Source organism: Saccostrea echinata, unplaced genomic scaffold (genome assembly GCF_033153115.1).
Source record: "Saccostrea echinata isolate AGI-Se365-2 ecotype Australia unplaced genomic scaffold, CSIRO_AGI_Sech_v1 ptg000006l, whole genome shotgun sequence".
In the NCBI taxonomy this organism is placed as follows: Eukaryota; Metazoa; Mollusca; class Bivalvia; order Ostreida; family Ostreidae; genus Saccostrea; species Saccostrea echinata.
Window position 1 is genome coordinate 12,053,349 of NW_026889755.1, and position 72,089 is coordinate 12,125,437.

Below are 72,089 nucleotides of genomic sequence, written 5' to 3' on the forward strand. Positions count from 1 at the left end.
TAATAGGATTTTTTCCTTATAACCACTAAATAGGAAATGTAAATATCTCGCGTATGTAAGGTACTGAACTTCCGGTCTCTTCACTTCCGGTTTCTACTAAACAAAAACTAAAATACCTAAAGAAGCTAAAATCTTTCTCATTTTGAATGTCTAGACTCTCAAATTCAAGATATAAATTCTAGACACCAATACCTCCAAAAAAGTTAGCGACGGTGATTTTCCACCACAGATATTTTCTGAGATATAAGATTTCAAACATTGAAAAAGGGGGGATGAAATTTTTAAAAGTCACAATTAAGGTTTGAAAATCATTTTGAGCATTGAAATACGTTAAGACTAATTAGTTGAACATATACTGTAAGTTTCATATCGATCCCAATCCAACTTCCGGTTTCAGGGGTCTTTGAAAATTGTCTATGGGAGTTTCTATGTTAAACTGAAATTAGTCGTGGCATATTTTCTCTTAAAATAATCAAGATATTTTTGTGAGAATTTAAGTGTAGAATGACCTTGATACGGTACCGAACTCATTAGGTCATGAAAAGGAAATTCTGGAAAATAAGGGATTTCTAGGGGCCAACATTGAATACAGACTTTTTCCTGTAACATTTTTATTTCTCAATGAATTTTTAAACAGTTTTCTATTCTGGGTTCAGATCAAAGAGAACAATCTAAAAAATATGGTCCGTGGGGTCACTTTTTGACCCCTTATAGGAGTTACAGAAGACTGAAATAATGTAATTTTTATTCATTTCAAAAGTAATGGAGTAAGAGTTATCTCCCTTTGAACATCAGTTAACAGGCTTACATACTCTTTAGGTTTCAAGTTTGGTATGCATATGACAAGTACTTCCGGTTTTATGAATCTCTAAATTTGTCTATGGGAGTTCCCATGTTAAATGAAAAATTGCACATTTCACGATATCTCTTAAAGTAATCAAGATATTCTTGTGAAAATTGAGTGATATAATGATTGTGATATTCTTTCAACCCCATTAGGGTTTGAAAATGAATTTCTGGAAAATAAGGGGATTTCTAGGGGCCAAAGTTGAAAACTGACCTTTGCCCATAACTTTTTTAATTCTCAATGAATTTTAAAACAGTTTTCTATTCTGGGTTTAGCTTAAAGAGTACAATCTAAAACTTATGGTCCGTGGGGTCACTTTTTGACCCCTTATAGGAGTTACAGAAGACTAAAATAATGTAATTTTTATTCATTTCAAAAGTAATGGAGTAAGAGTTATCTCCCTTTGAATATCAGTTAACAGGTTTGTATACTCTTTAGGTTTCAAGTTTGGTATGCATATGACAAGTACTTCCGGTTTTATGAATCTCTAAATTTGTCTATGGGAGTTCCCATGTTAAATGGAAAATTGCATATTTCACGATATCTCTTAAAGTAATCAAGATATTCTTGTGGAAATTTAGTGATATAATGATTGTGATGTTCTTTCAACCCCATTAGGGTTTGAAAATGAATTTCTGGAAAATAAGGGGATTTCTAAGATCCAAAGTTGAAAACTGACCTTTGCCCATAACTTTTTTAATTCTCAATGAATTTTAAAACAGTTTTCTATTCTGGGTTTAGCTTAAAGAGTACAATCTAAAAATTATGGTCCGTGGGGTCACTTTTTGACCCCTTATCTGAGTTATAGAGGACTGAAATAATGTAATTTTTATTCATTTCAAATATGATGAAGTAAGAGTTATCTCCCATTGCACATCTGTTGGCGGGCTTACATACTCTCTAGGTTTCAAGTTTGGTATGCATATGACAAGTACTTCCGGTTTTATGAATCTCTGAATTTGTCTATGGGAGTTCCCATGTTAAATGGAAAAATGCACATGTCACGATATCTCCTAAACTAAATAAGATATTCTTGTGAAAATTGAGTGATATAATGACATTGATAATGTTTCAACCCCATTAGGGTTTGAAAATGAATTTCTGGAAAATAAGGGATTTGAAGGGGCTAATATTGAAAACTGATTTTCCCATGTAACTTTTTTATTTTTAAATAAATTTTTGAACAGTTTTCGATTCCGAGTTCAGCATAAAGGGTACTGTTTAAAAATTATGGTCCGTGGGGTCACTTTTTGACCCCTTATAGGTGTTGTAGAGACCTGAAATATAGTAACTTTTAGTAATTTTAAAAATAACATTCTAAAAGTTATCCGCCTTTGCAGAGCTCTAGTGAGAATAACATACTCTTTAGGTTTCCATATTTATTTTCTCCTGAAGACTTGATCCGGTTTGATTATTTTTTTTTTATGTTTTTCATTTTGCTAGAGTTATCGCTCTTTAAGGTACAATTGGTTTTAAGCGTCGAAAAGCCCTCCGTTTTTGTTGAACGACAAAAAAGGTCTAGTTATTATTATTATACTTAACACTTTTTTCGTTCAGCGTTTAAGGAGTACCTTTGAAAACAGGTATTTTGTTTTATAATCACTAAAAAGCTTTCGTAAATGTCTCGCGTATGTAATGTTTCGAACTTCCGGTTTACTCACTTCCGGTTTCTACTAAAGAAAAACTGAAATTTCTAAAGAAGCTAAAATCTTTCTCATTTTTAATGACTAGACTCTCAAATTCAAGATATAAATTCTAGAGACCAATACCTACAAAAAAGTAAGCGACGGTGATTTGCGACCATAGATACTTTTTGAGATATAAGACTTCAAACATTGAAAAAGGGGGGATGAAATTTTTAAAAGTCACAATTAAGGTTTGAAAATTAATATGAGCAATGAAATACGTTAAGACTAAAAAGTAGAACATATACTGTAAATTTCATATCGATCCGAGCCGAGCTTCCGGTTTTAGGGGTCTTTGAAAATTGTCTATGGGAGTTTCTATGTTAAATTGAAATCAGTCGTGGCACGTTTTCTCTTTAAATAATCAAGATATTCTTGTGAGATTTTAAGTGTAAAATGATTTTGATAGGGTACCGACCTCATTAGGTCATGAAAAAGAAATTCGGGAAAATAAAGGATTTCTAGGGGCCAACATTGAAAACATACTTTTTCCTGTAACTTTTTTATTTCTCAATGAATTTTTAAACCGTTTTCTATTCTGGGTTCAGATCAAAGAGAACAATCTAAAAATTATGGTCCGTGGGGTCACTTTTTGACCCCTTATAGGAGTTAAAGAGGACCGAAATAACATGATTTTTATTTATTTCAAAAATAATGGAGTAAAAGTTATCTCCCTTTGAACATCAGTTAACAGGCTTACATACTCTTTAGGTTTCAAGTTTGGTATGCATATGACAAGTACTTCCGGTTTTATGAATCTCTGAATTTGTCTATGGGAGTTCTCATGTTAAATGGAAAATTGCACATTTCACGATATCTCTTAAAGTAATCAAGATATTCTTGTGAAAATTTAGTGATATAATGACTGTGATATTGTTTCAACCCCATTAGAGTTTGAAAATGAATTTCTGGAAAATAAGGGATTTCTAGGGGCCAAAGTTGAAAACTGACCTTTGCCCATAACTTTTTTAATCCTTAATGAATTTTTGAACAGTTTTCTATTCTGGGTTTAGCTTGATGAGTACAATCTAAAAATTATGGTCCGTGGGGTCACTTTTTGACCCTTTATAGGAGTTACAGAGGACTGAAATAATAAGATTTTTATTAATTCAAAAAATGATGAAGTAAGAGTTATCTCCCTTTGCACATCTGTTGGCGGGCTTACATACTCTTTAGGTTTCAAGTTTGGTATGGATATGACAAGTATTTCCGGTTTTATGAATCTCTGAATTTGTCTATGGGAGTTCCTATGTTAAATGGAAAAATGCACATGTCACGATATCTCCTAAACTAAATAAGATATTCTTCTAAAAATGAGTGATATAATGACTGTGATATTTTTTCAACCCCATTAGGATCTAAAAATGAAATTCTGAAAAATAAGGGATTTCAAAGGGCTAACATTGAAAACAGTTTTTCCCATGTAACTTTTTTATTTCTCAATGAATTTTTAAACAGTTTTCGATTCTGAGTTCAGCATAAAGGGTTCAGTTTAAAAATTATGGTCCGTGGGGTCACTTTTTAACCCCTTATAGGTGTTTTAGACACCTGAAATATAGTAACTTTTAGTAATTTTCAAAATAACATTGTAAGAGTTATCCCCCTTTGCAGAGCTCTGGTGAGAATTACATACTCTTTAGGTTTCCATTTCTATAAGCTCCTGAAGACTTGATCCTGTTTGATTATTTTTTTTTTATGTTTTTCATTTTGTTAGAGTTATCGCTCTTTAAGGTCCTTGTGATTTTAAGCGCCGAAAAGCCCTCCGTTTTTGTTGAACGACAAAAAAGGTCTAGTTATTATTATTATACTTAACACTTTTTTCGTTCAGCGTTTAAGGAGAACCTTTGAAAATAGTTATTTTGTTTTATAATCACTGAAAAGCTTAGGTAAATATCTCCCGTATGAAATGTTTTGAACTTCCGGTTTACTCACTTCCGGTTTCTACTAAAGAAAAACTGAAATTTCTAAAGAAGCTAAAATCTTTCTCATTTTTAATGACTAGACTCTCAAATTCAAGATATAAATTCCAGAGAGCAATACCTACAAAAAAGTAAGCGACGGTGGTTTTTGACCATAGATACTTTTTGAGATATAAGACTTCAAACATTGAAAAAGGGGGGATGAAATTTTTAAAAGTCGCAATTAAGGTTTGAAAATTATTTTGAGCAATGAAATACGTTAAGACCAAAAAGTAGAACATATACTGTAAGTTTCATATCGATGCATGCCGAACTTCCGGTTTTAGGGGTCTTTGAAAATTGTCTATGGGAGTTTCTATGTTAAATTGAAATCAGTCGTGGCACGTTTTCTCTCAAAATAATCAAGATATTCTTGTGAGATTTTACGTGTAGAACAGCCTTGATAGGGTTCCGATTTCATTAGGTCAAGAAAAAGAAATTCGGGAAAATAAGGGATTTCTAGGGGCCAACATTGAAAACATACTTTTCCCTGTAATTTTTTTTATTTCTCAATGAATTTTTAAACAATTTTCTATTCTGGGTTCAGATCAAAGAGAACAATCTAAAAATTATGGTCCGTGGGGTCACTTTTTGACCCCTTATAGGAGTTACAGAAGAGTGAAATAATGTATTTTTTATTTATTTGAAAAATAATGGAGTAAGAGTTATCTCCCTTTGAATATCAGTTAACAAGTTTACATACTCTTTAGGTTTCAAGTTCGGTATACATATGACAAGTACTTCCGGTTTTATGAAATTCTTAAGTTGCCTATGGGAGTTCTCATGTTAAATGTAAAATTACACATTTCACGATATCTCTTCAAGTAATCAAGATATTCTTGTGAGAATTGAGTGATATAATGACTGTGATATTGTTTCAACCCCTTTAGGGTTTGAATATGAATTTCTGGAAAATAAGGGATTTCTAGGGGCCAAAGTTGAAAACTGACCTTTGCCCATAACTTTTTTAATTCTTAATGAATTTTTGAACAGTTTTCTATTCTGGGTTTAGCTTAAAGAGTGCAATCCAAAAATTATGGTCCGTGGGGCCACTTTTTGACCCCTTATAGGAGTTACAGAGGACTGAAATAATGTAATTTTTTTATTTCAAATATGATGGAGTAAGAGTTATCTCCCTTTGCACATCTGTTGGCGAGCTTACATACTCATTAGGTTTCAAGTTTGGTATGCATATGACAAGTACTTCCGGTTTTATGAATCTCTGAATTTGTCTATGGGAGTTCCCATGTTAAATGGAAAATTGCACATGTCACGATATCTCCTAAACTAAATAAGATATTCTTATGAAAATTGAGTGATAAAATGACTTTTATGTTGTTTTAACCCCTTTAGGATCTGAAAATAAAATTCTGAAAAATAAGGGATTTAAAGGAAGCTAATATTAAAAACAGATTTTCCCATGTAACTTTTTTATTTCTCAATGAATTTTTGAACAGTTTTCGGTTCTGAGTTCAGCATAACGGGTACAAATTGAAAATTATGGTCGGTGGGGTCACTTTTTGACCCCTTATAGGTGTTTTAGAGACCTAAAATATAGTAACTTTTAGTAATTTCAAAAATAACAATGTAAGAGTTATCCCCCTTTGCAGGGCTCTAGTTAGAATAACATACTCTTTAAATTTCCATTTTCAAAAGCAACCGAAAACTAGATCCGGTCTGATAATTTTTTTTATGTTTTTCATTTTGTTAGAGTTATCGCTCTTTAAGATCCTTTAGATTTAAAGCGTCGAAAAGCCCTCCGTTTTTGTTGAACGACAAAAAAGGTCTAGTTATTATTATTATTCTGAACACTTTTTCGTTTCTGATTTAAGGAAAACCTTTAAAGTAATTGATCATTTTTTATAACCCTTCGTTAGCAAATTTTAATGTCTCGCGTATGTTAGGTTTTGTACTTCCGGTTACCTTACTTCCGGTTTATATATGCCAAAAACTGATTTTTGGAAAAGAACATGAAACTCCCTTATCTTATAATCAAACTTATTCAAATTTTAAATATGAATTCTTCTGTTCATTTCCTACGAAAAACTGAGCGACAGCATTTTTCTATCTTTTATACTTTTTGAGATATACGACTCCAGAAATGAGAAAAGGGGGGATGAATTTCATAAAATCTGAAATCAATGAATAAAAATAAACGTTAAGATAACATGTCGTTTAGAATGATAACATTAAGATATATTTTAAGTTTCAAGTCAATCTGACCATTACTTCCGCTTTTAGGAGTGTCTGAAAACTGTCTATGGGAATTCCTATGTTAAATTTGAAATCACACGTGCAACTTTTTCTCAAAAGGGAAACTAAGGATTTTTATGGGATTTTAAGCGGACTATCACAATACTGTTACAATGATCGGATAAGGTTATAGAAGTGCAATTCTGAAAAATAAGGGACTGATAGGGGTCATTGCAGAAAACAACCCTTTTCTTATAACTTTTTTATTTTCCTTCCAATTTCAAAACCTTTTTCTGTTTTGTATTCAGCATTAAGAGTACAATTTAAAAATCATGGTCCGTGGGGTCACTTTTTGACCCCTTATAGGAGTTACAGAAGACTGAGATAACTTATTTTTTATTTATTTCAAAAATAATGAAGTAAGAGTTATCTCCCTTTCCACATCTGTTGTCAGGCTTACATTCTCTTTAGGTTTCAAGTTTGGTATGCATATGACAAATACTTCCGGTTTTATGATTTTCTGAATTTGTCTATGGGAGTTCCCATGTTAAATGGAAAATTGCACATGTCACGATATCTCTCAAAGTAAACAAGGTATTCTTGTGAAAAATGAGTGATATAATAACCCCTTAGGGTTTAAAAATGAAATTTTGGAAAATAAGGGATTTCTTGGGGCCAAAGTTGAAAACTGACCTTTGCCCATAACTTTTTTATTTCTCAATGAATTTTTAAAAAGTTTTCTATTCTGGGTTAAGGTTAAAGAGTAGAATCTAAAAATTATGGTCCGTTGGGTCACTTTTTGACCCCTTACAGGAGTTACAGAGGACTGAAATAATGTAATTTTTATTAATGTCAAAAATGAGGAAGTAAGAGTTATCTCCCTTTGCACATCTGTCGGCAGGCTTACATACTCTTTAGGTTTCAAGTTTGGTATCCATATGACAAGTACTTCCGGTTTCATGGATCTCTGTATTTGTCTATGGGAGTTCCCATGTTAAATGGAAAAATGCACATATCACGATATCTCCTAAACAAAATAAGATATTCTTCTGAAAATTGAGTGATAAAATGACGTTGATATTGTTTCAACCCCATTAGTGTCTGAAAACAAAATTCTGAAAAGTAAGGGATTTCAAGGGGCTAACATTGAAAACAGTTTTTCGAATGTAACTTTTTCATTTCTCAATGAATTTTTGAACAGTTTTCTGCTTTAAGTTTAACATTAAGAGCGCAATCTAAGAATTATGGTCCGTGGATCACTTTTTGACCCCTTATAGGAGTTTTCGATAATTGAAATTTGCAACTTTTCACTTTTGTCCAAAACGATCGTGCAAAAGTTATCTCTCTTAGAACATAAATCGACGGGCACTTATCCTGCTAAGATTTCTGTTTTAGTAGTGATCTTCAAAGTACTTTCTGTTCTAGGACACATTGGCTTTCTTCATAACGTTAGAGACTTAGCTCTTAAAACTTCTTGATTTTTAAAGCTTCGAAAAGCCCTCCGTTTTTGTTGAACGACAAAAAGGTCTAGTTAAGGTCTTCCGTCTCCACGGAAGACCTTATAGTGATTCTATTGTTTCTTATTATTATTATTATTATTCTTTTTTTTTTAGACAAAATTTTGTGCACGCGATTTTTCGAAAACTATTCAATGAATTTCCTTGAAATTTTCAGGGATAAAAGGTCTTTATATGAATTTTATATAAAATTCCGTTTTTTGGTAAATTCGGTTCCAGTGCCAAGTTATGGACAACTTTCTGATTTTAAAATGACATTTTGTCCTTGAGTGTTCTCAAGAATGGCTTTAGATATTAACTGGAGACTTGTTAGAGATGATAGAACATGATTTCTAGATTGGAGAGGGCACCTTTTCGTTCGTCGTCGGCACTTCCGGTCGCTTACGGAAGTGATCAAAGAAATCGTTAAATTTCAACTTTCCTTTTTTAAATCAATTCTTACATCACATTATTGCATCTCTTTTGTAGTTCTGAAATATGTTGGTCCCACCGGAAATAGAAACGTCAACTTCCGGTTATAAGAGAAAAACTACATAATTTGAATAGTTTTCTTTCCCATTAATATCTTTTGTAGATAAAGTATTTGAAATGATTTTAAAATATGTTATACAGACAGCAAATGTCTAGAGTAACCTCAAATATCTTTCAAAAATTCACTTCCGGTCGCGTGTTTTTCTGTCCTCAAAATGAGAAGTTGTCTGAGCAAGATCTCTGAAACGGTAAGAGATTAAGACACCAGACTTATATGAGCAACAGACCTTAAGATGTAGCCAAAACCACTTGGGTTCAGAGCGTCAGCCGTCACTTCCGGTCGTCACAGGAAGTGATCAAAGAAATCGAAAATTTTAACTTTTCTTTTTTTATTTAAAAATTGCATCACTTTATTGCATCGTTTTCGCAGATTCGAAAGATGTTGGTCCCACCGGAAAGAAAAACGACAACTTCCGGTTATAAGAGAAAAACTACAAAATTTGAGTATTTTACTTTCCTATAAATATTCTTTATAGATAACGCATTTGGAATGAATTTGAAATATGTTATTCAGACTGCAAATGTCTAAAGTAACCTCAAATATCTTTCAAAAATTCACTTCCGGTCGCGTTTTTCTGTCCTCAAAATGAAAAAATTGTCTGAGCGAGATCTCAAAAACAGGTAAAAGATTAAAACACCAAATTTTTATAAGTAGCAGACCTTGAGGAGTAGGCAAAACCATTTTGGTTAAACGCGTTCGTCGTAACTTCCGGTCGTCAGAGGAAGTGATCAAAGAAATCAAAAATTTTAACTTTTCTTTTTTAAATTAAAGTTTGCATCACTTAATTGCATCTCTTTCACTGTTCTGAAATATGTTAGATTCCACCGGAAACAAAAACGTCAACTTCCGGTTTTAGCTGATAAACTACGTTATTTCGATATTTAACTTTCCCATAAATATTGCTTATCGATAAAGTACCTGAAATGTTTTTATGCATTTTGTAGATACTGCAAATGTATAGAGAAACGTCAGAGATTATTTTTTTGTTTTATAAAATTCACTTCCGGTCGCGTGTTTACCTGTCCTCAGAATTATAATTTGTTCTCACAATATTGTTCGGCAACAGTAAACGACTGAAGTCTAAATCTTTCAGAACTGATAGTCAGTCATCAGTTTATTTGAATCGCGAGGAAATCTTATATCGCCGTTACTTCCGGTCGTGACAGGAAGTGATGCAAAAAAGTTAATGGTTAGCACGTTGGATTTTCACGCTGACAACCAGGGTTAAATCTCCAGAGTTTCTGAATTTCGTTTGTCACCTTTTCAGCTTGAATTTACTATTTTATTTTCAAAATCGGACGGAAGACCTCTCATTGCTCGCAATGAGTTTCTAGTTATTATTATTATTCTTTTTTTCTACTTTCTTCTCCGGTACTTTTTTGTCCGCGAGTGTTCTCATAGAACCACTCATCCGATTGACATGAAACCTTTTTAGGGTTAATAGGCATGTTGTGTAGGTGTTCGGAACGAAGGTCATTTTGCGCGCACATGCATGCACGTGCGCGCGCGTGCAATGAGTGAAATGACTGATATACTTGATGAAGCCGTAACTTTGATATTTCTTGATGAATTGCTTTGAAACTCAAAATATAAAGATACATTAGTAGTCTAGACAAGATAACATGGTCAAATTAGCGTGAACTCACGCGCATGCACGTGCGCTCTTCTCTGATTGGCTGATACAAAAATCTCAATAATTTCCTTGTTTTTTGACAAAATACTTTGAAATTTAGAATATAAGTATATATTATAAGGTGCTACATGTTATATAGGAAATTTCTTGAAAACACGCGCATGGAGGTGTGCTGCAATCTGATTGGTTGAAACTTTAAATGTCTATAACTCCCTTGGTTTTCAACAAAACAGGATGAAATTTATGACATGGATAGGCACATAGAGCTCCTACATTATAATACTATCAAAATTGAATGCAAGGACCTGCATGTGCGTATGCTGAATTCTGATTGGCTAATACTTAAAGGGTTACATCTCTCTTATTTTTCAATGAAATTCTTTAATATTTAACACAACTATATGTATTGTGAGACACTATAAGAAAATTAAAGTGAAAAATGTAGAAAACATGTGCAAGCACATGCGCTGAAATTTGATTGGCTAATACCCATATGGCTATATCGGAGTAGTTTTCCAATGAAATACCCTTAAAAATAAAGTGTCCATCTATATTACAAAAGTATTGTCTAATTTATTGAAGCTTGTAGAAAATGGGGCATCATAAGGGATTTGGGGGGCCGTTTGGGGAACATCTGTAACGGTTCCCGTTACAATTAACACTAGTTATATTTTGCGTTGAACTCGATGTAAAATGTAAAAACGCAAAATATAACAATCCTAAAAAGTATGCTTTTACATTTTGTGTTATTACAATCTGCGTTGATATCGACGCAAAATTTAATAACGCAAAATGCAATAATCCAAGTTTATTACGCAAACATTTCGCGTTGTAACATGCTGCTTATTTTCATATGAAAAAAGGGTGGGGGGGTAATATATTTGACTGACCCATCTAAGGTCTAAGCTTTCTTCTAAGCATGATAATCTTGACATTTTTTTTTAGTTAACTGGGACAGAAAAACAGATGATACTACTTTAAAGGATATCCCTGATGTAAACTACAAAGCAATGGCGGTTTGTTCGGGGGGGGGGGGGGGGGCTTAATGTATTTCATGTGAATAATATCATGAATCTTATGTTAATGTAAAGCAGTATAGTTTATGAAATATTACAGGTAATAATTAAGGAATGTTTTTAAGTTTTGTGTGAATGTATTGGTGTGTAAATCACACAGACTTGTCACGTAGGCATATTTCATGAAGCGCGCTAGCGCTTCATGAAAAATATGCCTACGTGCAAGAATGTGTGATTTACACACCAATAATTCACACTAAACTGAAAAACATTCCTTATATTTACATTTTACATGTTCAAAAGCACCAAAAATAAACTCAATGTTTGAGTTATTCGCTGCACTATATCGTTACATTTTTATTAACGTCTCTTTAGCTCATTGTGACGTCACTCATTGTGACGTTTCTCAGTGCATATTTCTACGCGTGAGTATACCCGAAAATGGCATTCAAATCAATTTCACAGTTGGCTTAGTAGAAAAACATAGCAAATGTTTATATTTGTTGATGTATATGTATGCAGTTGGCTTAGTAGAAAAACATAGCAAATGTAAATATTTGTTGATGTATATGTATGGTAATGAAATCAAATGCAAACAGAAAATTTTTAGATCTTACCTTATTATGCAGATACCTTTCCAACAGAAGTCACACACAGATACGAACATTGTTAGATAAGAGACGAGGAAGTAAAGATAATGAAATATACGAGGACACATCTAAAAGGGGATTTCATATCTTTGTGACTATTTTGAGCAGGAAAACTGAGCTACTTGACTAATTGTGGAGCCGAAAACATTACAGTCAAACCTCCTTATCTCGAGCTCGATGGGACCGAAATAAAATATGTGGTAAGGATTTCCCAATCACTTAAACATATTCATGGTATTCGACATATACGTACGAGATACCGTAGTTCAAAATACAATGATGAATTTCTTATCATTCTTAAGTATTTTTTACTCGATATCTCGAACCCTTGGATATCTCGAAGTTCTTTTTCGGTCCCATCGAGTTCGAGATAACGAGGGTTGACTGTATATAATATTTACATCAGGTGACAAGACAATAAAGTTAATCATCATTATATTTTTATGAAATTATTCATTTAACCCCATCGTAGAAAGATCCCTTAATATAGTACATGTAGATATGAATAAACGCAATTATGTTTGGTCTCCTATCTCGAAGGATATACATGAGCTCTCCTACCCCCTGCCATGTGCCTTGAAAAGGGATTTATTTTAAAAACCTGTTGTTGTAAAACATGTAATTGTGACAATGATACGAAGAGGTGAATACTTTACATAATTCTTTATCAACAATCTTAATATTGTTCAAATAATTATTTGGTTGTGACCTTTTACAATGTTTGCTTTTGTTATCACAAAAATTTAATCAACATTTTTTATCAGATTAACGGGAAAAAATGTACCTCAAGGAAAGATCTTAGCCGACAATGTTAATTTTGAAATATAGGTTGATATAAACATATTAATTTATAATGCTAGTAGGAAATAAATAGCATACCACTCTTTATTTTCATCTTTAATAAACCTACAAAGCAGGCGACACTTGTCTTCCTTTGAATACTCTAGCTTTAAAACAATATTCGAAAACTAATTTGTTGAAGTAGGTAACATATCTTGCCAGCAATATTTAATTAAGCATTTAAATACATGTATGCATTTAACCAACTCAGTCCACTGTATGTTGTCCACGGCTGTCATTGCAGGTTTTACTCAAGTCTCCATAAATCAAACAGCGTCATTCATCCGAGTAAGAAATCGTAAGCACAAATACACAATTCGAATAAATATTACTAATTAACAAAGACAACAAAACATAAAAAGAAACTATTTTAGTTTTTACTCCATACAAAGAATATGACATTATACATTACATTTTGTCTTCACGATTTACATAGATGTGAAGTTCGTCATAAGTGTCAGATTTGTCGATGGTTCCGAGTTCTGCATAAGGCGAGGTGATCCTGATTATTAAAAAAAAAAGGTTTGTTAATTTTGGGGCGTTTCATTCATTTCTTGGTATACTTAAAATAGTCATTGGTAATTTTTAAATACATACTTAGTTCCCTCTTTGAGTTGATCTGAAAATCATAAAAGCAAAATGTTGTGTTTTACTTAAAAAAGTACACTTTTTTTATGAAGTTGACTAAGTAGTGTCAACCTTTCAGCAATGGACTACGACCAATTGCATTAAAGCAGTAATCTTTATTATTCATTAATGAAGGTAAAATACAATGAAACACAAGAACTGATATTGTCAATACGTATATTTATAATAGCATTTTCTAAGCTCTGTACAATAATTCATGGAATATGAAATCACTCTATGAAATCATGCGAGAATCATGAAAAAAGATTAACATTCGACACATTTCTTCAAATTTGAGTATCTCTACTTTCTTACATAATGTTTGCATATTAAATAATTCTCAGGGGAGTTAAAACATTAGAATATGAAATTGTTGTGTTTAATACGTAAAATGTAATATGTGAATCCCTTAGCTTATATCAAGTTGCCCCCAAACTACACCCCGTCCCTTTCCAAAAAGGATCAAGAATCTACAAGTAGATTTTGTCTTCGATTTATTTAATTAAGTAAGTGAGTGGTAATTCATTTCACATTATCCCCAAGTACTTATTATTATTGAAAAACACACATCAGGGACATTTTTTTTTGCTCCATCATTCATGCTGATTTTTATAAATTCTTAAGCTGTTAGTTCTGATGCGTGTAATTTGATTAAGTTAATACTATAAGTGGTAAGATACTAATCGGCTTTGGGGTTGGTGTATATTTGGAGTTTTAATTTTCATTCAAATATCTTTATCTTAAACATAGTAGGGCTGTAGTAAATCGATACACTTAAATATTATACTTTCATTTAAATAAGTTGCATATGATTCGTCGAGAAACATTTGTTAAAAAACACTATTACCGGCTGAATAATGAAGCCACGCCCTCCTACGTAGCAACAGTCAACATAAATTGACGACGGGTAATATTCCAAAAAATATTGACTGCGCAGAATTATGCACGCAAGGTTCACTGTAATATGTATTTGTATAAAACATTCAGTATAATATAATAAATATTGCATGTAGTTAAGTGTAACATTGAAAATCCCCCCCCCCCCAGAAAACCATTGTCAACCGAGGCGCAATATTTATATAGTAGGAAATCAGTAAATCAATGAATTGGAAGTTTAGAGATGATGTTCCTTTAAACTAGAATTTATTAGATCTTGATATTCGAGGTATACTGAATTGTTCCTTCTTTTGGACGCTTTTGGAGATAGAGAATGCAACAGATTTACCACCCAGTAACCACTGATTTTAAATACATGTAGCTTTAGACCGTACGCCTGTTTTGAAATGATTACTGTATTTCGCACGTTCTTTGAGAAACAGATATACATATTTTTAACATTGAATTAAACATTTTATGAAAATAACATAAAACAGATTTAAATTTAATAAAAAACTAAAATATCCATAATTTTGCTGAACTAACTTACAGTATTAAGGTAGTATTGAATGTGCTTACCACTGCTTTATAATTGAATATAATTTACCTGCAATATTCACATCTGAAAATTTGTTAAAATTATCTTCTTGTCCGAATCTCTTGACTTTCTTTGCGTTATCTGTGAAAACAATATGTTTAAAAAAAACATTAAAGCAACTTGTTTCATACATGTACATGCTTGATAGTATTTCAAGAATTATCTTAAACTTTTACAAAAAAATGTATAGATCAGGTATATGATTCCTTTCTTACACCAAATTTAAAAGAATAGGATTTCTGTTTAATTATTGAATCGAGATACTTTCAAATGATAAACTTGAACGAAATGTTTAAGAAGACTTATATTTATTAAAAAATAATTATTCCTCAACTACTAATTTATATGCCGGAGACTTTATTTGCATATTTTATAATCATCATTAATATAGAATGTATATTGTCAATGCTTACATCGAAAACTTCGTATACATTTATTTATATTTCAAAGCAAGGAGATCGAAAACGAACATTAGATATACCTTATAAATGACATACTTGCAATAAAATCATAAACTTACTATGATTTCGCTTCCAAATAATATAGTTTAAGAAACTCCCGGTAGATACAATGAAAAGAGAAACTACAACACTTACAATGATACCTGTGTTATCATTGTTACAAGGCTCAGACATCTGCAAATATATTTCACTATTTTAGGCATAATTTATACATTTGTAAAATTTCCTCCGATTTTCAACGTGATTGATTTCCACCAAAGAAATCAAGTCTAATATGATAAGATATGAAGATAACGAACATTTTTCAAGCTCGAAGGTCTATTTGAACAATACAAATTGGGAGCAGAGCAAACACGGATCTCTAAAAATATCAGAGGTGGGATCAGGTGCCACGACGGAGTAGGCATCCCCTGTCGACCGCTTAGTGTTTTCCCATGGGTAATTGCCCCCTGTCAAAGAACTATGCACGCGAACTCTCGATTGCTGCCTATATTTTACACCCATTTAATTCAATACTAATGGCAATTTGGCCATAAAATCTTTGCTGAATGCAAAGAAGAGTTCAATGGTAATTGATTAATAATTTTTATACCAGTGTTAAATAGTTAATTACTCTGAATTCCAGCTCTTTTTATAAGGGGGGTAGACGATGTTTTCCATTGGAATCGGGCTTGAAAGCATCAGAATATTTTAAAATATTCTTGGATATGGATGAATGTTCTTTAAATCTTTCCTTATGTTTTATGCATATAAAATTAAACATATGTAATTGATAAAATACAACGTTAAAGTTGTAAAACCTTTCGAAATTGGTGAAAAAATGAGCATTTTTGTCGTTTTTGTCTGTGAACATATGTCCTCCCACCCCCTCCCCCCGTGGAACACAAAAAAGCTTTGGTATGAATTTGTGAAATAACAATTCATATTACCCGTAAAAAGAAATTTTTGTTTCACGGGGGAGGGGGGGGGGAGATATTTTCTGTTTTCCGTTGATTTCAATGGTGAAAAACACAAGTTTTACCAAAATGATAGCGTTATCTCTCTTTGTTTTCCCAAATAATTAATGTTTTATGAAAATTCATATAATTATCTTTATAAATATGAAAAATCATTTAAATATGTTAACTTTTGAAAATTGACTTGCAGGTAGGCGGGAGAACAATACTATCGTTCAAAGTTCTTCTATTGTCGATAGAGTGACCTTGTCAGCAACCACAGTATGACTTTAAGTCGAATACTGACTGACGTTTTCATACAAATTGATAGCCATTATTTTATTTTCACACTGAATTGTCTACGGATATCTCGGTTTGCCTTATAATGACAAGGAGCACACGGCGGTTGTGATAGGTCGACATGAGATGCTTACTACTCCATGGGAGTTTATCTCGCCTCTCATGTTTTTTAAGGTAAGTTTTTGCTCTGCCCCCAATCTGTATTGTTTCGATGGACTTTTGAGCGTGACCATTTTTCGTTATCTTTATATTTCATATGCATTAATCCCTATTTTTCTTTTTTATTTTTAGACAACTCACCATACCAGACGTCAAACAAGCTCCTGACTCATGATGACAAGTCTTGCTGACACAATCTCTGCTACAGGATTGTTTACAATTAAGACCCCAATACGATCGTTGACAAACTACATAAAGGTTAAAAACGACCAGTGATTAAATTTAAACGATAACAAAATACAATTTGAAGACAAATGTGGGTAACTAGAATATTCAGGGATGGCATTATGTGCCAGGTTAGATTGATTGATTGATTGTTGTAGTTGTTTTACACAGAGTCGGCAATATTTCAGCCATATTTCGGCGGTAGGAATTATAATACTGTATGAACGGTTTTGAAAGTTTTTGGTTTCTCTGGCAGCCCCCAATGAGCCTACTCTTTTTCGAAAACCAGAGAAACGATCTTAGCGTGCCAAGGAGGTTGTTATCCTTAACAAGGGGCACCGTTTTACGTCCCATCCGACGGACTTGGAATGAAAAAAAAACAGTTAAATTGAAAATTATAAAAATGCTAATAAAAATATATACATTTAAATCTTACTGTAAAAATCAGTTTCTTGCAAGTATTGCAAAATTGCACTAAGACTCACATTTGCAAAAAAATCATGCGTCGTTTGCACACCATTAAAAAACTTATATCGAACAGGTGTAAAATCAGAACATTCTAAAAGTATATGATTCATAGTTATTGCACAGTCACAAGAGATACATTCAGGTTGTTCTCTGTTCAGTAAAAATGAATGTGTAAATCTTGAATGTCCAATTTTTATTCTTGAAATAATGACTTCCTCTTGACGTTTCAGGCCAAAGTCAGGTGATTGATTAACTTTGTTTTGTATGGTATACAGTTTATTATTATCACAAAAATCCCAAAATATTTGCCAAAGAGAATTTACGTTAAGTTTCACCAAGTACATAAGATTAGTGTAAGGAATTTTAAAAGGTACAATTTCATATTGAAGAGCAGTTTTTGCAGAACTATCAGCCTTAAGCTTGTTATTACCTGGAATACCATAATGCAGACCTGCCTATCCTTTTCATTGCGAGGGTGTAATTTCAAGACTCAATTAGGTGGAATTTCAGAGGTAAAGGCGTAATCCTTTATGTTTCCCTAGTTTGGTGTTTTACAATGATACAATATTGTCTAAATAAACCCGAAATTGTACATCATTGAACAAAGCAAGCAAAAATGTTTCTTTTTCAAATCATTTATAGACAAAAAATTCCTGTGTTGTAAAATGCAGTCAAATCAAACTTATTTAACTAACATTCCTATTGAACGTTTGGAAAATTTTTAGCAGATCACATAATTCAGAGTTTCAATCGCATATTAATACAAATTCTACATTATTCTGCTATTTCGTTTTTGTTTTTCTTACATTTACTTGTCTCTATGTTGTTCTAAGCAATGTAAGAATAAATCGAATTGAAAATTAAAATGGCTTTACTTATTGCACACATCATTCAAAAGTTTTTTTTCTTAATTTTGGCATGCCACTCGTTTAAAAGGCATAACTACAACGTATATTACGTATGTTGTTTGTATCGTAAATAACCATATCGTGAAGAATCGAAACCCTCTATTAATTAGTATTAACTACCTTCTCATTTTCATTTAGGAAAGCCTTTACTTTAAATCCAAAGTTAGCCTTTCATTAAGTTGTTTAGGAAAAAATATTTAAAAGCGTAAAATTAGTTTTCATGGCGTAACAGCGTAATTTTGTGGTAAAAAGCGGAAAAATTACGCCAAAAGCGGAAGGGTAGGCAGGTCTGATAATGACTCGGAATCCAACAAAATTCGACATTCTTACCTTGTTTAGTGAGATGATAAAACTTATTTAATATATCCAAAATGTATGGATTATCAGTATTCATATTGTGTATGGATTGTAAACATGAAAGAGAGTCTGAAAATATTGTAGAAGAGTTTTTACTAGAAGTTTTTATATGTTCAAAAGCAAGTTGAATAGCTTTTGCTTCAGCTGTAAAAATCGTTGCTTCGTTTGGAAGTCGTACAGAAAAAACATTACTATTGACCACTGCAGCGGCAGCAACCCTGCCTTTGCCCTTTGAACCATCTGTGTAAATTTGTATTGTAGGATGTATAGATTGTTTTATTTCGGCTAACTTCTGTTGAAAAACGAGAGGATTTGTTTCTGATTTCTTTAATTCGGATAGGGATTTATTGACTATTGGTTTAATTAATTTCCACTGTGGTATTTCAGAAAGAGTTGTAGTTTTTACTATATCTAATGGTAATTCAGAATTTCTAATATGATTTTTAAATCGTACATGTAGACCAATTGGTTTTATGTATTTCTTGTTTTTATCATATAAATGTGCATGTTGTGGGTGGAAAACACAGTCATAGGCAAGATTGTCAGTGTTCGCCTTTAATTTAATTATGTATTGTAAAGCAAGTTTAATTCTTCTTATGTCCAGGGGTGGCTCATTTGCTTCCACATATAAACTATCTTTTGGAGAAGTTCTATAAGCCCCCAAGCACAATCTAAGACCTTGATGATGGATTGCGTCAAGAGCCTTTATATAGGAAGTCCTAGCTGATCCATACACACTACATCCATAGTCCAATTTAGATGCGACAAGAGAGCGGTAAAGTTAAGTAGAGTATTTTTATCAGCTCCCCATTTTGTGTTTGCAATAACTTTCATAATATCTAGTGCTTTTGAGCATTTCTCTTTAAGCATCTTTATGTGTGGAATAAAGGAGAGTTTATTATCAAAGATGACATTAAAAATTTTATTTCTTTAACTACTTTAATTGGAGTTCCGTTTAATTGCAAATGTGGACCATCATGGATTTTCCGTTTTAAGCAAAAATGCACACAAGCTGTTTTACTCTGAGAAAATTTAAAACCATTACTATCAGCCCAACGCGGCTAGGATAAGGCTGTCCGTAAAAAATCAAACTGATCCCACTGTAGTATCTTCTCTGAACTACCTAGATATGACGTCATAATAGCATATGACGTCGAGTCTCTGCAAAATTGAGCTGACATAACGGGGAAAGTGTCATAACTTTTACATTCCTTTCACATGTCAAGATTTTTAAGCTTTATTGTTTGATTCAAATTTCTGCATTGTTCTTTAAGCTTAAGTGTGCTGTTATGATGTTGAACATTTGCAATTTAATAGCGGTATTTCTTTAACTTATCCGATATACATATATTCAAACAATAACAAAAAATTGACCGTGAAACGCTCCCCCTTACACGTCCGTGGACAGAGTTAGAATTTATAAATCGTGTATATATTTGACTGGTACAAGTGATTAATAAGGATAAATTGAAGATATTCTGTGTGAATCTACTTAAGAAGTATGTCCTCTAACTGAATTTTGCTGGGGGGATTGTATGAAATTTATACTTTTTTGTATAAATTGCGATAAAGAGTGGAAAATACCCCCTTGTATGTGGGTAAGTTGAATTTCTCGTGGAATATTTTCTCAAGAAGTGAAATTCAGACCTGCCCCCAGCACTTTATATATACCAAAGATCACGTTGAATTGACTTACGCAACAAATTTCAATCAATAACTTTGTTTTGCACTTGTGCCGATGCGATTTTTGTGCAATATTTAGGAATTTATAAGTGTCCGTCACGTGATCAACAAAGTCATGTGACATCACAAAAATGCATAATTATAATACCCGATTACACTCTCATCACAAGTTGGCTGCAAATTCATACATAGATTACAAATTGAAATTAAAATCTAACTCAAAATAAAATGTATATTTTAATGCATATTAAGCCTTCGGACAGCCTTAACATAGCTGCGAATTTTGAATTTTGTTTAAGCATGATTGTAATCGCCGCTCAATGAAATTCATATTTTTAGAATTAAAACACAAAACAAAGTCAACAACATATAAGCTACCATGCATATCATTTTTAAGTACTTCAGCTAAACTATTTATTTTTAAACTGAATAAAGTGACTGAAAGGATACTTCCTTGCGGTACACCCATTTCTTGTTCGAAATTGTCTGAAACTGTAGATCCTAATCGCACTTTAAGAGTCATTCTCTGTAAGCATCAAAATGGGCTGGAAATAGACTCTCACCGATTTTGTTCAAACTTGGTGACATAATTACACTATAAGCCCATTTTAAAAAAATAGTATTGCAAATGATCAATTGGCATTGTTTCCATGGTAACGGGTCACCTATTTTTGCACATATGTGGGAAATAACAACAAAGGTCATTTCACCCCATTAATATTAATTTGATGAATTTAAATGACTATTATTAATACTTATCTTTAAAATTATTTGTGAATTGTATTTTCTAAACAAGAAAACTGCAAAAAAAAGTTTTGGACCTGCCAAGAAATGCAAAGTAATGTCAAAAAATGCTATTAAAAAGGTGGGGAAAACATAACAGTGTACCTAAAAAACGCAGGCACTGGTGGAATATTTTGATGCTCCTAATTTTACCCTAAACAATTATTATGAACATATCAAAAAATTGGAGTGGTAATATCTGATTTAAGAAAATAAATCAATTGTAAAGTTTGTAAAAATCCCTGAAATTACATACTTTTTCACCAAGAGTTGTTTCCCTTTTCGGAAATCTTCAGCCAAATTTCAAGAAAATGAAAGTGGAAGTAGAGAGCAGAACATGATTCAGAGGAGTTAATTTTCACTGTTCTGGATATTTTCATTTATTTTAAACCTACTTTGTATAGTATTTCGTATTACTGGAGTTTAAATGTTTGGTCAAGCCTTGCTGTGCCTAAGAAATATATGTGTTTGGTCGTGAAAAGCCTGAAATGGATTTCACCTTATTGAAATTCCAAGTGTGATACGTACCGATGCTCTGCATGAACAATAGAGGCATTGGAAACAAAATATTTACAAGAAAGCAACAGCAGATACATGGATTCCAGAGCTACAATTATGTTGCGTTTGGTGATAAGGCCGTGAAAGATACCTGGCAGTAATAAGATCACTAGGCAAGTATCAAAGTACAAAAACCTTTAAAAATTATTTACCTTTGTCAATATTTACTCTTAACTCATGCATGTTTGTGAATTATAAGTAAATTAATTAATAACAGTGTATGAATATCTATAAGAAAGAAACATCAAAGTATCCAAAAAACATCAATGACATTTGAATTCAATTATTAAGAAAATTAATTAATAATCTAAAGTTTTCAAACTGCATATAATAATAAATATCTGTTGTTGAAAATTATGTTATACATACAGCATATATGATAAAATCTACATTGGTTTTAAAGATACATCCAATTTCAATGTGTGTTTGCATAAAGGGGGGGGGGTTAACAATATATAGTTACTGTCTTCCATTCATTCAATCATTAACTGTTTTTACATGTTGATCCAGGTAGAATGTAAACACATGTAAAACCATCACATTGCTAAACAAAACACAACATTGCAGGTTTTGTAGGTTTCAGTGTGTCTTAATTTTGTTTGTTTGTTTGGATTATTTTTGGAGGGGTGGGGGTAGTGTCATGTGCTATTTCATTTAAGAACTAATTATATAAAATTAGAAAAACTTTGAAATTTGTTCTATAATCTCTAATTACATTATATAATTGCAACTATGTAAGAAAGTTTGAAATATAGAAAGAAATTTTCATTATTAAAACAGTACTACTTCATACTTCATAGAATTCTGTAATTAATGAGATATCCTTATAAAATTTGATATAAGGAATCAAAATATAAATTTTTGTATCTCAGCAATGCAAAGGCTGAAATGTTCATTTTAACTTCAAATGTTTAAAATATGGAGAAGAAAGGGGGAGGATTGAAGCTATATTTTTATGCAATCAAATCGATGCATGCAGTTGGGAATGTTTGCTGCGACTGTTGCCCGACTTTTTTTTGGGAGAACAGAAGAGATCTCACTGCATATTATTTTTATATGAGGGGGTGGGGTTGGGGGACTTAATCATATCTCATGCAATATTTTCATTTAATGGCTCTTGTTTTTTTTCTTCTTTTTTTTTAAAAAGTGTTTATGTATGTAAATGCTAATTGATCCATATGTTTTTTTTTTAGGAAACTGCACAAAATTGCTGGAATACTATTTGGAACTGAGAAATGTATGCTTAATATGGTGATTTTACAAAGAAATAATCAAAACCGAGAAAAAATTTGCAATGACATTCTGTGATTGCACAAGTGAAATCATCTAAAATGCAGAATCAGGAAAGATGAAAGGAGAGATTTTTTTATATTGAAGATTCACATTTCATGAAATTATGCAACCATTATTGACAATAAGCATAATAGGGATGCTACTTGATGCCTAATTAGAAGTGAAGGATTGTTTTGGTAAATACATATTGGTATTAAGTGGTCAAATAAGCAAAATCTTTATTCAGTGAAATTTCATGATTTGTCAACTAGAGCAAAATATGAATGTATAATTTTGTCAGATTTCTCAAGTATGTTAATACAGGTTTTTGTTGTTGTTGATCTTATTGAGTATGATAAGTTAAAAAATGTTTGGGTAGACAGAGTACCCTCTAGTTCATGAGAGTAATTTTTCATTAAAGTCAGAATTTCATATTGTTCTGTTTCTTGGCATGCCAGCAAGATAATGTAGTATTTTTTAACATAACTTTAATAATTTTAACTAAGGCCAAAAAAATAATTAGTCTTATTTCCTGCTACCCGTCCGACCCTTTTTTTGTCCCCGACCCTAAAGTCTTAGTTTTGGAATAAAAAAAATAGGGAATTTCCGGAATTTCATCATTCTATCGCTGTAATTGGTTTCCATGTTAACACAAAACAAGCATTTCATGAAATTCTATGTTTCAAAACGGACTTTAATAAAATACCACTTGAGTTGTGCATCAAAAGACATGAAATTTAATTTTAAAAGACAATATTGACCTGTGACATGTTTAATTTGATCTTGTATTAGTTCATATCCAGAAAAAGCCGTCGGAAAAAAATAAAACAAGAAGTCTGTGAGCCAATGCTCACTAATAATACCCCCGCTCTGATGTGAATACACAAGTTCGGTTATGGACAAACACAGTGATAATCAGGAAATTGACATCGGATTTGTAAAAACTGAATCCAAACATATGGCATGCTTAAACAAAGATTGTGCTAAAATTTCAAGCATCTGCGATGAGTAGTTGCTGAGAAAACTACGACCAAAATTTGCTACGTATGGTATGGACAAACGCACAGATAAACAGGAAGTCGACATCGTATTTGTTCCAAAAATGAATCCCATTATATGGCAAGGCTTAACAAAGATTGTGCTAAAATTTCAAACTTCTGCAAAGAGTAGTTGTTGAGAAAACTACGACCAAAATTTGTTATGTATAATACGGACAGACGCACGGATAAACAGGAAGTTGACATCGGATTTGTACAAAAATGAATCCCACCATATGGCATGCCTAAACAAAGAGTGTTAAAATTTCAAGCACCTGTGATGAGTAGTTGCTGAGAAAATTGCGACCAAAGTTTGTTATGTGTGGTACGGACAGACGCACAGATAAACAGGAAGTTGACATCAGATTGGTACAAAAATGAATCCCACCATATGGCATGCCTAAACAAAGATTGTGCTAAAATTTCAAGCATCTGCGATGAGTAGTTGCTGAGAAAACCACGACCAAAGTTTGTTATGTGTGGTACGGACATACGCACAGATAAACAGGAAGTTGACATCGGATTAGTACAAAAATGAATCCCACCATATGGCATGCCTAAACAAAGATTGTGCTAAAAATTTCAAGCATCTGCGATGAGTAGTTGCTGAGAAAACCACGACCAAAATTTTTTATGTATGGAACGGACAGACGCAGGGATAAACAGGAAGTTGACATCCGATTCGTACAAAAATGAATCCCACCATATGGCATGCCTAAACAAAGATTGTGCTAAAATTTCAAGCATCTGCAATGAGTAGTTCCTGAGAAAACTGCGACCAAAATTTGTTACGGACAGACAGACACACAGACAGACAGACACACTAGGGTAAAACAGTATACCCCCCTCTCCTTCGGAGCGGGGGTATAATAATTTTCCTACCTACCCTATTTTTTTTAAGGCTGGTAGCAGGAAACAAGACTATTATTTTTTTTGGCCTAAAATCAAAATACATGTACAAATGTCTCTAACAAGACTACTAGTTTGTTATTATAATAAAAAAAGAGAAAATAAGCTCCTTGACTCAAAATTTTATTTAAATAAAATGATTCTTGATTCAGTTTACTCGTACCAAGTGATATTGAAGTCCGACTAAACCTGCAGGGAGGGTAGTCTCTGGCCAGTAGAAAAATAGATCAGGTTAGGTCAAAGTCACGAATAATGATTTCAGAGTCGAACATTAGCATGGTTGAAGTTCTGTCTTCAAGTTGTATGAAATTCAAGGTACATTTAGCAAGGTCAATGCAAAATCAGGTCAAGGTCAATGTTAGAGTCAATGAGTATAATCAACATTAGGAAATGTAATAGCAATGCAATGAATAGGGAGGGGCAACATCACAAAATCTTGAAATGTTTGAATTGAGATTATCAAAATTAATTTAATCAGTGTATGATGATAGACAATTATATCTTCGACAGTTTCTTTTTACATGAGCAAAAAAGTAAACTGATGGAGGGCAGAAAGGAGAATGGAACAACAAAGATGAACATGACAAATTATATACTGTAACCAATTTCTATTCAAGTGTGAAAAATATCTGCGATTTTCAAGACCTATTTTAACTCCCCAATATTTATCGCCGCAAACCATTTATCTTGCTATATATTTGTAAAGGACATTTCCTCAGTCGCGAAAAATAATTGTCGCGGATTGTTTTCAACCTGAAGAGTCGTGAATAAAAGATGACGCGAATAATAGTTGGTTTACAGTAATTTGTCATGTGAATCTTTGGTTGTTCCATTCTTCTTACTGCCCTCCATCAAAAAAGGAGAATGGAACAACCACAGATGCACATGACAAATTATATAACTTATATACCGCAAAAAAAGGAAGGGGAAGGGAATTTCCATTGAATTTTATATTGGCAGTTATTGCTTATACATCCATTTATTGTTTGTTTCCATGGAAACAACATAGTGCAAAACCACTCCTGTTGCAGTAATTTTGATATATTTGTATTTTATTAATTTAAGTGTTCGTCTGTGTATGTGAGGGTAAGTACATGATTAGAAGTTGATCAAGCACTCTCTAGTTTTGTATTTTGACAATATCAATATAATAGAGACTGTTCCTTAACTATCTTAATGTGGTTGCCAAAGCAACTGTTTTTTTTAAATGAATTTCTATTTTAATGCAATTGAAATGACAAGGTTAATTAGCATGATTTATTTTAATGAAGAAGAAACATAACATTCAACGATAATATCGGTAATAAAAGGGATTGTTCCTGAACTATTTGGTTGCCATAGCAACTGGTTTTTTTTTAATTATAAATTGAAATGAAGTAAAATGATAAAGTTGGTTAATTTGATTTATTCATTGATTCATCAGAAGAAATACTATAATGCAATGTGGCTATGGTTATTTTATATTGTTAATATCAATAATTATTTGAATAGTTCCTGAACTTTGTGGTTGCCATAGCAACGTAGTATTTTTTTTTAAATTTTAGATTTCTATTTTGTTTAATGTTAAGTGAATTGGAAAGGTAAATTAGTGAGTTATTTTGTCATTAATGATTTAATTAAAGCAGATATGTACAAAAAATCAGTCAATTATAGAATCTACAAATTAATCCAAATTCTCCATGGCAACCATTTTTGTTTTATTTTAAGAAATATTACCACTCTAGAAATTTTATATTTTGTTGAGTATGGAATGAACTTTTACCTGATGGTGGTCATTTCCTATGGAGTGCCTGCATTTTTTTGCTATTATTTGTAGAAAATGCCCAAAATCTGCATTTTTAAAAATTTGTTAAATTTTAAAAAAATGACACTTTTCATTGAAAGATCATTCATTCATGACCAACTACTGAATTAATTCACTAATTGCACTAGTTACTCCTATAAATAATACATCAGAATAGGTAACCGTCAATCCTGAATGAAATGTGTAGAAAATAAAAAAATAAGATGAAGTGGGTACAATTTTAGTAGAATGCTGCTCATTTATGAGCTAAAAATGGCGGTTTTGGTAACCATGGCAACCGGTACTCAAATTTGTCAGTTGACCCCAAATATGACCTATACATGGTGTTTCTACATTACATGCAAAATATCAGCCAAATCTGTGATGTACCATTTCCAACCTTTTTCTAAATTCTTTGATGCTTACAGAGAATGACTCTTAAAAGTTCTATCATTTAAAAAGGCCTTTATAAAATTAGGTAAATTTCCTTTGAGACCAATATCATAAAGATCTTCTAAAATACCGTATTTCCATGTAGTATCGTATGCTTTTTCTAAGTCAAAAAATATAGACACAGCATGCTCTTTTTTAACAAAGGCATCTCGAATATAGGTTTCCAGTCTCACTAGCTGGTCAGTTGTACTTCGGTTTTTTCTACAACCACATTGTATATTTGTAAGAATGAAATGTAAATGTTATTGGTTTCAAGAAACCATATTAAGCGTTCATTGATCATCCGTTCCATGGTTTTACATAAACAGCTTGTTAACGCAATTGGTCGATAATTATTAGGGTCTGCATGGTCCTTTCCAGGTTTTGGAATAGGAATTATTGTGGCTTGAGTCCAGGAAGGTGGGAATTGACCCCCTTCCCAGATTGTATTAAAATGTGCAGAAGACACTCTTTACTCTCTCTAGGAAGATGTTTAATTAATTGATAATGGATATGATCTGGTCCTACGGCTGTATCGTGAGATTTATCTAAAGATTTTTGCAACTCTTCAAAAGTAAATGACTCATTATAACATTCTTTGTTTTTAGATGTAAAATCTAATGTTTTCTTTTCTTGTGTATTTTTATATGTTATAAAATTAGGACTCATGTTGTTTCGATGAGTTATTAGAAATTGTATTAGCTATTTCATTTGATATTTCCTTCTTATCAGTAATAATTTGATTTCCAATATTAAGATGTTGATATTTTTCAGGACCTTTTCCTTTTATTTTTCTTATTGCATTCCAAACTTTATTGATAGGGGTATGTGAATTAAGGTTTGAAACAAACTTTTTCCAGGATTTTCTTTTGCTAAAATTAATAGTTCTGCGGGCTTTTGCTCTAAATACACGGAAGTTGCTTAAATTTGATGTAGGTAATCTATTAAATATTCTATCTGCTTTTTTTGCGGGCTTTTATCGCTTCATCGCATTCTTCTGTAAACCATGGTTTTTTAGTTCTAGTAGAATTTGTCGAGGTTTTAGGTATACATTCATTTGCGATATTTAATAGTATTTCAGTATAATTTTGAATAGGATCAGGATGGTTTTCAAATTTTTCAACCAAAATATTCTGTAAGCATAAGTTTTCAAATTTTCTCCAGTCAGTCTTGTTTAATTTTCAGTTTTGAACATTGTAATTTTCGGAGGGTTTGAGTACTTTAAGAATAATTGGGAAATGATCACTCCCGCATAAATCATCATGCACTGACCAACTTAAATTAAGGAGTAAAGTAGGATCTACTAAACTGATATCTATTGAAGAATAGGAGCCATTACCCGGATGCAAGTACATGAGCCGTCATTAAGTATACAAAGATTATGATGCGATATTGCATTTTCAATTATTTTCCCTTTATCTGTGATTTTGTCGCTACCCCATAGCGGATTATGAGCATTAAAGTCACCGACAATCAGAAATGGAGCAGGGAGTTTTCTAGTAATTTTGTAAGGTCTAAAGGTTGTAATTGATAGTGTGGGGGTACATATACAGAACAAAGGGTAATTGTTTTATCGAGGGAAGGCGTACAGCTACTGCCTGAGGATTAGTTTTCAAATTAATTTGGCTGCGAATGTATTTATTGTTAATTGCTATAGATGTACCACCAAATGCTCTATCAGTCTGAGAGCTTAATGGTTATACATACAATAGTTTTTAATACTAATTTTATCTGTTTCTTTCAAATGTGTTTCTTGTAAACATATAGCTACCGGGCAATGGTCCTGAATAAGTAAAGATAATTCATTAAAATTGACTTTAAAACCTCGGCAATTCCATTGGATAAATGAAGGATGATTCATTTATATTTGTCAAGTTTAATGGGGGATATCCTCCCTTTATTTTTATTGGGTGACGTACTTCGGACTCGCAAGGAAGAATGGCACGGTGTAACGTTCATATCCTCGAAGACCCCAAATTTATTATGGAAAGCTACGGGATCATTTGTCCCTTTTGGCAAACGATCGGTCGACTGCTTTTGTGCATTTTTTTTTTTGGGGGGGGGGGGGAGATTTGTTTCGTCTCCCGGACGATTTTGATGAACCCGAACCTGCTGGCTTTGAGTCAGCCGCAGCCACAGCTGCAAGGCCTGCAGAAGCAGGTGTTGAATAGGATTTAGCTTTGTCATTAGATGACAAAAGATCCTTAGTTGTTGTGATTGGTTGAGATAAATCTTTCTCACAGAGTAGATGTATCCTTCTTTGAGGATGCTTTCAAACCTGATGAATATGAAGGCAGATTTGGCTTAGGTATACTATACATATGGACCAATTTTTTGGCCTCTGGATAGGGAATTCTTTTTTCTGCTTTAACTTTTTGAATTTCTTTTTCTTTTTTCCATGTTGGACACTGTTTTGATGAAGCCATATGGTCACTTTTGCAATTTTTGCATTTGGGGTCTTTTTGACAGGCATTGCCATCATGCTCCTCCACACCACACCTGAAGCATGTATCAGCGCTTTTGCAATTTGATTGTCCATGTCCAAATCGCTGACACTTAAAACAGCGCAGCGGATTTGGAACAAACATTTCAATTTTCATCTGGCAATTATAAAGGCCGACTTTAATGTTTGTTGGTAGTGTTGGTATACAAAAAGTTAAAAGGTAAGTGTTCGTTGGTTCAATGTTGTCATTGCTTTTTTTTCATGAACCGTTTCACAGAGACCACACCTTGAGATTCCAATTCACATTGGATTTCCTGCTCAGGAATGTCATCAAGGTCATGGTCTCTGTCAAACAGAACACCTTTACTCTGGTTTAGTCCACTATGGATTTTACCGATTACTGGGATATCTGCAAGAGACTTCAGTGCTAACAATGATGTGGATTGTTGCTTTTTTGTTACTTCAATTAGAAAAGCTCCAGATTTTAACTTTTTAACAGATCTTGGTGTTCCAATTATTTCCTGTATACCTTTCTGAATGAGAAAAGACGACACCTTCGTGAGGGGTTTTGTTTTTCTGATAGCTTTGCTTCAAGTGTGTTGAAGCGAGGCCAGTATACCGTTACAGAGGTAATCTGCTCATCATTTAAAGTGATCTCTAAGCCTGCTGGGTAACAACGTTTTTTGGAAAGAGCCATGATTAGATGAAAAAAGTTTTGGAATCCTTGCTCCCCGCCCGCCTCGAAGCGCCAACAAGAGCGATGTCAAGTCAAACGGATTTCCAGTAAGACTAACACCAAGAAGTTTCAAAAAGAAACTATACTCAGACATGAAATGCCTGATTGACCCTGAGCCACCGCTTGATATATATATATATATCAACATGGAAACGTCGGCGTATTGGAAATTGCAAACAGACAGATTAAAATAAAAATTGCATATACATCAATACTAAGGCATGTAGCTAAAATCAGCTCGGCGTGGCGTGACTAGCCGATTGATCAAGTCGGGCCAAACTTGACCTCCCGTCTAGATGAATATGGGGCCAAAGTGGAGTGTTGGTCATGTCAGGTGCGTTACACCCAGCACCTGCAGACCTCAGCCACCAGAATCCCCTTCTTCACCAACACGGGTCGCAACCCACGGCCAACAGGTTGCCCCATTTAGTCGCCTTTTACGACATGCAAGGAGGTGCCGGGGACCTATTCTTGTCACCCTGGGTCCCCACGGGGCTGCCAGGATAGCGTTGGGAACAGTATACCTACACAATTCAGGAGGAAAACAAGGCTCACTTATTATAAGAAAAAAGTAGATAAAATTCCACCAAAAATGACAGGAGGCATTCTTCACAAACAGTGTCATGGTATTTTTCTTTAATTACCATTTATACAACTGGACCAAGGTTGTAACAATAATTAGACTTCACGAAACGACATGTATCACCATAATTGGTAAATGGTGCATAAGGATAATATCTTATTAAACCCTTTTAATACAATATAATTTTCAAAATAGGCAATATCATTTGAGTTGTCACTAACATGTACCATAGCTTTTAAAGAAATATCTGATGTTTTAAAAAAGTCTTTCGAATATTTTGTATTGTGTTTTTAGGCAATTTAAATGAAGAACGTACACTTTACTTACCTTTGATACAGAGCGACCCTTCGTATCCTGAGGAACACCCGTTTAGACAGGAACCGTTGACGTGGTCACAGTTTGTATCATTGGCACAATGACCGCAAGTTTGATTGCAGTTAGATCCGAACACTCCTTTGTCACACGCTTAAGAAGTAATAGCAAAAGATATTATAAATGTCCTATTATTATTCCTTGCAACTAAATAAAATCAACATTGGTATATTTTCTAATAAAAGTTATCTTTGGAAGAAAAAAATAGTGCTCTCATTTAATACAAATGTAGCATTAACCACTATGTGAATATTGTTTCTCCTTACCTTGGATACACAAGAGTCCTTTATACCCAGGATCACATCCTGTTAAACATGTCCCGTTGATATGGTGACACTGTGTATCCCTCAGACAGTGTCCACAACTTTGTTCACAGTTAGTACCGTACTTTCCACCGTCACATTCTTAAGATAAATACTTTCAAAAATGTACTTTTTAAATTTATTTAACAAAATTTAAATATTTCACACAAAGGCTTTTGTTTATTGTTTAATGTCCCTCTTGAGAATTTTCCACTCATATGGAGACGCCACCACTTGCCGATGGAGAGCTGCAAATGTTGAACTAATACTCGGCACTTAGTGCCATTTAGCAGTGGGGGATCTTTTTCATGTCATCACATCTGTAACACTTGACCTCGGTTTATACGGTCTTATCCGAAAGACCGGTCTCCACGACCCACAGTGGGATTCGAATCGGCGAATTATAGTCTCCAACTCCTATTCTTATGACTAAGGGAGAAGTAACTCCTATTCTTATGAATAAGGGAGAAGTAATTGCAGAACCTCATTAAGAAATCTTTTAAAATTTACCTATAAAAGCAAAATTATCCTTATCTGAAAGAAATTAAAAAGCTTGGAATTGGAAATATTTTTTCATATATCAAATGTAATTATATGTAAATCAACATACTTAATAAGACTAAAGGGGAAGATATTTAATCATTGTTTTTATTATTTTTTCTTTGTTTTTTAACTTTTTTAAAAAGAATTTAAACACCATATTGAATTATATAAAACCATGTAATCATGACGTCAAGTCTGAACCAGGTCTAATTTATACAAACTTCATAATTTATCTCACTCTCACTTTTAAAAAGGAATAAATATTGGAAAAGAGAGACCAAGATCAAAAGTGAATTAAGTATTGTGGCACCCAGAGTTTTGATTTATTTACTACAATGTTTTAATTAAGAAATAATTATCATTTACTTTGATTGCAGAGAATTCTTTTGTATCCAATTGAACATCCTTGTAAGCAAGTACCGTTTATATGATGACACTGTGTATCATTAAGACAATGGCCACAGCTTTTAATGCAGTTTACACCATACATTCCTCCATCACATTCTAAAACAATAATATAATTAAAGACAACATATAGGGGAAACAACCGTTTGCAACATTTACATGTTACCTTAGGTTTGAACTCATTTCTAATGTGATATGACAAGTGATTGTCTGCGGTTTTTAATATCAAGATAGAGCTCAAAAATAAGGCACATTTTGTTATATCTTAGCTCCTTCATTACCGCAACAATCTTTTTGAACGGGAGCAGAAAAATGAAGCTCGCGAAATATTTGCAAATAGCTTTAAACTTTTACTTAAGATGAAATAAAAATATTTGTTTAAAAAAACGATATTTTAGGAAAAACTTTGCCCAAAAGTAATATTTTAAATTCATATTTAGTTTCTTTTAGCCGAAATATATATCACAGGTTTATTATAGAGAAATGCATTTTTAAACAAAGGAAATTAATATTTCAGTATTATGACTAAAAATAGTATGTTAATGTTAAACGAATTGTACTATTTCAGAAATTATTTAAAGCAGGGACCGTTCACGGTAGCTCAGTCGGTAGAGCGCTCGCTCCGTGATCGGGAGGTCGTGAGTTCGAATCTCTGCCGCGACTAACCTAAGTCGATAAAAAACGGGTAGCAACTGTTCCTTCGCCATTCGCTCGGCACTTTGAAGTGAAAGTTGCGGGTCCTTCGGATGAGACCTTAAAAACCGACGCCCCGTGTCACGGCAGGCGTTGGCACGATAAAGATCCCTCACTGCTCAATGGCCCTGAGTGCCGAGTAAAGGTCAAAATTTGAAGCCCTTCACCGGTATATGGTGACGTCTCTATATGAGTGAAAAATTCTCGAATGGAACCTAAAACAGCAAACAATCAATCAATCATATAAAGCAGGGTGTACTAAGCTTCCCTAGTACCTGCATATTGTTTTTCTCTCTGGATTAATTTTCACTTCATTTAGTTTTTCAAGAAACACAATAGCCAAACTTCAGAACCTAAATTTCTACTTGTATTTCCGATGGTTTAAATCTGAAACAACAGTTGTTTACTACTTATACAGAGGGATTTTTCGTTCCCTTTCAAACACCTTTATAAACGTGTACCGTTTATATAATGACATTGTTTAAAAGAATTGTTATGTTTAACATTTGCAGTAAACGTGTTCATTCGCTCGTCTTTAGATTTAATGATAATTTCTGAGCAATCCAGGAGAGATTACAAAATTTAAATATTCTGAGATTGAATGGTCAAAAATCGTGTGGTTCAAAGATAGCAGCCGAACTGGTCGATTTAATTTTTTGGGACACCAATAATATCAGTACTGTGACCAACATAATATGTGAAAAAGCAAAATGTACAATAAGAGACAATGCTAAGACTCTAAACTGTTAATAAACATGACAGATTATAAAATTCTGATAAAGGAAATAAATCTAAAAATATTTCTGTCAGATAAGTGGCTTATTTCTTTACAGCTGCTTAGAAGATAACACCAATTAAGTGTGACAAGGATGAATAAAAAACATTTGTAAACAGAAGGAGGTATGATAAATTTGGCAGATGCGTGACAAAACATGGATGTACGTTTTTAAACCTAAAAGGAAGATCGAAATTAAATGAGAAATCATAAAATAAGCAGTCATCATAAAAATGCAGAGGCCAGAACTCCAAACAAGTCTTATAAATGACCCCTTCCCCCTCCCGAGCCGTACAGTAATGCATGTAAGTGTACCTACATACAAAGGAAAAACCATCAATGATAGCTTTTATATCAAAACTGTATCGTAAAAAAGATAAGCATTTTTTCCGTCAGTAGTGCAAATACCGGTCCCTAGGGTGATTTTTTGTATCTGACGACGCCGCTGCAAAAACACAAAGATATGCATTAGACATTTAAAAAAGGAACGTACACAAAGCTTTCCTACCCCCATTTTCCCTAGATCTCAGTCAATGTGACATATTTTATTCCAAAAACGCAAGGAAAAAACAAAACAAAGGAAGACGCCATCATTCTTAATAATATGTCCTGGCGATCGTTATTCATCAGTGTCATTTGAACTACACCAAAAACAAGTATGCTGAGGCGTTCCGGTAATGAGCACAGACCATTACGACGTGTAAAATGTCAACAAAGTATATTCTTAGGAATTAAATATGCAAAGAAACTGCTCTGTGTCCTATTTTTATTTTTGATGATCTTTTGGTAATATTTATTGATCGCCCCTCGCATTAAGAAAACACAACATCAAAAATTCATTCCACTTAAAATTTTCTTGGGAAACATATCATTTGTTATATCTGCTTCGGATGTTGAATTGTGAATAATTAATGTTGGTGACCATTAATTACCGCTGTTGCAAAGCGTTCCCTTATATCCAGGAGAACATCCTTTTAAGCAAGTACCATTGATATGGTTACATGGACCTCCGACAAGACAGTGTCCACAGCCTTGGTTGCATTTCAAACCATGATTTCCGTCTTCACATACTTCAAATAAAAAAAAAATCTTAGTTAGTTGAAAGAGAATTACCTTTAACGTTATTCATTTATCTTAGCTCTTCTTTGCCTTATTTTTTTAACTTTCTTGCTTGCCTATATGATTTAAAATAAATATACTCTGAAATAAAAAAAAAAAAAAACAAAACCTGAATCACGGTACCTATTTTAATAGCCACCTAATAACTAATTGTAGAATCCACACATGAAATATACGAGTGAAGGTTATGAATGACATAGGATTGTTACATAAGCTTTATCGCAAATCTCGCTTGGAAGTATACACTACGATCGTAATAGAATTGCGTTAAGTGACGACACAGATGGATTTGACAGTTAAACAATTCATTTCGTCAGTATTTCAGTTACGAAATGAAACAAAGAATCTGAATCATAAAACGTGGAAACAAGCGTCGGAAGAAGAAAGAAAGCTTATAATCAAGTTGTATTTGCATGGTAAAAGCTACAGAGCGATTGGAAAACAAACGGGGCGATGCACGCGTACATGTAAAAACGTTGTTGGGGATTATGAACAAAATGAGGTCGTAAAAACACAGAGAAAAAGTTTATATAGACCCCGAAATATCACACAGGCTGTTCTTCATTTTATCGAACGAATACCAGAAATGAAAGAAACCCTCAATTTACTGTAGAGAAATCCGACAGAAATTATTGGATGAGCAAATATGTACCATTAACAATTTACCATCTGTGAAACGAATATCACATGTATTGAAATACGAGCTAAATTTTTCTCACAAGAAGTTGAACATTATCCCACGTGAGACTTTACGACAAGGCCACGAGCAGAGGGTAGACTTTTTTTAGGTACCCTTTTAAACTATAATTATACACAGATACATTTTTTTGATGAGGCATCTATTATCACAACATCCGGAAATCGCTCTTACGGACATGCACACAAGAGTAATCGGGCTATTGAAATGCAAAAATACGCAAGCTCTGAACATTTACTGTCTATGTCTGCTGTGATTTCTCCGATCATTTTAATATAATAAATGGGGCCTCAAATACTTAGAAATAATTGTTTTTCTTAATGAAGCACTTGCCGAAAAAAATGATATTAGGAGCCCAATGTTCAAACGCGGTGATGTGGTCATCATGGACAACTGCGGTTTCCACCATCAAAGACAAGGAGAACGTTTATTGAAAGAGTTACTGGATAACCATGGGATTGACTTACTTTTTCAGCCCCCATACAGTCCAGAGTTCAATGTTGCAGAATGTTTTTGGTTTCATGAGACAACGGTCATGGCCGTAGGAACCGGGGGGGGGGGGTGCCCCCCCCAATAATTTTGCCGATATATAGATTACTATAGTAAACATAGATACTATAAGCATGTGCCCCCTCAATAAAGCCGCCTGATGACCTTTTTTTTTTATTTTTTATTTTTGCTTGTCAAGGAATATTTGGTAGTTGACGACCTTTTTTTTTTTTTTTTTTTTTTTGCTTGTCAGAAAATTTTTGGTAGTGCCCCCTCAACTGTCAACTGAAAAATGTTTGGCTGTGCCCCCCCAAACTGAAATTGCTTCCTACGGGCCTGCAACGTCTACAAAATAATGGGAAATTTGTGTCACAATTCCCAGAATTAGCAATTGTTAAACTTGAATATTCAGTTTTTACACGCTACATGCCATCTTTTTTCAGAAGATGTGGTTATAAGTAATGTTACTTTGAAGTTTTATATTATTGGTCAGTGGTTTATTTACTGTGTAGGTGTAAAAGTCTCATGAATAAAATAAATCAAAATGTTATCAATTTGCATTTTTCTTTTATCACAGAATTACGTGTAAGCTGTAATCAACCATATTAAGACTAGAGATGTTCCCATTAAAAATTAGGATAATGAGGCCATCTTTAAAAAAAAATGTTCGTTTGCCCTCTCTCGAAAAAAAACAGCCCAACTCAAAACTTTTTTAACTTCCAGGAAACATTTTTTTTTTAAAATTCTGATTCAAAAGTTTTCTTATCCCATTAATAGGTATTTTAACATCATATTTGCAAGCGTTTTTTGAATTAAATTTCTTTTTCTGTACCTACCGACCCAATTTTTTTTTTTTATTTTTATCCTGAGTTGGGAAAGGGCAAACAAACATTTTTTTTAAAAGATGACCTTAGCTACTACTATCTCAAATAGAGGGGGCATAATCATCTGGAAGTACAAATCACTAGAAGCATTCAGAATATATGGTAACTTCACTGGTTTTTGAAGTTTTTAATCAACAAGTTAAAAAAATCCCACTGACCCCCCCCCCCCAATACATTATCAACTTATTGTCTTATTCAGGGGTATTTGCCTTAACTGGTTTATATTTTTTTTGGTGCAGTAGTTCAAATTCAAATTGACAACAACAAAATAGGAATCATTTCAAATTATTTATCAGTGTCCATTATACTTTCCTTCATGCTGAAATCAATTTAAATCTCTTCCAAAATATCGTTTACTTTATAAAGGGACTTTCTGATTAAAACTTGGATTAAAATATTCAATAGATTAATCTTTGTGCCTAATCAAAAGTGATGCCTACCGGTACTCAATTTGAAAAAGGTACTCGTACAGCTGGTGAAAATCTGCATGCATAAACCATTAGATAATCAGGCTTTACTGTAACTGCAATATCTTGATAAATTTTTTAAATGTTTTTTCCCATTTTTCAAATAGTTTGATTTCTTTGCTGCAAATGAACTTAAACTAAATGTATATGACCTTAAAATTTTTTTTTTAAAAATGAATGTTTCAAAGTTTATCACTGTAAACTAGTTGATTCCATAAAAAGGTGAAATATATATGGAATTTTTAAGAATTCCTTCACAAATGAAATATGTATTCATGATTAATCAGAATCACAGTCTTCAAAAATAAAATATGTTGTTAACTTTTCATTATTTTACCAAAAGGTACAATGAAATATACAAGATAATCCATGTGTTGTTTCTTACCAACTTCAGATATGAAATTAATATAAAAACAATTGTTTCAAACAGTAAATAAGAACAATTCACATGTCCTTTGGCAATGGTGGGTTTTCAGGTGGTGGATACAAAGGTTATGGTGGACTTGCAGTAAATTCAGGGCCTGCGGAAGATGTGACAGGATTTGTTGGATACATATAGCTATTTCCATATACATCATACATTGAATTCCAGTGATTTGGGTACATGACATACTGATAAGGAGTAGTAGGTGATGACATGGGGAAATATGGGTTGCACTGTTGAAAGTTTAACGGCTGTTGTTGGGTTAATGAAGCTGGTGGGCTTGCATAACTGGGGGAGGTTTGCTTTTGATCAGGCATCTTTTTTGGTGTTGTGTCGATGTCGGCTATCATACTCGATACCCTGGATTTTCCCTTTACAATAAGATTAATGTGTTCTAGAGTCTGGACTTGGGGTATTTGTCCATTTGTTGCAATTTTAATATATCTTAAATCCCTTTGTAAATTTTGAGCTCCATCTTTACCTTCATATTTCAGAGAAAATAAAGCTTTCAAGATTGGACGCATAACAGATATGAAATTAGTGTTATTGTGCTTCTGAAACATTTTTATGCTGTTAAGTTCATCATTTATGTTCTTGATTCTCCTCTCTACATCATTTATTTCCTTTGTTACCTAAAATAAAAAATACATGTAAATATAAAATTCCTATTGCCCTGTTACCCTTAAGCATACCCAGCAAAGTTTTCAGCATATTTTCATTTATATAAGTGTAATTTTGAAAACAATTGTACATATACAAATCACTAGTCTTAGATTTCCCAGAATATAAATGCTTAATGCTATAGTGTATTTGGGTATAATGGGAGATATCAGTTATTTACAGAAATCGAGAGTTGTCTTTTCCACTGTGCAGTGATTTACAAAATGTGTCACGATCTGGTTGCTTTCGTAAGCACTACCTGTCTTAACTGGTAAAAATGAATATATCTAGTCTACACTTTACTACAACTTTTCCACTCCATAACCGATATTAAGATGGGGAATGCCTATGATCATTTACAATAAATTTTACCCCCACCTTTTGAACTTGTGTACTTTCATACATGACCTCAACGTACCAGGTGCTCCTATTTAACAATAACTTTACAGGTGTTTTAATAAGTTTTCAGAACAACACAGCTTTTGTTTTAAACATATAAACGTATATATGTAAATAAGTAAAATACATGTAGTTCATAAACGTATTTGAAAAGGTATGCTGTATATATATATATATATATATATATATATATATATATATATATATATATATATATATATATATATATATATATATATATATATGACAAGGTGTAAGTGTATTCATGAGTAAAACCTGCCTCTGTCACCGTCTGCTTATGGTCAGGGTGTTTGCCTTCCTGACCGCATATATGATACCCCTCACAGGCCAAGAAGGGACAGGACTTGTTCCCCCGATTCATTATGGATCGATGCCCCTTCCGATGACAGTTGTCGCACGATGATTTGGTGATCGGATTTCCCGGGATGCTGATTGCCGACAGTGCAGTTGGTTTACGTTTTAAATCATTCAGTTCATCTTTCTTGTGAACGAGTAAAACGGACAAGGTATCCTTTTCTTCATTTAATCTCTCCACTTCCTTTTCAAGGAAATTTTCCGGAGTGCGAGGCGCGGCGACTGGACAGGTTTTTCCGGGGTAGGCCTCACGCTGGTCTGGGTACATGGATCAGGGTTTCCAAAACGCAACCTTTTTGGTGCTTTGGGTTGTGCACTGAAGCCCTCCCAGCACTGTTCTTTCATTTTGGCTTTAGTGCTGCGCGTCTGGAGATTCACAATGCGTTCTACCAACATTCTTCTGTATACCCGGGGGATGTTCATTCCCTCCACTTCGTAAGGTCTTAGATACTTGAGGATGGCATCGCTTTTAACGGCTAATTTCATAAATTCTTCTTTGTACAATACAAAACCGTCGTCAATTTCGCGTAAATACTATTCTAGTCCCTCCATTGCGATACACTAGTACTGTAAAAATGATCATACCTATTTTTATACAACCACGCGCGAAAATGGACGGGCCCCAAATCGGCCAATTAAAACGCATGACTCTTAGAATGTAACGCGCTAATTCAATTGTTTAACTGTCAAATCCAACTGTGTCGTCACTGAATGCAATGGTATTACGATCGTAGTGTATACTTTCAAGCGAGATTTGCGATAAATATCGTTTTAAAAATTCCTGTATTTTGTTTTAAATTTTATTGTATTTCTTACTGTTACAAAGGGTTCCCCTGAAGCCAACAGAACATCCCTGTGAACAAGTACCATTGATATGATGACACTGTGTATCATTAAAACAATGACCACATTTCTGACTGCAGGAAGCTCCGTACATCCCACCGTCACATTCTTGAAAATTGATTTAATATATGCACATTCAATAATTCATGAATCCTAAATATCACGTGTTAAATAATATGGTTAAATTTTATTTCAATGACAGTTGCAAAAAAGTATATCATATATTCTCTTGATTTTAAACGTAATGATAACATTTTTCTATCCATTTGCACAAAATAGTGCCTTGTTATTTCTGATGTTTTGTATTTGTTTCTTGTTACTAATTGAAGACGAGTACAATCACATACCTCTGATACAGTTGGGTCCTTTATATCCAGGAGAACACCCAGTTAAACATGAACCGTTTGTATGAAGACACCGTGATCCGTCGAGACAGTGTCCACAAATTCTGTTACAATGTAAGCCATATTTTCCACTGTCACATTCTAAAAAATACATCAAATAAGTCTAAGTCAAACTATTAAGTTATTCTAATAGTTATGTTTTTGTTCTCTCTGATTCCGTGCTATTCAAATACAGTAAAATACGATTATACTGGTGCTAGGGACGAGCGATTGTGCTTCGATATAGACGTAATTCGTTATGTCCGTTTAGTTTATCTGACTTAAGCCCATGGGGAATGAAAAATCACTTCGCTATAAGCCTGGACTCATTATAAGCGCGTTTGCTATAAGCGTTTTTACTATATTTCACAAATTTCCAGGTACGTTTAACATTCCTTTTGGTTGTTTGGCGCTTAATAAATTGTATGATATACTTGTGCGGTATATTCAAGATAGAATAAATAAATAATAAATAAATGAGCATGAAATGCTTTTTGAAATTCGTTTTGTTTTTAAAATCCTATATATTCCTTACCTGTGATATTTTGCTTTTAAATCTTATTGTATTTCTTACTGTTACAAAGGGATCCATGGTAGCCAACAGAACATCCTCCTAGACATGTACCATTAATATGATGACACTGTGTATTGCCAAGACAATGACCACATTTCCGACTGCACGAAGCTCCGTACATCCCACCGTCACATTCTTAAATATAGTTTTGATATATTTTGATAAAGTTTTGATCTATTTTGAATAATTCATGCATCCTTTGTTAAATCATTTGTTAAATAAAATACTGAAAACTTAACATTTTTGTGACAATTGCAGGAGATGTATATCCTATATTCATTCAATTCTAAACATTTTTCCATCCATTTGCATAAGTAATTCTAATGTTTAGTATTTGTTAGTTGTTACTCATCGAAGAGGAGAAGAATCACATACATGTACCTCTGATACAGTTGGGTCCTTTATATCCAGGAGAACACCCAGTTAAACATGAACCGTTTGTATTGAGACACCGTGTTCCCTCAAGACAGTGTCCACAGATTTTGTTACAATGTAAGCCATATTTTCCATTATCACATTCTTTAAAAAAAATATATGAATTCATTCTGAGTTAAAATGTAAAAATTATTTTTGATGAAATATAGGATTTTTTTGTTTATTATTATTCCTTGCTTGCTCGTTTTGTATGTGAGAAAACATAGGCTGAAATTCATATACATGTATCTAACAATTTCAATTTCTATTTGGCACTTAAGGTTATATGCAGTCTACTTTTAAAAGTTGTAATTTGCTGGTTAGTTTTCAGGACGTTATCACTTTAAAATCATAGTACCATCAGATGTCATTGACAAAAAAAATCAGCATACTATACCAGGTGTTTTAATAAGATATCAAATGTTGAAAATCCCTCAGTAAAAACTATACTATAAAATTACTAAATCTATCATTTTAGCTGAAATGTCCTCAGAATCCTTTTAGAGGAGGTATACAACATCATAAGAGTTGAAAACTTATTGGAACTCTCAAATTACAGAAAATACGAAAATTAAGTTCAAAACTACGTTGCATATGTCCTTAATGAGTTGTGGGATATACATGTATAGTATATTTAAATTATAAAAAAAAATTGAGAAAAAAGTATGACAATGAGTTTTTTTTTTAATTCTGTTTTGTTTTAAATTCAATTGACGTAGTATTACTTAAGTTGGATACAGAGTGATCCCTGATATCCCACAGAACATCCTAGTAAACAAGAACCGTTGATATGGTGACACTGTGTGTTACCAAGACAATGACCGCATTTCTGACTGCAGGTAGCTCCGTACATTCTGCTGTCACATTCTTTAAGACAATTAAATGTTCAATATACTTGTCAATAAAAGAAGCGTGTTTATGAGATACTATTGGCTTTGGCGATGTTGATTTTGTATGATGTAAATCTAACAACAGTTTTCGATATCAACTTTGATAAAATGTGAAAAAGCAATACCCAACCCAAAATATAATATATTATAAGACTAAGCAGGATGTAATTTTTGGAAAAAAATAAAGAAAATATAATACGTGCCATAACAAATATGCTAAGCAAAAACTCAGTGTCCACTTTTTAGTTATGCATATACTTTATAAATACGCATATGCATTTCTCTGTGTCCAAAATGTGATATGTATTATCTTTATGTCAACTTATTACCTACCCTGACTACAGCGAGGTCCTATATATCCAACTTTACACTCAAAACAGTTTCCTGTAGATATATTACATCTCTCCCCTTGACAGTTTTCTGGACATGATTGGTCACAATATTTTCCGTAATATCTAGAACCAGGGCATCCTATTTAAGTGACACAAAATCTTATTTCACTGATTGAATTGAGAACAAAGATAAAACTTTAAAATTGTGGTGAGGATAAAATTACGCTTTATGTCATATGGAGACATGAACAAAAGCATTTTCTAAACTTGCCATAAACTTCCACTTCACACAATTCACTGTATGCCAATGGAGAATAGTAACTGGGATATGTCACATTCGGTCTGCGCTCATTGTAGTATATAATATACCGTCCGTCTAATGGACAGTTTATTATCTGGTTCTCGGTAGGTGTATGGTCTACATTTTGCATTTTATGAAAACATAGACTACCGGTGTCCTTAGAAGTATCATAGGAAACATAAACAAAAAATCCAGCAAATCGGTCATAGAATGCACCAGGACCTAAACAAATTAAAATGTTTTTCCTTAGTTCATTGCCACTTTCTCTCTTTATAAGTAAAACAAAAACAAGGTAATCATTAAGGTTTTGTTAACTCTTTCGAGAAAGCTGAAACGTATCGTTACAAGACTCCCTGAATAATAACCATGCACTTTTATTGACATTAAAGTCTATGCCTACAATTAACAATTCTAATAGATGAATTTTTCATTCATATATATGAAAAATATTTATACCTAAAACAATCAATATCAGATACACTGTAAAAATGTTTTTTATTAACAATACGCGTGTATAAGACTACTACAGGAGAAGAAATTTTACAGTTAACGATATACGATATGCTTTCTCCTGTTACCCCCTTCCATTTTGTTTTATGCTCTTTTAATTTTTTTCTTTACATTTTCATGCCGACAGATATATGATATACCCATATCACTGTATATTTTTAATCATCAAAAAACGGAACATAATATTTTTTTTAAAAAATAGCTTCCAGAACAAAATTAAAAGAAATAACATTGAAAACATCTTTAATACACAGTAAATCTAGAAATAATCGAATTAATGTTTTTTTAACTAAAGACGCATTCATTTGAGCTTTAATTGTTGTTATCATTAAGAAAAGTATAAATCTTGGAAATAAACAGGTGACTAAAATATAGAAAGAAAATAACAAAAAATCGGTATATCATAAATATTATCATAAGATTCCAAATATTATAGGGTTATTGAACTTATATTGTTGAATTTTGGAACGAGTTGGCTGTTCAAGAGCAAGAGTTTGCGAGTGTATTTGTACAGCCAACGAGTGCCAATATTCACCAATATACGTGCAATAACTCCTTAATTATATAACTAGAACATCTCCCATTGATTAAAATTAATTAATTCAACTAATCAACTCAAATTAATAAGAATTTTCAGCATTGTGTATTTAAATTAACGTCTCTCCTGAAAGAGTTCAATATCGCATCATTCCATGGAACCTACCAAGCGTTATTATATCCTTATTGATGTTTTTATTGAGGATATTACGTACTGATTTATTAATTAATAATTTCAATATTGCTTGAAAATAAACAAATCTTACCTAGCTGCCACTGTCTATCATAAATTTGCCTTTGAGAGGTTGACCAAACGACATTTTTGTTTACAACTGGGAGTTCGATATTGAACGTTCGAATTCGGAATGTTTCGGGCATACTCATATACGTAATACAACTCAGCGTTCAATAAACGCCAACATATTGAACGCTAAAATTCTCTAGCTTTTTAGTAGTTTTTTTTTTATTATAGATTATTTATTAGCTATACAATAAATTAGGATATTGCTGTCGTAAAGTACGTCAACTTCTCTGGAATACCTGATTTGACGTCATAAAAGCATATGACATCAAAGCACTTGAGCTTACATGAGAAAGAGTCATAACTTTTACATCCCCCTTAAATGACATTTAAAAGATTTTAACCTTAATGTTGAACTCCATTGTTGCTTTTACCTTCATTGTGCTGTGTTGATGATGAATATTTGGAATAATATCATCATACTTTGCTCTTGTCTGAAAATGACACGTATTCAACAACAACTTCTCCGTCAGTTAAATGTTTATGGTGAATTGAGTTTTTCTTAACCATTCATATTCAAATATCTATTATTTTCATGACTCGGACAGGCACATCATTTACGAAATATGCTTACATGTAGCAGTCCAAGTAATTAATAATTTATCAATCAATAAGTCATCCAATAAAAGAAATGGTTAATATGTTTTGAAGAAACATTACTGACGAGGTTTTGGGGGAAAAAATCAATGAGCTTTGAAAATTGAGAAATGTATTGTCAGAGCAAGGGATTTTCCTCGCTTTGTACGCCCTAGTCCTTTTGATTTTGTTTATATTTCTTTACCGAAGTAAAAAAACATTTTTTTTTATATCTAACTCCTCCCTTATATAGTCAAGGAGATCTTGGGTCATAGTTGTTTCATAGGAAAATTCTAGGCACAGATTTGCTTTACACTAAGAAAAAATATGATCGTAACAAATCTCTAATTTGAAAATTTAAAACAAAAATTAGAAAGCTTGAAGAATACTTACTTGGAGCATTTCCGGTCCTGTAGTAGATGCTGATTTGACTGATGCTGACCACACTCCCTAGATCCACTCTCCACTCTGCTGTCTCTTTTCCATCTGATATTGTACACTGGTTACCTCCTGCTGAACGATCAAAATATTGTCCATCCACTGCTCTTGCTGCTCCCCAAATTATAGGTTCGGTTGGCCAGTTGTGCATCTGCCAGGTAGGTCTCCGTAAAGCTAAATTTACTTTCAAAACATTGTCGTACAATGAAAAATAACAACATTTACATTATATTTAACAAGAAGAAAAGTTTACGTTTAATAGCAAAAATAAAAAAAAAATTGGCATTTTTAAATGCATGAAAAAACCTTACTATAAGAACAGTGCGGACCTCGGTATCCAGGTAAGCAACCATTCATACAGTTACCAGTAACCGCGTCACACTGGTGTCCCTGGCACTTTTCTGGACATGATTGGTTACAAAATTCACCATAATATTCTTTGTCATTGCATCCTTTTTAAAAAATTAAATGATTTAGCTCCAAGGTGGATGTTTCACTAATAATTTGTAATTCCTTTAATACATGCACTTTTTATAAAAATAAAGAAATAAAATCTTGAAACGTTGGCATAAGAATTAACACCTGCCTGTTAGAAAATATCAATATAAATAGCTATCATTTGGAGCTCACCGTACACTTCCACTTCACACAACTCACTGTATGCATCTGGAGAGTAGTAATTAGGATATACTATACTCGGACTCCGCTCGTTATAATATATAACATATCTGCCATACACGGAGCAGTTGATCCTCTGGTCTTCTACAGGTGTACCAGTCATATTCTGCATTTCATGGAAACACAGCATTCCGTTTTCCTTTGAGGTAGTGTTAGAAACGTATAAGAAAAACCCAGCGAATCGACCAATAAAGTAACCTTAAATTGAAATCGATATAAACTCAAGATCAGTAGGTAATGATCGTACAGAATTTATGAAAATATCTTTTTCATGAGAAATAACGTGAAATATAATTTAACAGACTTTCATAATGTTTTAAATTAAACTTGAAAAATAAATAATGATTCCATGCTATTTCTTTACTCTACTTCTAACTAAACAACTGGCTTCAAAATTTATTTTTATGTAGAAACACATGCTACTTGTACCAAATGATAACGGGGGTTATACTGTTCTTGATTACAAGTTTACTAAGATAGAGCCAAAAAATTATAGGACCTCAAGTTGTAAACGAAAACTGTATTTTTTGAATGATGAGGTCTGTGATCTGCCCCTTAAGAATATTAAAGAGTTTTGAAATAGTTATCGTGTGATACTAAGCGTCATAATTTACGTCAAATACATGTCCTTTGTAAGTTTGGGAGAACCACATGTAAACAAAGATGGGTCATAAGCGAAGATAACAAAATTGGCCTTAGGCAAACAGTTTGATTCTTGGGGCTGACAAATCGAATGCTGCCCTCGAACACAATTAATAAATGTATGATATTGGACAAGACATGAGAGTAAGAGTGTGGAGAAAAGAAGGAGAAGAGTACCTGTTTGATTGCATTTACCCACTATCAAAAAGTATACTTTTGTTACCTTAAATGGTATGGGGATGCATCATGTATCACAGTATCGAGGCAATTTCTATCACTGATGAAAATATTAATGCAGAAAATTATATTTCTGTCAAATTCTGTGCCAAATAACAATTTGTGGCCTGTAGTTCTACTTAGGGCATTTTGCATACATATTTAAGGACGATCATAACTCGATACGGACCTTAACAATTTACAATACTTAACTAGAGTAAATGCTTTGATACTTTGATTTACTATGGAACTTTGATTTACTATGAAACTTTACTTAAGAACTTTTTCTACCGATATTAATGCTAAAATTTCTTTAATTTATAGAAATCAGATAAATTTTACCCATAATTTGTGAAAGTACAATTTATATCTTAATGTGAAAATTGGAGAACATAAAATATAACAATCTTTCATTCACTATAGTTAAAATTTTGTTTCACTATAGCAAAAACTTTGATACTATAGTAAACAAAAGTTAACAATAGTAAAAATAGCTAACTGTAGTAAACTCTAGCTAAGTATTATCCACGATCTGTAATACGCAATATGGGAAATCTTGACAAACTTTCATACTTTTTAATACTTTTATTTTATTTCAGTTATTTTATTTTTTACGAATACTTTTGGAGGGTAACTATATATGTTTTGTTCTCTTTGATTCAAACAATGATTCAATAATCTAAATTAAAAAAAAAACGTTTTATCTATTCGGTAATTAAAAGCTAACACTTTATATTTAACAGTCGGTTACTACTTATTCGGTCAGTAATCGGAAAATATTACTCACAGTACTGGGTACGGCTCATTGTATTCTGTTATCAGAAGTAAACAAGTGACAGCAGTAAAACATAATGAGCTGTTCCCTGTATCAAGGGATATGCATTTTGATCTATTGCCTAATAAGTTTTTATTATCAACAATAAAGTTTCGTTTTGCCAAAAAACTGATATAATACTAGTAGGACTGTATTTGTAAAACGTCACGAGAATAATATTTTACTCAGCACTTCATTTAAAATCAGGGAGTCTTACAGTATTGAGTAAGGTTAAAAATAGATTGATGTTAACTCATACTTTAAAAAAATTACGACAGAGGTCTTAAATTGACATAAGAGAGAAGCAACTGGGTATCGATCTTAATACCTCCCACAGAAGTGAAATCTTCAGGCACCTGCACTCAATATGTTCACATTTATATTAATTTTAGGTGATGGAGTTAATATTAATGCATTTCTTAAGTTACCTCTCAAGACTTAAATTCTGTAGTAATTCCTTTTTATGCCATTTTTGTTGTAAATAATTATAATAAACCCTTCTGAGCTAAGCTGTAAGATCGCAAACACTTATGATTTGATTGATTACACTTTGCCATCTAATTCATGAAACCAGATGGGCCATGTCATCTTCAAATATATTAATGACAGGCTTATGTTGATACTGGTTCAAAAAAGCTCATTCTCATTCAGAGTGCAAAAATAGATATAATTTAATTGTTTAATTATCGTTTTGGTCTTTACTCACCTAAATCTATTTACTTTTCTATTAAGATTTATATCTAATACTGTTCGTTATCTCCATATTTCCTTCATATTAAAGTTTGATTAAAAATAGCTGAGGCCCATTATTAACAGACCTTTTTTGTATTCTTATAAATCAGAATTTATTCAAAAACTTCTTCAAAAAAGAAGTTTCTTGCTGTGACCTGCAATGCAACATATCAATGGTCGCTTAACTTATTGGAACTGCGCTCGTTTTGTGATCGGGTGATTTCGATCCCGGCTTCACGCCATATCTAAGGCGTATTACGTTTGACTGTTCCTTCGCCAAGTGCTCTGCAGTAGAAGTAAAAGTCACAGGCTTTTCGAATATGATCTTCAGAACATAGGTCCCGTATTACGGTAGGAGATGACATGATAAAAAAAAAAAACTCTCTGTGCTCAATATGGTCTTGAATGTCAAATATACATCTAAATTTGAATATGAGTGAAATTTTTTCACATGGGACGTAAACAACAAACAAGAGAATTAATAATGGCCGTTTTCATTTTAATTCTTATCATCGTATTCATCCAGACAAAGAACACACTATACACTCAATACACCGTCTTGAACCGATTCTTCACCTTCACCTTACATGTAGTAGCATTACGTTCACGGTTTTTGCGGTTGTATTGACAGTTGCGTCACTTTGTTGGTAATTGTTACGCTCAGCAATTATGACGCAATTGCGGGGAAAATTTGTATTACACTTTCCAGAACATAATTTACTTTATAAGTGTTGGTGAACATGTTGTTTAAAAGTTATCCGTATTTTTGATATGCTATTTTTTAAACCAAATTTTAATGCAAGCCTTTTGAAAAGCTTATAAATGAATGTTATCGTTGAAACTTGCAACGAGTAGTTGTATTTAGATACTAGTTAGCCACAAAAATATTGTTAGAACATTATTAAAGATTCCAAAATTTGAACTTAGAGAGAACTTTTTGACAACACATATATGTCACAAATAAAATCACAATGTCATATATTTCATGTCAACAGAGATTATATTTGAAGATTATACATTGAACAGTTTATACGTACCAGGTCTATTATCTGTCCTGTAGTAAATTTTGATATAACTAATGCTGACCACTTCCCCTAGATCCACTCTCCACTCGGCGGTTCTTTGTCCATTTGCAGACATTGTACACTGGTTTCCTGATACCGAACGGTTAGAATATTTCCCATCCACTGCTTTCGCTGCTCCCCATTCCATTTCCTTACCTAGCCAGTTATTCTCTTGCCAGGCGGGTTTATTTAAAGCTAAATTCTCTTGTAAAGAAAATATGGTATAATTTAAAAAAAAAATATAGTCTTCCATTTCAATGGAAATTAATGTAATCCCTGATACATCATAATACACAGTTGCTAATCTTACACTATACTGAAAAGCAATTTACCTACTTTGCCATGTTTATTGATTTAAAAATGGAACAATCATTATTTTTAAAGAATCCAAATATGTATGTTTACATACATAAAGTACGAAACTATGATTCTGAAATCATATTTTTATCAATTGTAACCACTAGATCCTTTTCTTAACACATTTATTTAAAGTTTATTTTTAAATGAAGAATTTGACTCTTAAACTTTAAGAAACTAGTAAATGTGGTGATGATGTTGTTTAATGTAACAGGTTTTATAGATGAATACTTTCCTCTTTGCTTGTCTGATTGTGTATATTTGTAGAAGAGCTCCGAGTATCTCGAGGTTATTGTGGAATCATAACGTTCCAAGGGGGTTTAATTTTCCTGGATTCCATGGGCACCTTTTTAACTATGAATTTACAACACTGAATAGTATTGGAATATTTTTGCAACAAGACGTATCATAAGAAAACTGTACATTTGAAGCAACCGACCATCACTAGTCATCACGTATTTAATTAATTCCACAATATCCACTTTAAAAAAAACTAAACCGTCCCACTGCGCCATGCGCTTCACATTTAAGATATGTTAACTTAAGTTTAACCCAAGTTGACATACAAATGTCACCAAAACGTTTGATAGTACTAAAAAATTGATATGTGGCCCAATACTTTTGTAAATCGCCAAAGAGTTTACTCATACAAAATCAATACGAAGCATTTGAAATAATGTCAGTATATAACAACCCAATTCAATGGACATTGCTTACTGATACTGTTATCATTCGAAATCGTATGATCAAATGTGATACACTTTCGAACAACTAAGTAAGAAGATCTATACGACATTTTGTCTTGCTTGAAACATTTTTTTAAATTTCTAGAATTACATGTATATCTGTAAATGTGTTTCTGTCAGAATCAGGTATTCATTAAATAAAAACATAGCTAATAAACTCAGAATCACCATATTGATAATGACAAAAACATAATATCCAGGAGAGAAAAGTGATGAATTTTTCATTTTTCTAAATCCCATTTATTCTGCATTTGTATGCGAGATGCTTTCTTTCTTAAATAAATCTTTAGCCATATAGCTAGCAATAAAGTTTCCTATGAAAAAAAACAAAACATAAAAATTGAGAAAAGTATAAATCATCCTAAACAAGAATAAGTAAATAAAGACAGGCGTCCGTAAACAGAAAAGGGAAAAATTAAAAGGAAGTTATTGTCATAATGTAAAGGTAGAATTAAGAGAAATACAATGTTTATTTAAGCGGGAGTGATCTTGTCTTTGTTTGGACCTTCTGCAGTCCAAATTACAGAAGGAAAAAAACTTTGAAAAAGGGATTGGATTTATGTGTACGATGCAATTACGTGCAAAAAGTCATATTAAATGCCCCATAGCACCAAAAGAATTAAAACCCATATTTTGTTCTGATTTTTAATTAAGTTATGTGTGTCGATGCTAAAATACACTTGACAAAAATTTTAAAGACTTCTGATAGCAGGAACCAACCTCCTAAGGTGTTTATTTAAGATTTTCTTCTTATCTGAAGTGTGTGTTAGTGGTGTCCTTGGTTTGAAGTTTCCTTTTTAAGGAGCAGCACGATTTTATATACCAAACGTAATTTGAAAAGAAAATCCTGCCTTCTTATGAGATTAACTTCATAAATGAAATTACCGCGAAATCCTGTTAGAATCAATACTGCCTGTAAAGAGCGAACCAAAACGAGACAATAAGACATTCTTATATTTCTTCTTAAACGAATGAACGTCCTTGAAATAGTTTTCTGTTATTTCATATATATATACAGTATTTCTAAATTCAGCTTATGTGATGGGAACATATTCAAACTAAATGGGAATTAAATGATGTATATTCCTGTGCAATTGCCGTTTTTGCCTGTAAAATATAGCCAATATACTATAATACTGATAAAAAAAAAATATATAATATTTTAATCATTCCTTCCAAACCCTAATGTTATTTTAACAGGGTCATTTGTTGATTTATCTACGGAAAGATGAGCTGGTGCTACAGGGATTTACCAAACTCGATAAAAGTTAGAATTTCGTAAATTCATTGGTTGTTGTAATGACCTTCTTAGCAAATATAACCTATCATAGTGTCATATTTTGAATGACGTGTTACATACCAATTTTTAGTTTTTTGTACTTAATTTGACTACATGATATTTCGTCTAGTTGATGGGGCTCAAGGCGGGTGTGAGCGGTCGACAGGGAATGCTTTGTCCTCCTACACAGGGAAAAGTGCCTCGCATGAACTTCATATAAAATTCGCACCAATATCATGTGAATTCTTCGCATGAGAAGGAGACGAAAAGGACCATGCATAATATTCGCACAAAAATGTCATGCAATTTTCACATGAAATTCACACGAATATCATGCGAAAAGAAAATCGCACGAAATTCATGTGAAAAAAAGAACCCAGGTTTCATATGAATATCATGCGAAGACAAGCATATTTTTTGTACCCCAGATATTAATATCAAGCTATTATCTATCAGAGTGCACCAAACCTAATCCATTAATTCTATCCTTCTTCCTTGGAAACAGAATTTTTGCTTCTTGCAAATGAAGTTTTCTTGAAAAATTCTCTTTTTCTTACTTAGTCTGTTAATCCAGATACAAGTAATGCATGATTATACAAAAAGTAAATTTGAATTTGAAAGAATCAAAACTTGTTTTCTGGACTCCCTGACTAAATAAAGACATCTGTGTCATCAATTTCTACATTGAAAACTAAAACAATTGATCTTTTTCTATCTTCTTTATTTAGGTTCTCATCACATAAGATTTCTTTATCTTGAGGATTCTGTTGAGAGGGTGTTGTCGTTATAGCTGAAAATACTAAAGTAAACAATCTCAGGTTATTGAAATTCATAATGGACAATATTTTTTTAAATTAACTATGACTAAAACCCTATAGGGCCCTTAAGTAGGATTAATACCTCTTGGTCATAATCACCTATATGCCAATTATGTTCTCCAGCTACTACTCCAATAAAAAGTTGCATTTTCTGAGATACTTCTATCAAGTCTATGACCTTGACCTTGTCTCCTGACTCTGTTCTGGAAATGGCATATCTTATGATCATTATCAACCATTAGGGCAGTATGATCTTTGGGAGTTACTTTTTTCAATATACAATTATGTTATGGCCAAGAATTTAAATTTCAATTCCTGTTACCTCTACATTGCTTAAATGACCAACAGGCAGGATTGTTTCACTGCCTCAAATCATAATTAAGCAACCTTAAAAACATATCTAGTTCAAATTACCCTATGTTAGTCTTGGGATATACCTTTGAGTCACAGGTGAGTTTTGTCTCAGGTATGTCTACTGTGTTTCCATTATAGAGTTGTGAATGAAAATAATTTAATACATTTGTACCCTTTTGACCTTGAACATATCTAAAATGCCCTTGGTACTGGGTCAAGACTCATCTCTGGACACAAGCTACCTTTCTATCAGTTATGAGCCTAAGATTGCTTTCTTGGTTACAAAGTCATGTTCAAATAAGAATTTAATTCTCTTGTTCCTCTTTTTAAAAGTTTGACAAATCAGTCTGTAAATTCCTGTTACCAGTTAGTTCATATGTAATTACAAAGTGTAGGGAAAAAACAAGATGTGTTTGTGAAACACTGATGCCCCCGTATGGCAGCTTATGGTGAAGGTTAAACTTTCTCAAATGCAAGTCAAACTGCAAAGTCGAGAGATCAAAAATGCCCAAGCACAACCATTCAAAAGTTATCGTCAAGGTTAATGTTTTCTAAAAGTGGGCCAAACTCCAAGGTCAAGGTCAAAGGGTCAAAATTAATGGTATTCAGGGGGAAGACCTTGTCATAAGAAATATACATGCAGAATATAAAAGCCCTAGCACCAACAGTTCAGAAGTTATGGTCAAGGTTAAAGTTTTTCAAAAGTAGGTCAAACTCAAAGGGCAAGGTCAAAATTGTTGATATCCAAAGAAAGGTCTTGTCACAAGGAATACACCTGTGAAATTTGAAAGCCCTAGTACTAACTATTCAAAAGTTATGGCCAAGGTTAAAGTTTTTTAAAAGTGGGTCAAAAGTTATGGACAAGGTTAAAGTTTTTTAAAAGTGGGTCAAACTCTAAGGTCAAGGTCAAAAAGTCAAAAATATTTACACAAAAGGAAAGGTCTTGTCAGGATAAATACACATGTGAAATCTGGAAGCCCTAGCACCAACTGTTCAAAAGTTATGGCCAAGGTTAAAGTTGGGTAAATTTTTACAAAAGTGGGTCAAACTCCAAGGTCAAGGTCAAATATGTTGGTACCAAAAGGAAGGTCTAGTCAATAAATACACATGTGAAATATGGACGGACGGGGCAAAAACCTATATACCCACGACTCTTCGATTACCAGGGCATTATTATAAAGTGGTTTAAAAGATAATTTCCAGACAAAACATGTCTACAGACAGACAAACAGACATGGTGATTCCAGGACACCCTTACAACTTCTTTGTAGGAGCTAGTATATAACTTCACTGTAGGGGCAAAAAAGTTTTAGCTTTTACCAATAATATATGGCCCAGTGATCTTGACTTTTGAGATAATTCAATGTTTTACTACACCCACATCACTGTTTTCATTATCCCTAAATGCTCTCCCATTGGAAAATGGTTAGTCTGTACATTTCTGTTAAAACTTGAATTTCCTTAATCTGAGACTTAAACAAAACATGAGTTGTGCTAATTGGCCAAGTTGCATTATGGTTAAAATAGGCATTTAGGTGTGATTCTAGAGAATGTAATACGTACATATGGAAAGTGCAAAAGTTTACAACAACAGACAGACAAGTTTTGACAGTAAAAAGCTTACTAAAGCTTCTGGCTTAGATGGAATAATTAAATTAAATATGTTCAGCTTAATGTCAAATTTAAATTGTCGAAAAAAAAAATCATACATGTATTTACTTACATATACCATTGACAAATCTGTTTGCATGTATTTTCTGAGGATATAGGTACTCTGGTATTTGAAGCTGTGATGACATGCTAACTGTGCCTACAGTGAAAATTAAAAAATGTCAGATACTGTCAATTCAATAACTCCTTAGTACTACTGCATTTTTATGCATTTATTCTATAAATTAGCAGAATATATTTAAGAATTAGATAAGCAGAAATAACCTGAATGCTTATGGTTCTGCTAGTCTGATTCAAATAATTCACAGGAAAAAAAATCCTGCTTTTCTGTTAGCCTTATCCTGATTTTCTGCAATTATATTTTTGCTTTTCTCAGTTTGATTTTCTATTATGGCCCCACCCTACCCCCAGGGGACATGGTTTGAACAAATATGAATATACCTAACCTTACCTGAGGATGCTTCTGAATTGATATGGCTATATATAATCATGGATTTGCAATTCTTTGGAAGAAGATTTTTAATGATTTCTCCTATGTATTCTCATTTTAAACTTTGATCACCAATTATGGCCCCTCCCTGCCCCTAAGGGGACATGATTTGAACAACCTTGAATGTAAACTATCAAGGATACTTCCATATAAATATGTCTAATCACTGCTTAACTGTTCTTGAGAAGAAGATTTTTCACATGTATGCCTAACATAAAAATTTGATCACCCATTTAGGCCCTCCCAACCCCTGGGTCTTTGCCACATCTTTTTTTCAGTACATGCCCTTCGCGCAGGTTTAAGCACTTATTACGCTAGCCCGAACAAATATTTACATGCCCAGAATAAAACAAGTAATTTTATTCTTATTTGCCTTTTCATGCCAAGGAAATGATCCAAAATCCATTTCTATCGATCTACTGTCTCGCCATTAATATTGTTTTCAACCTGTACACTTTTTGTGTCTCCTTTGCAAAAGAGTTCCTTGGAAATCGCGGTAGAATAAACTATCGTTAAAATTTTATTTTGTGCTCCACTTTAGATGAAAAATCAGACTTTTAAGTACATTTAATGTTATTAGTATTATTTAATTTAAAAATACGGAGGCTTAGGCTTCAGAATTTACATGCCCTTCGGGCTTGTTAGTATGCAATTTCCACATGCCCGCTTCCAATTTTACCAGGTCCCGGGCTTCGGACTCCCAGGATTTGTCGAAGACTGCAACCCCCAGGGGTAATGAATTGAACAAACTTTAATTTATACTACCTGACAATGCTTTCGTATAAATATATAATGACCAATCATGGCTTTGCTGTTCTTGAGAAGGAGATTTTTAAAGATTTTTTCTATACACTGTACATGTATATATATTTCTATGTAAAAATTTGTTCACTCATTGTGATCCCACCCTAGCCCCGGAGGTCATGGTTTGAACAAACTCAAATCTACACTACTTAAGGATGCTTCTTCATAAAAATCACCAATCATGGCTTAACTGTTCCTGAAAAGAAGAAATTTTAAAGATTTTTCATGTTTTCCTATGTAAAACTTTGATCACCCACTGTGGCCCCACCCTATCCCAAGGGGTCATGATTTGAACAAACTTGAATCTACATTATGTCAGAAAGCTTTCACATAAGTTTCATCTTTCTGACCCAGTGGTTCTTGAGAAGAAGATTTTTAAATACCCACACCCAATTTTTACTATTTCTTACTTATCTCCCCTTGGAAAGAGGGTATGGCCCTTCATTTGAACAAATTTGAAACCCCTTTACCATAAAGGATACTCTGTATTAAGTTTGGTTGAAATTGGCCCAGTGGTGGAGAAGAAGATGAAAATGTGTCGTAAAAAGTTTATGACAACAATGACAGACGATGGACAAATTTTGATCAGAGAAGCTCCCTTGAGCCTTTGGCTCAGGTGAGCTTAAAACCAATCACGGAAAAGCAGCATGGAGTAGTCGCAGAAAAGCAGACAAGTTGCAAAAATAAGATGGGGGGGAAAAGTATGTCAGACACTTGATCATATAAATAACAACATTATTTATATATATTGATGTATACCTTTGCAATAAATATTTTATTCTAGATTTTTTTACCTGTTTGCATGTAACATATATGTATAATCTTAATGAGAAGCTATCAGTGTGGTATAGTGGGGGAAAATCTGCTCATTTTCTAGCAAATACCTGCAAGATAAGAATACAATATTTTAGTAAATATTTCTCAAACATGGCATTAGTAAACACAAAATAGAATATACAGTGCAACTCATTTACAGGGAAGTTACTCGGACTTGCTTTCTTATAATTAAGCTTCTTTATATATCTGCATGTATTTTGGAATGCATAAAAGTTTAACTCCTAAAACAACTGAGATTTACCTCTTTTTATGAGAACTGAGTTCTGTTGTATTTTCAATTTAAAATGTGTAGATATGTTTACAGTGGCATTAGTGCTCCTAAATAAATACTTTTTATCTCTAGCTCAATCAGAAACCAATTGATTTATTAGCTATATTACATTACTGCTTTTATTAATATTGCAAACAGAGCGTCAAACTTCAAACTCGATGAATTATAAACATTTTTTATATCTATCCCCATTTATAATTAATCTCCTAGTGTTTTTAAAACACTGAATTTATCACAGCACACCCCAATGCCTGCCCTGGTGGCAAAAGATCAAAGAAAACATTATTCTTTTCATTCTTTAAGTCTTGACCTTTTGGTTAAGTTATTATAGCGGATTGTACCACATAGGAAGAAAAAAAGACCCCACAAAGGGACACAACTCATTTACTATTTGCAAACTAGTGAACATGAACTACAGTGTATCTAAACAGCTGTGCCCCCACTGTGCATGTCATTAGTACATTGTAGTAATTATATAAATATCATGGTTCTATATATAGAGAGAGTAACCTCTTTGTGATTATACATGTACATTTACAAATTAATGTTTTGATTGGTGGTGATGGGTGAAGGTGAGGTGTAAAGCAGAGTTTGGAGAGGAAGAAATAGGGAAGGTTGGAGTCAGACAGAGGAATATAAAGGAAATTCAAAATAGTAGAGTTGAAGGGATTGGAGCTAGGAGAAGGATAAATTAAAGACCCGCCCCACTTTTTTCCAGGCCACCCTTCCATTATGTATCTATTTTTAGAACAAAATGATTGACTTACAGTCTGATTAAAAAAAAAATTAGGTATATCCTAATATACATGTATAACTTTACAGTGCTGTATATTGCTTGGTGAGGTTTACACCAGACCCAGGTGCAACAGGCAAAGAGTGCCTGTGCCAGGTCCATCTTATTTCAACATAGCTATTTATTAAGCTGTCAGCATACATGTATATTGCCAATAAATTATATTACATTCATCTGGTGATAAAGGAGATGATAAAAATATGACAAACTTACAGAAAATATGCAGTTGAATTTACTCTGCTCTTTCTTGTCTGCTTTCTCAGTCGCATCATGACGTAATATGTGACGTACAGCATTCCATAAAAAAACTACTTTTGGTTTCGTAAAATAAGTATATACCCCGTAGTCATCAAAGTTCCGACTTCGACGCGGAAATAAATTTTCAAAATAAAGATTTAAAGGACAAAAATTATAGTTATTTAGATATTTCCCGATTCTGTGATGAATACGAAATGGACTGGCAGATTTAGCCAGGTTCTACTTGCACTTCCTGTTACAGAAAAAAAAACGAGTGTACCCTCCTGAGGTTGTTCCAGAGTTTCCTTTGGGATTTATGTGCTCTAATCCCTTGAAACGACGGTGAATATGTATGTACTGTTAATTGTTTGTCATATTTTGTGTTTAAAATGTAGATTCTTATTGTTATTCATTTTGCAACGAAAATTTTCAGAGTAAATTCGGATCTCGTTTTCGTTCAGGTTCAACAGTTCAACGTAACACGACCGGTGTCGCATAATTTACGTTCCGGGTAACTTAGCGTTCCGGCCGGAACGCTAAATACCTATAATATTGGTTCCGGGCTATAATAAACGTTCCGGCCCGCGTAAGTTTGGTTCCGGCCATAATAAACGTTCCGGGCATCCAAGCACCCTTTTAAAAACTTTATTTATAATTAATATTTACAAATAATTTGGATTTTTTCTTTCTCTTAACGGGTTATACGATGCAGCAGGATTTACACGTATATCGATTTAGAAGAAGTCCCAATATACGGTCTTAATACATGTACCAATACTATAATCCATGGAATTATACGTAATTATGTTGTTTCTTTGTAAACAAAAGAACGCGAAGGTGTGAAACTTGTTGACATTGATATACCCCGTCATGTTGTCTTTCGATACAATGTGCATTCATGCGAATCGCTGTAAGTATGTCACTTCCGCAATTTTAAATGAGTTTTAGGCAAAGGGCACCCCCGATCAGCTGGTAATGCTAATAGATGAATTATATTTACGATTTAAAAAAATTATTGGATAATATTTTGATATCTTTATATATATTTTTTCAAACACCCATTGCGTTTTTGTAAAGCCAACTATATAATTAAATCACATTACGTGAATGAACATAATAGGAGATGTGTGGGCGACGGACTTGCAAAGGTGTGAATAGACATTAATTTCAGCGGAAAATTTATAAAGTATTTAATATGAAGAAAAGCAATTTCCTGTAATAATTCAGTAAAAAATTTTGTGGATTTTTTTTTCTCGGATAAAATTTATTTTTTAAACAGTCAATGTAATGCCAGCAAAATATGACGAACTTTAAAATTTCTAAGATCCCGATTTTAGCAAAGGTTTCAAGGTCACGGCTAAAAACTATTGAATAAAACTCAGCTCATTTTTATTTATACAGGTAAGTGCACTTATCAGCATTTGTAATAATAACTCTGAAGAGGAAATGTAATACAGATACAGATTTGTATTTTACAATCCTGAGAAATTAATAATATTGTTAAGCCTGCGCAAAAACCTCCCCCCCCCCCTCCCCCCCCCCCCGGGGGGCAGAAAACTTAGCCCGACTGGCTAACGGAAGAGGCATAGATATAATTATATTTTACTTAACAATTTGTTGAATGTAAGTATGTATTTTAATTTCCGCTTAAATGTCACATTTTCGCTAAAACGTCCATTTTTCCCCGCTAAAATTTTATATACCATGTATTCAGAACTCAGTTTTCAAAAGGCATATCTGAATTTAATGATATATATAAATAAACGAAGTTTCAAAACAATAATTATTTGGGAAGAAGAAGAGATTATTCTGTAATTCTGTTAGAACATGTTTTCCGCTATAGAATGCAGTGGAAAATGGAAAATATCCCCCTCCCCCCGTGAAACTAAAATGCGGCGTGTAATTTTCGTCAGTTTAAAACTGCACAGCTCCATTTCAAGTTAGACGAATTAGGCTTTCATCTTATAATCTTGAAAATGAGACAGGACTTCATAATAAAATACTTAGGGAGAGTGGAATGTGTAGAATATGTTCAAGTGAACATGCGTGGATCTAAAAATATTTCATGGGGGGATGTTGAAGATGAAATGAGAGTTGTTATAACGTACGAACGAAAACTTTAACTGGGAGGGGGCAGTGGTGAAGTAGAGGATGAATACCATTTTGTTTTAAATTGCCTGCATTTTGAAAAGCTTCTATAAAAATATGTCGAGAAGTATTACTGACAGAGGTCGTCTTTTTTTTCAAATTTGTACAATTATTAAGTGCTCACAAGGTCCATGATCTCTGTAATTTTGGGACATATATCCATTATGCCTTTAAGTTGAGAAAAAGTTTTTTCTTATATGATATGGTAATTCTCCATGATATAATTATATATTACGATTGAGTCATCTATAAAAACTACCATACAATGCCATTGTGTATTATTTTGCATTGTTTGTTATTGTTGAAATGCGATAAGATATATGTCTAAAGCAATTGATAATAATATTTTTTTAAGGCTAAAATTGAAAGATTTTGTGTCAAAGACAGGGTTACATTCTCACATTAAATACTAGAATTGTTTTAGATTAATAGTTAAAAAAAGTTCAAACGCTTTAACGTAAACACATCAGGTAAAGTGAGTCGTAATAAAAAACTAAATGCGTTTGTGAAACACTGATGCTCCTGTACGGCAGTCTTTTGTGAAGGGTAAAGTCTCTAAAGTGCAAGTTAAACTCTAAGGTCAAGGTCAAGAGATCAAAAATGTTGTTTTCCAAAAAAGGACCTGTATCAATGAAAATACCTGTGAAATATGAAAGCCCAAGAACCAACCGTTCAAAAGTTATATATGGCCAAGGTTATAGTTTTTAAAAAGTGGGTCAAACTCAAAGGGTCAAAATCAATGATACCCAGGGAAAGGACCCGTCACATGAAATATACATGTGAAATATAAAAGCCCTAGGATCAAATGTCAAAAGTTATGGCCAAGGTTAAATTAAAGTTAATTTTTTTAATAGTTCAAACTCCAAGGTCAAGGTCAAAATTGTTGGTATCCTAGAGAAAGTCTTGTCACTAGAAATACACCTGTGAAATTAAAATTACATATACTCTGGCTATTGTAACCTGGGACGTCTATTATAACCGTTAACTTGGTCCCGGGTTATTTTATCTTTGTTTTAAAGAGGGAGAAAATGAACAGGTAACAAATAACTTTGAAATTACTCTTATATAAATATTGCATATAGTTGAATGCACCCCAAGAAAACAATTGTCAATAGAGGCGTAGCCGAGGTTGACAATGGTTTTCGAAAGGTGAAAATTTTAAATGTTAAACGCAACTACATGCAATATTTATTATATTATACTGAATTTTTATACAAATACATGTACACATAACAGTGTTGCATGTGCGTGGCTTCATCATTCAGCGGGTAATCGTGTTTTTTAACAAAATAATGTTTCTCGACGAATCAGTTTTAACTAATTTACATGAAAGTATAATATCAGAAATTGTAACCCGGAACATTATTTGTGGTTCCGGGCTACTTCATCTTCTTAATAAAGTGGAAAAGAAACAACCTAGAAACAAAAGATGTTTGAAAACACACAGCAATTGTAACCCGGAACGTTAATTATGACCATAATTTCAGTTCCGGGCTACTTTATCTTCGTAATAAAGTGGAAAAGAAACAACCTAGTAACAAAGATATTTGAAAATACTCTCAGCAATTCCAACCCGGAACGTTAATTATGACCATAATTTTAGTTCCGGGCTACTTTTTCTTTGTAATAAAGTGGAAAAGAAACAACCTTGTAACAGAAATATTTGAAAATACTCTCAGCAATTCTTACCCGGAACGTTAATTATGACCATAATTTTAGTTCCGGGCAACTTCATCTTCGTAATAAAGTGGAAAAGAAACAACCTAGTAGCAAAGATATTTGAAAATACTCTCAGCACTTCCAACCCAGAAAGTTAATTATGGCCATAATTCTGGTTCCGGGCTACTTTACCTTCGTAATAAAGTGGGGAAGAAACAACCCAGTAACAAAGATATTTGAAAATACTCTCAGCAATTCTAACCCGGAACGTTAATTATGACCATAATTTTAGTTCCGGGCTACTTCATCTTCGTTATAAAGTGGAAAAGAGACAACCTAGTAACAAAGATATTTGAAAATACTCTCAGCACTTCCAACCCAGAAAGTTAATCATGACCATAATTTTAGTTCCGAGCTACTTTATCTTTGTAATAAAGTGAAAAAGAAACAGCCTAGTAACAAATATGATTGAAAATATATAGCAATTGTAACCCGGAACGTTAATTATGACCATAATTTTAGTTCCGGGCTACTTTATCTTTGTAATAAAGTGAAAAAGAAACAACCTAGTAACAAAAATATTTGAAAATATACATATAGCAATTGTAACCCGGAACGTTAATTATGACCATAATTTTAGTTCCGGGCTACTTTACCTTCGTAATAAAGTGGGGAAGAAACAACCCAGTAACAAAGATATTTGAAAATACTCTCAGCAATTCTAACCCGGAACGTTAATTATGACCATAATTTTAGTTCCGGGCTACTTCATCTTCCTAATAAAGTGGAAAAGAGACAACCTAGTAACAAAGATATTTGAAAATACTCTCAGCACTTCCAACCCAGAAAGTTAATTATGGCCATAATTTTAGTTCCGAGCTACTTTATCTTTGTAATAAAGTGAAAAAGAAACAGCCTAGTAACAAATATGATTGAAAATATATAGCAATTGTAACCCGGAACGTTAATTATGACCATAATTTTAGTTCCGGGCTACTTTATCTTTGTAATAAAGTGAAAAAGAAACAACCTAGTAACAAAAATATTTGAAAATATATATATAGCAATTGTAACCCGGAACGTTAATTATGACCATAATTTTAGTTCCGGGCTACTTTATCTTCGTAATAAAGTGGAAAAGAAACAACCTAGTAACAAAGATATTTGAAAATACTCTCAGCACTTCCAACCCAGAAAGTTAATTATGGCCATAATTTTGGTTCCGGGCTACTTTTTCTTTGTAATAAAGTGGAAAAGAAACAACTTGTAACAGAAATATTTGAAAATACTCTCAGCAATTCTTACCCAGAACGTTAATTATGACCATAATTTTAGTTCCGGGCTACTTCATCTTCGTTATAAAGTGGAAAAGAAACAACCTAGTACATGTAACAAATATGTTTGAAAATACTCTCCGCAATTGTAACCCGGAACGTTAATTCTGACAATAATTATGGTTCCAGACTATTTTATTTTCGTAATAAAGTGAAACAGAAACAACTTAGTTACAAAAAAGTCTGAATTTATTTTACTATTATCTTTTTATAAGGTGGAATACAATGAACAGGAAACAAAAATGTTTGATATTAGTCTCAGAAATTGTAACCTGGAATGATAATTATTTTTAATTAAAAAAAAAATTAATTTACAATTTTACATTTTTGCAGATGCTATAATTTAAACTCCTCCCTTTTTTTGGAGGGGGGGGGGGGCTCAGATAATTAACTAACATTTTTTTTTTATTTTTGGAGCTGTTATAACCTCCTTTTTTTCAAATTTGGGGGAGGGGGCTGAGATTTAAAAACAATGAAGGGGTGTTACATTATTGCCGCTTGCCTTTTGCCTACATGTATATATGTATTTTGATTTTTTTTTCTCCACAAATTTTGATATTCATTAAACATAATGGTATGTATAAAACGATAAAGTTTTAAAGTGTCATAAAAATTGTCATTTTCTTATTGTGTTTTATGTATAAAAAACACCTAGGAATAAAAGTTATTTCCCAAATATCTTAAGGGGTGGGTGGGTAGGATATGCATCGAAGTTACAGAAAAGTCCATTTCAAGGCCTTTAAAACATAATAAAAAAAAATCATAAAATTTGCGAAAACCTTGATTTTACTAAAATATTTGAGCTAATTCAGTTTACCTCACTGCTATTTTCACAATCAACATTGCTGGTCTTTACTTTTCATATTTCAACCTTGTTTTTTTTTCTTCCTACGGTCTTTAAAAAACAACAACAACATAATTTTCATTAATTACTTGTGTTTGTTCATTCTAAGGGAATAAACCATATCGTTATGTTTTCATGTTTGTTTCACTGCAGAATAAACCACATATTCCTGAAATAGCCATTGTTAATTTATCACAAAACTATATAACTATCTTCATCAGTGAATTATATTTTTCATGTTTGTTTATTTCTAATGGAATATAAATCATATTTTCATGCCAAGTGATAATATCTATGAGGAATGGAAGCCATGTATTCGAGGCTCGACATAGTGGAATTTGCAACACTTGTAATATCATTTAAACAGAGAATGCATCTCTGTAAATACATATACCATTTTGTATTTAATTCTTTACTTTATCAGATTATAAATTTAAAATTTACTGATCAAATTTATCTTTGACATTATGCTTCTTTCTAGGCTTTTGTAATCTCGGTCTAGTTTATCTTCTGTCCTCTTTACCCTGTAAATACCGTGTCTGCGTGCATTCAAGCGAGAAATTCACACCTGACATACACTAAATAAACAAAGGGACTGAATTTGTATGCATTAGATAAACAAAGCCTTTCTTGCGACCAAATTTTATTCGGTGTATACATGTATGTATCAGAAAGCGTATTTCACGATCTTTACTTGGACTATTTAATTCATTTATTTTACTTATAAAAAAGAACATTGCGCCACATGAGAATGGCATGCCGCTGCGCCATGCTTAATCCTCAAGGAAAAAAACTACTTCTATGATTCAGTGTAGAATGAATTCTGGTAGATAATAATCATTGAGAGATACCGCGATTCGAAGATTGCAGCCATGGCCGGAACCAAACTTACAGTAAAATCCGGAACCAATATTATGATTTTAAGGTTCCGGCCGGAACGCGAAGTATCCGGAACGTAAATTATGCGACACCGGGTGAATCGAATGGTTCCGTTTCATCGAAGTCATAATGAAGTTATGCATTTTTTATGCTAAGCGACATTTATTTGAAGGCTTTACTAAATTTTGAGTAAGTAATTAACATTAAAAGTGATTTTTAATTGTGTATATTGTTCTGACACATGTGCAGAGACTTGTAAACACGACTTTTACAGTGTATCACACAAAATATTTTAGGACGCAGGTCCCACAAAAGATCCAATTTTCTTGGGGATTAATCTCACAAATGTGAGGGTTATGAATGAAAAAAATTCCTTGTAATAATTAAACTGTTGCATTTGATATATTCTAATTATTTTATGCAGATTAAAAAAAATCCATCTTTTCAGCATTATAATGTCTGTAAAACTCATAAATCCAGTTGGAATATCATAACTAAAATGGACTATTATATCTAATTTGGACAATAGGTTCCAATAACAACCTTATACAGTGTTTTCCCTTTATTTCAAAGTAAAGCCTTAGAGATCAATTGTATCTGGCTTTGGGTTGATGTTTATGACAAATCTCTGTGGACCTTACAACAATTAAATTTTATTATTTTTTTTTTTATTTCAAAGCGGCATTTTTATCAATTGAAGCGATTAATTTTGCCGGTAGCTGGTTCTTAGGGAAATCACTACTTATATAGAGAGTTGCATGGTCAATAAGATGTTCTGATGTCTGACATAAAAAAAAATTATGCCTCTATTGTGCAGTCAATATTAATGTACAAAACACAGGGTCTACTGATTTGCTCAAAACATGAAATACCAGTGCAGTTTAACATAAACAAGTTGACAAAACATGGACCTTTCAGGTGATAACATGGAATTTATTGTATGTAATGACGGATCCTATTCAGTAATTATAGGAGTTAGCCCCATTGACTGAAACAATTGGAATATCAGTATGGGTAGTTAATAAAAAAATTTATGATTTAATTTCTTTGTAGGAAATGCTTGTCAGGACAAAAGACTGAAAAACTGCCTTTAAACACAGCCATCATTAATGTAAATGGATTCATAAGGAGCATCCAAACAATATGATATTAGGATCATCAGAGACTGGCAATTTTTTACCACTCGATCACTGTGATAGATGCATCTAAATAAACATTGAAATGTTAAATTTTTTTGTTCATTGCTTTTCCTCATATGGTATTAATATTGCATAATATTCTTGTGAATATCGCACGATTTTCACACGAAAAACAGACAAAGTGGAATTCGCATGGATATCATGCGAAATTTTAGTCACATGAAAATCGCATGAATTTCGCATGAAATTTGTGTGATAACATTCGCATGAAATTCGCATGTGGGACTTTTCGCATGATTTTTGTATGATTTTCGCATAAATTTCATGCGAAAAGGCAAATGCATGAAAATCATGCGAGCCACTTTTCCTTGTGTAGGCACCCGACCCTAACTTTAGGGGGTTCGTGTTTCATGCCTTGTTCACTGATTTGTATTGTTTGTAGAGTTTTCCTTTAGATAGATCATAGATTGTTATTATCACCTTTTACATTCTGACCCTTTCAAAGGATGAAAGTCGCAATTGTGATTCAACAGGCCGTTGTTTAATTAAGTTTTTAAATTGTTAAAATTATTTTATTATTACTTTCGCTATCTAGTAGCCTTTTATAGTTTTAGAAAAAAACAATATTACGCTGCTGAAATTTCTCAAGTTTCGCAAAACGTCTCCTGTATGTAAAATTGCGTTTCAAAGACATTTTGGATGCGATGAATATGGTTTTACTTTTATACCCATAAAATATGTTAAAATGTTATTATTGAAATAAAGTTGCACTGTCATTTCTCAGTGGGAAAGTATCCCAAAAAGGTTGTGAATGTGTTTGAATTCTAATGGATACCTTTAATAAGTATTTTTATCTTACCAACAGCATAATTATATGCCGCACTCGAGAGGAACAGGACAATGCTAAGAATCATCATCAAATATATCTCAAGTTTTATCCAATGCCTACAAAATAAAACACATACATATTTATTCTTTAAAATTAAATAAAATCTACAGTTTAGTAAAATAATATCCTTATTTTCGTAGCAAGGAGAAGAGTTCTGTAACATTTTATTATTATCGATGGGTAAGATTTACATTATTTGATGATAAAAAAATGTTCGTGCGAATGTAATTTTATTGCTGAAGAAGTGAAATAACACTGTAGTTAGTAAATCAATGTTAGGATGATAAATATTTGTGGGTTTCTTTATACCATGAATTAACCCTTATGAAAATAAGTTACTTCATAATTATATATTTCTTGGAGGCATTTTCATCGTCGTTTTAGTAGTAGTTACTGTATAAGTTTTATTGGTTTTTCTCCGATAACCTATAGAGAGGTTAAAAGGCGCAGCCTTCGAATGAACCTTTAACCTCTCTATAGGGTATCTAGAGAAAAGCAATAAAAAACTTATACGATAAGTCACATGTACCATAGCACTCTCAGATTTCCTAATACAGCAGAGAGATGATGTATAAGTTGCAAATAAATTTCCTTATATGGTTTATCACCTGAGATAATTATAATGGCACGCGCTATGCACCATACATATCACACTTTTTGCGCACCTGCAACCAAAAAGCGAAAATGGGCAAACACAACGCAACAAGCATGGATCACGATTTTCTTGAACTGCCGCAACATTTTGAATGGGACCATTCTATCGATGATCTCTTACTCAGATTTTAATTTGACCCAGGAGCCGATTACACCCGAGAATGTTATACAGCAGTTGGACCATTCTGACGATCTATTTGGAAAGTTTTACGATGACGACGATATGGAAAACCTGAAGTCTACCGAGAGTAAAAACACAAGAAAAAAAACACAAGCTGGAGTGTAAAAACTTTCAAAGAATGGTGATCTGCACGTATCTTCGGTACCAGAAGTGAAATTCCAGAGCTTGAAAATTTAACTGAACCTGCACTCATTAACAAATGGCTAAGTAAATTCGTTGTCGAAGCTCGCAAGAAAGATGGGCACTCATATCCCCCAAAATCATTCTACATGTTATGTGTCGGAATACTAAGGTAGTTTCGGGAATGCGACATACACAAAATTTTCTTGACAAAGCCTAAAATTTTATGAATTCCGTCGCATTCTTAGTGCGCGAATGAGTGAATTAACGGAATCAGGAGTCGGAGCTCGCCCAAAACAAGCGGAACCCATACGCACAGAAATTGAAAATGAACTATGAGAAAAGGGATTACTCGGTGATGGGACTGGAAAAACGTTTTTGAATACAATGTTTTTGTACAATTGTAAGCTGTTCGGCCTCCGTGGCGTCGATAAACATAGGGGGATAAAGATTGACCAAATAGAGCTATGAGTCGACCAGTATGGATACTTTGTAAAGCTTTAAGGGAGATCAAACAAGACGTTCAAAAGTAGGACTGCAGTTTCTATGTTTTGTGTTATTTTTTGTGTTTGTGTTTTGTATTCAATAGTTTTCCTATAATCATGTACAGTTAATAATGAATAAAAAATAAAAAAAAATATTTAGTATACACGATAAAGTGTTTGAGTCGCCCGCGTGGCGCGGTGGTTTGAGTGTGTGCTCTAGAGTCGCGGAGTAGGGAGTTGATCCTTACGTCGAGAGTTGATCGATATATTGCATGATAGCTTAAATAAAACTCGGACAGACATACCTGAGATCAACATGCAAAACCTCCCATAAAACCTTATATTTTTAGGGACAATTTTATTTCGCAATATTCGAATACTTTTCTCACTTTATATGCATTCTCCCGCTTACAGTCTTGTATCCTTGAATGACCATATATTTTACTTCATTCGCCCTTTTGCCGGTAGAGTGCTCGCTCCGTGATCGGGAAGTCGTGAGTTCGAATCTCGGCCGCAACAGACCTAAGTCGATAAAAAATAGTAGCAACTGTTCCTTCGCCATGCGCTCGGCACTTTGAAGTGAAAGTTGCGGGTCCTTCGGATGAGACCTTAAAAACCGAGGCCCCGAGTCACGGCAGGCGTTGGCACGATAAAGATCCCTCACTGCTCAATGGCCCTGAGTGCCGAGTAAAGGTCAAAAGAAATGAGTGCACTTTAGAGTGTCATTTGGAGCCTTTTCGGCCACCCATTTTAAGCCTTAAATTAGACTATATTGCTAAATTAATCTATGATTATTGTGCATACATATGCTCTTGATATTTATACTTCGAATATTTTGTTAAACATATTGCTATAATTCCACACAACGTCATTGAAAAGAACATGTTTAAGCCTTAAATTCCGGAAATTTGAACTGGACCACTTTCGAATTTAAGGTACCCGCAAATGGGCGGAGATATTTAAATCGCATGGAAGTGGAATGTAAACGTTTGCACATTATTTCCAGATTGATTCTACAGTATGAATTTAAATGGAGGAGAGAAAGATTGTGTAGTTTCATGATTCACACAAATAATAAATGATTCATGGCCATACATATTGATAATTTTCATGATTCGTATCCATATGTTCGATGCATAGCACCGAATTAGATCAATCTTAAGTTTTCGTATATGATAAGAAATGCCCCCTCTTTTTTCTTTAGCTTTATCATTTTTCGTTTTATATGCTGAATGCTTTTCAATTCAAAGAATAAATGTATGTTTTAAGAAAGATTCACATGTACATGACTTAGATGTCACACTACATTTAATCGTAATTCACTGTACATGTAGTGCGTAGAGTATAATACTGACAAACGAGTAGTGAAACAAATTATACATGTATGTAGTACTCAATGGTGATACATATTTTATTATATGTATGTATAGATAAATAACATTCGGAAATGAGATATAAAATTTTAACTTAAAATTTGAGTCGCTAGGTTAACATGAAAACTCCAAAAAATACAAACTATCTGTAATTTAAATTAACACTTTATTGACGGAACAAGTATATTTCAGATTAAAAAACATGGTCAACGAAAATTCTACAACGTTACTATATCGATAATCACTCGCTTATGTCTTCAATATCTCTTTCATTTCGGCAATCCAAATATTGTCAGATATGATACTAGTGTTTAGGGATGTGTCTGTAGATGCCTGCAGTCCATAATACAGTGGTGACAAGATCTAACACAGCTACATACTAATCGTGCACTGGCAATACCAGAATTTCCTTCAAAATACCATGCAAACGAAAAACACAATTTAGTGAAAGAAGACAAGGTAAACTTTAAGACCCTAATAAAATTTTCGCAAAATTCTTCATTATTTTGAAGTTGTTCAGGCCGGTACAAACGGTGAGATTTGTAGTTACTGTATAATACAAGTATTATATTTGTATTATAATACTTTCCTGTACACACGTTTGTACGTTTTATTAGATTGTTAATAGACTTTAGGGATTTCTACGTGTTTCCCTCGCAATATTTCTCTCTCTCTCTCTCTCTCTCTTTCTCTCAATAATGGAAAACGAGGTTCTGTTAGCAGTATCTGTTATCGTATTATGCATTGCATTAAAACTGAAAAAACAACAACATTGTAATGGAAACAGCGGCGGAACACTCGTATATGTACTTGGTGCACACAATGCATCGCTAGATGAGGTGCAAAGAGAAGACCCCAGTAGTTATAAAAACTTCTTTAGAATAGATAATGCTGCATTTGAGCAACTTTTACAATTACATGTAGTTACTCCTTTTGATCTTCTTCCCATAAAACAACGAGTTTTTCGATATTTTTACTGCTAAAATCGACCATTATTTACCACGTGTTTTTCTTTGTTATGATAAAAATAGGATGACTACAATGTGAGTACTTTTGATTGGTTTAAAGTTAAGACTTGTATTAAGAAATAGAGCATTGCCCTATTCTTAATACAGTTTTATAAGATTCGAAAAATCTTAGGATTCACCGTATTAAAAGTCTATATGTAGTCAGATTGTGTACTTAAATACATATCCGTGTGTACAGCCCTGAAATCCATTGATAGACACAATGAAAGCATATCGAACAGTTGAATGTCACGTGAGTAAAGTGATTATAATATCAAACAGGTCAAAATAGGTTGACACTCGGTGACCTGTTAATTTAGTAGCTAACCCGACCGTAGTTTGGAGAATTTTTTTAAAAATTACATATGAGCCGCAAATTGTCCAACATTGCCCTTTGGATATGTATAAGTTTAAATCAAAATACACATTCTGTGCAAATGAGAAGAATGGACAAGTTGCGGCTCGATGTAAACAATGTCGTTGAAAACTGGTATGCATATGAATAACAATAGAAATGTGACAAAACTGCTAGACCCCTGTCGCAAAAACCAGTGTCGCTCGGCATTATTTAATATTTTCATGTGATATAATATATCAAACCCTGCTCTTAAGATATTGTTTAATAATTCTGATTCCAAAAGTTTATAAATTTCGGAAATTTATTATTGGCAAAGCACCGGGATCCAATTCTCATAGCTTAAGTGCACTGATCCTTTGAAGCCCTTCACCGGTTTATGGTGACGTCTCTATATGAGTGAAAAATTCTCGAATGGGACGTAAAACAATATACAATCAATCAATCAATCATTCGCCCTTTTGCAGTTCCAGACATTTTCCTTACGAATGTAAACACTAGGAAAAGAAACA

At 33.0% G+C, this 72,089-nt stretch overlaps 1 protein-coding gene and 1 pseudogene across 1 annotated transcript; both read right to left on the reverse strand.

The window, feature by feature from the left end:
* Positions 1-38,520: 38,520 nt before the first annotated feature.
* LOC133180388 (uncharacterized) lies at positions 38,521-40,160 on the reverse strand (annotated as a pseudogene).
* A 266-nt stretch (positions 40,161-40,426) lies between these two features.
* Positions 40,427-50,001, reverse strand: LOC133180389 (uncharacterized). Its single transcript, XM_061314926.1, has 5 exons — positions 49,827-50,001; positions 46,338-46,583; positions 45,663-45,881; positions 40,799-40,936; positions 40,427-40,461 (listed from the first exon to the last, which is right to left on the reverse strand). The coding sequence occupies exons 1-5, from the start codon at positions 49,999-50,001 to the stop codon at positions 40,427-40,429; spliced, it is 813 nt and encodes a 270-aa protein (XP_061170910.1).
* Between the last annotated feature and the right edge of the window lie 22,088 nt (positions 50,002-72,089).

Excerpts from the sequence above, each read along its gene's own strand:
- LOC133180389 (XM_061314926.1), bottom strand. The coding sequence starts at position 50,001 with ATGGAATGGGGAGCAGCGAAAGCAGTGGATGGGAAATATTCTAACCGT. Across the intron at positions 46,584-49,826 it reads CAGGACAGATAATAGACCTG|GTTACTTTATTGGTCGATTC; the intron begins GTACGTATAAAC and ends TTTCAATTTAAG. Across the intron at positions 45,882-46,337 it reads GTGTGAAGTGGAAGTGTACG|CTTTACGGAGACCTACCTGG; the intron begins GTGAGCTCCAAA and ends AAGTAAATTTAG.